This window comes from Lolium perenne, chromosome 7 (assembly GCF_019359855.2).
Source record: "Lolium perenne isolate Kyuss_39 chromosome 7, Kyuss_2.0, whole genome shotgun sequence".
Classification (NCBI taxonomy): Eukaryota; Viridiplantae; Streptophyta; class Magnoliopsida; order Poales; family Poaceae; genus Lolium; species Lolium perenne.
The window spans coordinates 10318805-10390893 of NC_067250.2; the positions used below are offsets into that span (position 1 = coordinate 10318805).

Sequence of the window (72089 nt, forward strand, 5' to 3'; positions counted from 1 at the left end):
CCTTGGCAGCCGGGAGATACTTTGGCATCACTCCTTATGGCTAAGAGAACTTACCAGGGGCCATGTTTCGTGGAAATTGTGATCATTGCATGTTGGAACATTTGGAAACAGAGGAATGCGTGCATTTTTGAGCATATTAGACCGACTTTCAGAGGTTGGAAGGCAGGATTTTTTCATGACATCACCATGCTTATGCATAGGGTGAAGGCTGCTGATGTGGATCTTTTGTCATTATGGCTAAAGTCTCTTCCTTAGTTTCCTTTTGTTTTTAGTTTGTTTTCTTTTTTTCCTGTTTTGTAAATATTGTAACTCTTTTGTTTGGTGGTTGGGCTTAATAAAGTGAGGCTGTGGGGGGCTCCCCCACAGTAGAAAGTTTCAAAAAAAAAAACAATATGCACAAGGGTGCCAAATCTTGCCCCAATCCATGGTGGTTTGGTCAGTTTTTGGCCATTCCCCCCTCTTTTCGTCCGAAAACCCCTCTTTCGACACATCTCCACCATGGGGACACCATGCCACCAACTCCAAAAAATCAAAACCCATAGCAACCAAGGTTTCATATCACAATGTGCACAAGGGTGCCAACCAACTCCAAAAAATCAAAACCCATAGCAACCAAGGTTTCATATCACAATGTGCACAAGGGTGCCAAATCTTGCCCCAATCCATGGTGGTTTGGTCAGTTTTTGGCCATTCCCCCCTCTTTTCGTCCGAAAACCCCTTTTTCGACACATCTACACCATGGGGACACCATGCCACCAACTCCAAAAAATCAAAACCCATAGCAACCAAGGTTTCATATCACAATGTGCACAAGGGTGCCAAATCTTGCCCCAATCCATGGTGGTTTGGTCAGTTTTTGGCCATTCCCCCCTCTTTTCGTCCGAAAACCCCTCTTTCGACACATCTCCACCATGGGGACACCATGCCACCAACTCCAAAAAATCAAAACCCATAGCAACCAAGGTTTTATATCACAATGTGCACAAGGGTGCCAAATCTTGCCCCAATCCATGGTGGTTTGGTCAGTTTTTGGCCATTCCCCCCTCTTTTCGTCCGAAAACGTACCCCTCTTTCGACACATCTCCACCATGGGGACACCATGCCACCAACTCCAAAAAATCAAAACCCATAGCAACCAAGGTGTCATATCACAATGTGCACAAGGGTGCCAAATCTTGCCCCAATCCATGGTGGTTTGGTCAGTTTTTGGACATTCCCCCCTCTTTTCGTCCGAGAAAACCCCTCTTTCGACACATCTACACCATGGGGACACCATTTTTTGAGGTACCTAACTTGAAATGGACTGAAATTTGGCACAAGGGTGCATCAACATATGGGTAATGATGCTAGCATGCTATCTTGGCAGTTTGGTTTGAAAATTTTCAAAAATTCATCCCCTAAACTCAAGAAGAGGCATCACTTGTCAAGCATGTACATCTTAGGGTATTGGGAAAATTGGGAACACGTGTTGGTCTGATTTGGCATCACCACATTACCCTAGAACAGAAGTTTCACTTTGAAAAGGTTTGACAACCTCTTAGTACAATGGGGTCAACCTAGGTTTGACCAAACACTCAAAATTCCAGCCCTAATCATGGTATGAAATTCTTAGAAATTTGAAAGAATTTACATACTCGATTCATTTTTTATTTATTTCTTTCTATGTGTGATCACTAATTCGTATTTAAAATATTTTATAGTTTTTAATACCCATCTTGAAAATTCTGTGCCTGCCCATCCGTCATGCGTGGGACCCATGTCAAAGTAATGGGAAAGTGGACTACATGCAGGAATCCACGTTTTCACACGCACGCGTCACACAGAGGAACCCAAACGGCAGCATCTATTGTATATCCATCGGCCCCATCGTCTCTCCCACCCGCAACTTCTATTCCCCAATCTGGCAAAAAACCCTGCTTGCACCTCCACCAGCGCACCACCGACCTCCCCTTCCACCGAAGATCCCGAAGATGAAGCGTGTTCGCGGAGACGAGCCGGAGGCGAGTGCGGTCGTCAACGTCGACAGAAGCGACGGCGATGCTCCGGTAGTAGTCGACGCCGCGGAGGCGGGATCTTCTTCCGGAACTAGCAGAGCCGCTCTTCGCCGCGCCGTGACCGTGGAGGGCTCCGCCCAACCGGCCATGGTCGCCGTCGCTGATGAGGCCAACGGAGACGTCCTCGCTCCCGCGGCACAAGCAGATGGCCAGGGCTTCGATCCGAATGACCCGTTCTACCGCGACTCCAGGCAGTACCGCGAGCTATATAGCCCCAGAGAGTGCGACGAGTTCGAAGAGGAGGCCTCGGACAACTGCAGCGAGGTACTCTACTATTCCGATCGATCCCCTGTTTTTCTTGATCTTACTGTTCACCTTAGGGTTTGCTCGTACGGTAGATTGATTTGCCCTGTCTGCAACTTGTTGTACAAATTGATGATTCTGGGGTTCTTACTCATCCGATTTATGGTTTGTAGTTACTAGATTTGTAATATTTGATGCACATCTTGATTCAACTGTACCAAAGTATCAACCAAATGATTTATGGTACCATGAATATTCATGCATGTTTCAAATTAGTAGATGACAGTTATCTTAATTAGGTCATGATTCCTTGTGTGTGATGAATCATACCTGCTTAGTGTAATGCTCACTGCATTTCAAACTTAAATTCATCCGAATATGAATCATACCAGAGTGATTATGATTACAAGAATTATATTATAGGTACTATTAATTGATCTGATCCATGGATTTTATAATCACCATTTGTCTTAGACTGGTGCTTATTTATACGATGAAACCATAGTGTGTACATCATTTTTATTTAGGGAACAAATGAATGATCAGATGCATGTAATTTATGACCACCATTCTTGAATTCCTGCTTATTGACGTCATGAATCCATATTGTTTTATGAATCAGTACATCTTCAGGGAACAAATGATTGATCCCTGATCCATGATATTTATAATCACCATTTTATCTTAAATTGGTGCTTAGTTATATTACTGAAATAATGATTGGACTACCCATGAACAATTTGTGACAACAGTTTAAATTGGTGCATATTTATATTAGTGAACTAATTATCTATGGTTGGATCTGGATCATAAATGTTGATTCTACATGATGATTACTTCTTAGTAATGTTCATAAAAAAATATTTAATGCTTGAATTGTATTTCAGTTAATTTCCTTCTCTCACTTCTTCTTTACTTTCAAATTCGCAGGAAGACTCTGAGGACATTGGCAGCGACAAGGAGGACCGGGACCGGAAGAGCCGCTTCGTTCTGAAGAAGCTGAAGACTGGCCAGATCCCTTTCCGCCGGGACGGTAAGCCTAATTGACCATTCTGCGGCAGGGTTTTCCCGAAGGATATTGAGAGTCTGATCCAGCACGCGACGGGAGTTGGAAAAGGTAGCGCGCACAAACACAAGGCTGCTAGCAAGGCGAAGCACGCTGCCTTTGGCAAGTTCCTCAGGGACTACGTCAAGACTGGCCTCATCCCGCTCGTCGGTCCAGCTGTTGGCCCTCATGTTGTCCACTAAATTTAGTTTCTGTTTAGTTGTTCCCCTGGAGGTTCATGGTTAAACTATGTCATGTTTCAAAGACTATGTTCTACTTTTGTTATTTGGAACCTGGGCAATCATACCCAGTTGTTTAAGACTATGTCATGTTTATATGTTGTTTGCTATTGCAGAAGCATTACTGCTGCACATCTTATCTCTTTTTTCATGTTGATGCACGCTGCATTTGTGTAGATGTTTGGCTACAGCAGAGTTGTGTAGATTACATATCCCTTTGTCCCACAAGTTTACTACTTTTATGTCTCCTTTTTTCGACTTGTAGTTGCTGTTGTTAGTTTCAAGTTTTGTTTTCATAAATACAATCTGTGTTGGTAATCAGCAAAATTGAAACCTCACAGGACAATTTGGAGGATGTGGTGCTCGAATAATAGTGGAAATGTGATATTATTTTTTACATGCATAATATATAGAAAATAGCTAGATCTCTAAATCGATGCATATGAAGCTACATATATATTCTTGGTCATAATCCCCTTATCTAAAGGGGATGGATGCATGGCTTCACGTCGTCGTCGCTTTCATCGTCAGTATCTTCGTCGTCTGAGTAGTAGTACCTCCTGCACATTGTTCCGTCGAACACCTTCACTGTGAGCACATCATCGCCTTCATATTTGAAGTGTACGAACCAGCCGAAATCCACACCGTGCGCGATGGCGAATTTCTCCCAGCCCTTGTCGAGGTACATTCGGCCTTGTCCGTCAAATAGGACCTCCACGGTCCAGAGACGAGGACCGCAGTCAGCTGCTCGCAGATACACCTTAGCTGGCTCCTGGCCGTCAAGATAGTCCGCAAATTTTTTTGGTAGTTCCTGCAAAGAGATCGAGCGCCGATCGTTTGAAATTAAAGGTTTTTTAGAACATGCCCATAATTAATCACATGCATCATATATGTGGGAACGCGTACATACCTTCTTGACCAAAGGGTCTTCATAGACGACGATGAAGAACTCCTCTATGATCAATGGCAGCGTTGACGGTGGTGGTGGCAATGATGATGATCCACTTCCCCTTCCCCTTCCCCTTCCCCTTCCGGTCCGCGTCCGAGACGTGGAAGCCATGGCAATGGATCAAGTGTATGTGAACAAAGAAGAGAGAGTCAGAACCTATTGACAGAAGGGATGGCCGTGTGGGTGTTTATAAGGGAGAGATGGCCGTTGTAGGTGTTTACACAATAAAATAAGGAGGAGGTGAACGTTGCTGGGGGTTTACACAATAAATTGAAGAGGAGATGACCGTTGTGGGGGTTTACACAATAAATTAAGGAGGAGATGACCGTTGTGGGGGTATATATCTTAACAAAAAAGTAATCCGGACTATCTTGACGGAAATGGAACAAATGGGTACAACAAATCGTTGATGGTTTATCTTTTTTGCGTGAAGAGTTGTGTAGATTACATATCCCTTTGTCCCACAAGTTTACTACTTTTATGTCTCCTTTTTTCGACTTGTAGTTGTTGTTGTTAGTTTCAAGTTTTGTTTTCATAAATACAATCTGTGTTGGTAATCAGCAAAATTGAAACCTCACAGGACAATTGTTGACATATCATGGCAAAATATTTACTTCTATATAGTACAAACCAGTGCTGGGTTGCAGACCATGCATCTACAGTTTCAAAAGAACTGAGTACTAGCCAAAAGCACCTCACGCAGGAGGGAGACCAAACCAAAAGATCAAGGGGTCATGCAGCATCAAGGACTCTGTCGACCACGATCTTGCGGTAGAGCTCGTAAGAGACCCAAGCATCAATGGCTGCATAGTCGATGTTCATCTTTGGAAGTGGGAAGTCCCCCACGATGCAGGCCGATGGTGGTGGAACTTCTTCTTCATATCATCGTACGATGAATCAATGAGTCTGGCTGCCATGGTAGCCATGCCAGCCCTCTGATGACCAGTGTACTTGAAGTACTCGTCCTGGAGATCGACGTAGTACTCACGAGGAATCTGCATGTGCCATGACCTCCACAGAACTCTCGTGTCACCACAGATGTCAACACTCGCAAACGTGATTCCTTCTCCAAAGAAATCGCAGATAGCCGGAGCATCCCACGGGGCAGCACTGCAGTAAACAAAGTAATGTACTAGTCACAGATCGAGCATATGAACTAGGAAACAAATTAGGGATGAAGTAAAGTAAAAAAGGAAGTCACAGATCGAGCATATGAACTACTCAATCAAATGAGGAATCAAGTAAAGTAAAAAGGAGTCACAGATCGAGCATATGAACTAGTCAATCATATGACGAATCAAGTAAACTAAGTAGCAAATATGCAAAGAACCTACAGAGAGGAGACGAAGATGAAACAAATTAATAAATCGGGAACAATGTCTAGCAGATTTAGATCGGTAATGTACTGATATTCGGGAACAATGTCTAGCAGATTTAGATCGGGAATGTACTGATTTTTGGGAACAATGTCTAACGAGAGTCGAAGAGAGACACAACGGCGGAAACTAAAAAACCCCAATCGAAAGATTCAAAAAGGGGACTTACGCTGCGTAGTGGAACACCAGCACATGTCGACGCATGCAGAGTTGAACCACGGCGATCTTCTTCTCGTCCTCGGCTCGATGGTTGGTGTACTCGAAGTCGAGGCCCACGAACTTGTGCTCGTCCTCCTTGAGCCACTCCGTGTACATGTCGAGGACGCGGCGCACTTTGCAGGGGTCGTTGGTGTAGACAACCTCCAGTTCCCCGCCGTCGTGGATGTGGACTGCGCGCGTGCTGGACCAGTAGTGCAGTTCCTGCTCATCCATGTCCATGGCGACGCGGCGGCGGGAGACGAATAGACTGAGGGAGCGGAGACGACGAGAAGTGGGGAAACCAGGAAGCGGTGCGGATATTGAGACGGTAGGGGAGGGGGAAGGGGATAAAAATCATCCCCATTAATTACTCCGTGCGAATATTGAGACGCGTAGACGACGAGAATATTGACGCGGGTCGTGACTTCTGACGTGCAGTCCAACTGACCAGTGCGGCCTGCGCATTCGATCGTGTTGTCACGTCAAAACCCAGCACCGCCCATTTGCCCTCCTCTTGACCTACCGAAATTTACTCCACGATATAACTGGCCATCATATCACGACCTCCTTCAGCCGCCGCCAGATCTCGCCACGTCTCTCGCCGCCACAGCTCGCCACGTCTCTCGCCGGCGAGACTTGTAAGACTCTCGCTCCGCGTCGAGACCAAGGATGGCGCCTACTAGTGGAGTAAGTAAATAAAATGTACGTCTCGTGATCGATCGTTGTTTCCGATTTGTAATCTTTCTTCATATTTTTTGCAGTGTCCAGTTTGCTTTGACAAGAAGGGGATGTGCGGCGGAGGGGGAGTCACGTTAGGTTTTTTCGTGCAAACACTACAAGAGGGTTTTGAGGAGAAGACGGTACATGCACTTATAAGTTTAAAATTCATTCAGATGTTTTATTAATTCACCACCACATCAAAGTTTAACACGTGATCCTAGTAGTTATTGCTAGTTTAGTACTATTATTCAGATGTGTGTAATAATTGTTGTTCACCATATGTATTAACCGCTTATTTATGGTTGAGTTTTAGGATAGTTGTGATAACTTTTACGTTCATATGAGTTTTACGATAGTTGTAGCTGTTAGAGATAGAGGTATCGGTAGTTCAGTCCTATACCGATAGAAGTTCATATATGTGCTGATAGAAGTTCAGATATGTGCTGATAGAAGTTCAGATATGTGCTGATAGAAGTCCTAGATACATACGATGTATTACTTGCGCAACAATGTACCTCCCCTATATATTAATGAGATCTGAGAATAGTTAACTTACTTTTGTATTAACTCTACTGAATTTAGGTCATCCCTTGCTACTATAGACCGTATTTCCTTCAGAAGTATGGTGTCCAGACCTCCGACAGGACAACTTTTGAAGCTGCACTTAGAACCAAAGATGGCCATGCATTTGTTGTTAATGTTACCAACAGAGCTGGCAGAACCTATATCAACGGAAGATTTTGGAATGAATTTGCTAGAGTGTACAATTTTAAGGTTGGCATGGAGTTAATTTTCAGAATTAAGTCATCTGGTCAGGATACTCTTGTAATAACTGGAACTGAACCACTAATCCATCCAGGTAATTATCCACCTTTGGACAGAATGATTGATCATATTAATTATTCCATCTTATGTCAGTTATTTTAATTATGCAGCTTACTACCAGTTGTCCCGTACGAAGCGTGACATTGTTGACTCGCTCAGTAGTACTGATGGAACAATGATAAATTGGAGGATGATGCATACCGTCATTCTTCGGGTGGACAACTTGGACTACCTTGTTGAGTACCACAATGCTGGAGATTATGATCAAGGAGCACTAGTTGTCCCAATGCTGCATACTCTGAATTGGACAAACAGCGAAAATTACAACAAACACGTGGTAAGCAGTAGATCATATCATTTCATTAAGTTTGCGACCTACATTACGTACAAGTGTTAACTAAACTATGTCCCTACTGTTGGAACAGAAAATCCCTAGCCGTTTGGTTCCTAAAGATATGGAACAATATGGTGCAATCAGTATTGTGTGCCAACCCGATTTTGGTGCGTGCGTCCTACGCAATTTCTTCAGACGATGGTTGTCTCTGCGTCAGTGGGTGGAAGGAGTTCATGGACAAGGAAAAGCACCTTCAGATGGGTGACAAGATGCTGTTCTTGCTTTACCTGGGAAATGCAGGGGTTTACTTGTTTGCTACCCATGTGCCTGAAATCGATCTGGAGTAGCTAGTCAGTGATTCATGGTGCCCGTGTGTCCAACTATGCAGCCCCTTTAGGTTTTAATTAAGTTGTAAGACTCTTTATGCGATTGTCGATTTTGCTTGTGTTAAAACAATAGTTAGTCATATCGTGCTGCTGGTTGTAATCGTGTCAAGTGTCGATTAATTAAAACCATTGTCAAAGTTATGTTACCGACATGTTGGCTTTCTTATATTTGTCCATATTTTTGCTTATATTAATTTGCTCTTAAACCCTTCTGGATAATTCAATGACAAGTTCGAGATCGTAAACATCTAAATAAGAACATTTCAAATGTTTGGAACAAAACATATAGTTGTATGCATTACATGTTTCTATCAATCTACATCACTATCTTCTTCTGAATTTTTTCCCTCGTCATCATGTATGTTCTCTTCCAATATGAGACTATCTTCCTGATTCTCTAGTTCATCTTCGCTCATATCCATGTCAACATTGGGACTATCTTCCCCATTCTCTAGTTCACGAATTGTACGAGCATCATGAATACGTACAACTTCAGCAGCACGATGATCATCCTCCTCTGCTTCCACCTCTGCTTCCTCGTCTAGGTCGACAACATCATGAAATGTATGGTCGACTGAACCTTCATCCTCCTGGTATGCGTCTTCATTCCGTACAAATGCATCATCGTTACCATCTTCTAATTCTGGAACGTCGTACACATGTCTATGGCTGAACTTCTGCACCACTTTCCACGGATCACCAAACTTTGTATCCTCCAAATAGAAGCATGTTTCAGCTTGACTGGCCAATATGAATGGTGAATTCTTGAACCATAGGATAGAAGTGTTAACGCTTTTAAAATAACCATCATCTTTTATCTTGGAACCCTTGCCCGCAAGGTCGAACCAGTCGCAACGAAACAAGTACACGGACCTGTCACCGTGTTTGTTAGTCCCGTACTGCAGTTCAAGAACTTCTTGCAGAACACCATAGTAGTCGGTCTCATCTGCATCACCAAAAGATCCCTTAGTCGCTACGCCCGAATTTTGAGTCTTCAGGTCTTTATCCCGAGTAAGCGTGCGAAACCTCGCACCCTTTACGTTGCAACCAGCGTATACTACTACACGCCGGTCTGGCCCAGCAGCCAGAGACTTCAAATCTTCTGATGCATTGTCCAACTGTCTCACATGGTTTGCAAACCAACCTGAAAACTCTCTCTGAACCGTCTCCTCGATGTCACGCACACCCCTACCTCCCAATTCTTGTCGGAATTCACTGAAACATAGAAAAAAGACATATGAAATACAGGACAATTATGTCTGCAACATTGAGAAGTAGTTATTAAAGTGAAGCTAACTACTTACTTGATATAACGTTCTACATCGTCACAGTTGTTCAGCACATACCAAACCATTTTGTCAAATTCCTTGTCAAAATGTTTCAAAATGGATTTCCCAAGACCTTTAGCTCCAACTGAAAATACTTCCATCTCGTCAGGATCAGGTTTTCTCCGTATGTCTTGGTTCCTATCATCTTTGTTAAATCTTGTTTCTGTGCCATCCTTGAAAAATCTAGAGCAAAAAATCAAACACTCATCAACAATGTAGCTCTCTGCGATAGAACCTTCTGGCCTTGCTTTGTTACGGACCGTAGACTTTAGATAACCTAATCTTCTCTCAACTGGATACATCCAACCATAATGAACAGGACCCCTCAAAAGAGCCTCGTCAGGAAGATGAATAGCTAAGTGCACCATTACATCAAAAAAAGCTGGGGGGAAGAGCTTCTCAAGTTTGCATAGGATCACAACAATTTCAACCTTCAATCGATTCAGCACATCAACTTTCAGGGTTTTGGCACACAACTCCCTAAAAAATCTTCCTAGCTCTGTAATAGCCACATACATTTCCTTAGATGCAATTCCCTTGAGCCCAGCCGGCAACACTCGCTGCAGAAGTATGTGGCAATCATGCGTCTTCATACCGGTAACCTTACAACCATCAATATTCACACATCTTCCCCAGTTTGCGCAATAACCATCTGGGAACCTAGTGTTTGCCAAATACCTACACAAATGTCTCTTCTGTTCCTTCGAAAGCGTCCACGGTGCAGGGGGCTTCGCATAAGTTACTGCTGCATCATCATCATCCTTCACAATTTTCTTCAACCAATACTTCTTCCAGATTTTGAATTTCTTCAAATCAATTCTAGCACTAACAGTGTCCTTATTCCTGCCCTCAAGTTCAAGTAGTGTACCAACAATATTGTCACATATGTTCTTCTCAATATGCATCACATCTAAGTTGTGAGCTATCTTAAGTTCTGGCCAGTACGGTAGATGATGTAAGCTGACTTTCAGGTGACATGTTGGTTCACCGGGTACAGTTGCACGCTTCCGCTTTCTACTTATTGGATTTTTCCCATGTTCAAAATCCTTAACCCTTTCTACCTTCCCAGCTACCTCTTTGGGTGTGTACTTCCTTGGTGGATCTCTAGTCTCAGTTGTACCATTGAAAAGTCTGCTTTTCCTGTATGGGTGATTTTTATCAAGAAATCGCCGATGCCCAATATATCCAATTTTGTTTTTCAAAGATTCAGCGCAAGGATTCTCATCGCAATGCACACACGCATGAAATCCTATTGTGCTTCGGCCTGACATAGTGGCATATCCAGGATAATCATGAATAGACCAAAGAAACGCAGCATGCAATGGGAAATATTCCTCTGTGCATGCATGAAATGTCTCCACACCACTCCATAGCTGCATCATATCTTTTATCAGTGGCTGCATAAATACATGAAAATCTTTCCCTGGGGAATACTTTCCGGGGATTAGCAATGCCATCATGTAATTCGATTGATCCATGCACATCCATGGTGGGAAGTTGTAAGGAATCACAAAAACAGGCCACATACTGTAAGGATTACTCATACTTCCAAAGGGACTGAAGCCGTCTGTGGCAAAACCTAGTCTTATGTTACGAGGATCTTTAGCAAACCAATCAAACTTGCCATCAAAGTGCTTCCATGCCTCACCATCAGCAGGGTGCCTCAGTACATTGGGCTCAACAACCCTCTTCTCTTTGTGCCATCTAGTATGTGTCGACATTTCCTTTTTAACAAATAGTCTCTGCAACCTTTTAATTATAGGAAAGTACCTTAACACCTTGTGAGGGATTTTCTTTTTTCCAGTAGGGTCTCTATATCTTGATAATCCACAAACATGGCAGTTCGTATCATCCTTGTGATCTCCCCAAAATAAAGAACAATCAAACTTGCATGCATGAATTGTCTCATAACCAAGCCCAACATCAGAAAGAACACTCTTAGCATCAGCATATGATTTGGGAAAGTCCACATCTGGCAAAGCTGTACGTAGAAGCTGAAGTAAGAGATCAAATCCTCTGTTTGTTATCTGGCTGTATGATTTGACATGAAGGAGCTTAATAATGAACGACAACCTAGTGAAAGAGGTGCATCCCTCATAAAGTTCTTTTTTCGCTGACTCAATTAGATTAGCATACAGATTTGGCAGGTCAGGACCTTTATTTCCAGACTTCTGCAGTTCATCGATCATACTAGACGAATCATCAACATAACAATCACCATTGTCTTCCTCTTCATCGTTGTCACTATCATACGCAGCATCATCGTTTCTATCCCGCCCTTCGTCATCACTAAAACCTTCCCCATGTCTAGTCCATCTTGTATACGTCATGGACATACCTGAACAATTGCAGTGATCCTCGACTGTTTTTATATCCTGACGTATCAGATTTAGGCAGTCCTTGCAAGGGCACAAGATTGGTTCATCTGTATTGTCCAAGTGTTCTCGCGCAAAATTGATGAAATCCCTAACACCTGCCATGTACTTTATTGTGAACTTCTTGGTGCCATCAGTTATCCAACTTCGATCCATTGCCTACAATTCAGTTAAGAACATGCCAACGTTCTTCAGAACAGATCTTGACAACTGATTAAAAAATCTAGACCTAACGAACAATCAGGAGAACTCACCGATGATGCGTCTCGCCGCCACCACAATGGAGCCTTCACGGAATTCTTCTCACCTCGACGAGAACCCTAGTCGATTCGACTGTTAGCAAGATCACCTATATAGGCCGTGTCTGCTAGCGGCGCGACTTAAACGAGGCACCCTCGGCCGACATATATATTAATAAGGGAATTATTATGTCGTAACATCTAGATCACACCATTGAAATAAATATGTAGAATAGACTAGTTACGGATCCAGATCAAAATTCCATATCTACCTTAGCGGTAAGACTCCGCGTCGGTCACGCCAAAGCCCTGGTTCGATTCTTCCAAACCACAATTTTTACTTAATTAAATATGTTCCTGACAAGTGGGTAACGCATGATATAAAAAACTAATAACATTTAATAAAGTAACTTAGTATTATTTCATCACCACGATCTTTGATTTAGTCACCTATTAACAGACACGATGGAAGCCCTTCCCGCTTGGGTAATGGGTGACGATTTTTTGTTGACGAAAAATCATACCGTCAAGCATTACCTTAAATGCTTGACGAAAGATGAATTCGTCACCTATAAGGACACATCCATGACGGTATGCATTTTTGTCACCAGGGTTTTCGTCAACAAATCCCCCATCTCTTGTAGTGGGAGGCGGCGGAGGCTGCGGGTGGCGGGAGGTGGGCGCCTTCGCTTTCTTCGGCGGCGCGACGGAGGCGGCACCGATGTATGGTCGTTTGGTCGACGGCGCTTTCCTCCTCAGTGCCACCCGCGCCTTGCCGACGGCCTGCGCGGCTGCCATCTGCGTGGCGGCGGCGCCTGTGTGCAGCGTCCCGCGCGGCGGAACGAAGAGCGCACGAGCAGCAGCCGTTGTGTTGCCAGCGTTGGCGCCACCGCTAGGGTTTGCCGCATTGGGCGGCGGCGCTGCGGACGCGGCGGCTGCGGCGGAGGGTGGGACGGAGTAGGGAGGGGTCTCTGGGTTGCCGGAGGGCCCGTCCATCGTCGGTACTTCGCTGGCGGCCGCGCGGAGACGAGGGATTGGGCGGTCGGGCGGCGAGGCGGAAGGGGATATTTCAGCACGGGGTTTCTTCGCGCGTGGACGAGCAATGCCGCGTGCTATAGCTGGCGCGATGGCGCAAACCCGCCCGCGCCAAAAAAAATTACAGCTCCGTGCCGTTTGCAGCGCCTGCTAGAGCGGCGATTTTGCTCCCGTGCTCTGCAAACCGACAGTTTTTATACCGCTCGGTCGGTTTAGCGCGCCTGTTGGAGATACTCTTAGGCGACCAACTTAGAGCACCTCTGGAACGTATCTCATCCAGCAGCAGAACAAATCCCTCACCCGAACACTAACACACGAGTTTTTAGATTTTGGCACCAGATTGTCAAACGAGTTCATCTGTGGTAATTTACAAACTTTTGCAAAAAGGAACTAAACGTTCCTAAAATGCTACAATAGGATGTTCCTCTCGCGACTTCTAGGTGACTCCGCACCGAGCCCGACCCGAGGTACTGTTCATGGCGGGATCACCTCGATCCGCGTCCATGGCGGGCCAGGGGGCGGGGAGTGCCTCTCCACGCGTCGCGCGAGCATCCTCCTCTGCCACTTCTTCTATTCCAACACCAAACTTATCCACTTCGAGCTCACCGCCGATAGCTAGGTTCCTACCGAAATCTAGGGCAAATCGAAGGCTGACGCTGGCGATCTGCGCGGATGAGGAGGGAGAGGAGGCGGGGGGAGTGGTCGTGGAGGACGGAGCGAGGTGCCAGAGGCGGGGAAGAGGAGATGGGACCTCGCGAAGGCGCTGCGGGTGCGGAAGATAGATCGGCAATGGCGAGGTCGAGGCCGTCGCGCGAGGAGTATCCCGAGGGCAGATCAGCTTCATCATCTCGGCGCGGAGGCTTCAGCTTCTGCGTGGGATCGTTTGGGCCAATCATCGTTGATCCCGAGCTCACTTTCCTTGGCGCGGCGGCGGGGATCGAAGGGCCAAGTGAAGCCAGTAGCAAAGCAAGTTGCAGGGGTGATAATGGCGCTGCAGGCGCCGTTGCAGGGGCGGAAGCCTGGTCCGAGGAAGGCTGTGATGAAGGTGGTCTTCCAGCGAGATCTGGAACTCCAGGACACGGCGCAAAGCCTATTGGAGATCCAGCGGGGGTTGTTTGAGCGAAGGCAATCTCCGGAGAAGAAGTTGTCCCCATTCGAGTTTGCAGTGCAGAGAGCTCAGGAACAGCTACCGCCGCGTTGGAATAAGAGGCCTCATCCTTTGGGGCTTGCTGTTACAGAGTTGAAGGCAGCATCAACGCTTCTGATCCTACATCAACATGCGCTGCTGATAGGAGCACCTGCAGAAGAATTCAAGGATCCAGAAGTTTGGTAGGAGCTGCTAATCTTGGTTTTGGCGGGAAGGAAAAGGTAGGAGGAGTGGTGGTGGGTTCCAGAAGCTTGTCCATGGCGAAATGTACCAAGTCAAAAGCCGGTGGGTGCCCCGTTTCTATTGTAGACAAGGAGGATATGGATGTAGAGATGCTTTTCGAGCAACTGTGGCATATTCCTCAACATCTGGACAAGCCACCCACGAGGGAGGTGACATATAAAAACACTCAGTGCCTGCCTAGGGTTCGAAATCCTCCTCCACCGCCGCCACTACCACCAGAGAGGCCAGGCCTATGTTACTTGGGGGCTGAAGAAACTGAGCTCATAGATCTAGAGTCCGAGGAGGTGAACATGGCTGATCGTGGCCGTGGTGGAAGAAACAGAGGGAGAGGATCTGGAGGAGGAAGGGGGGATAATTGGAATAGACAACAACACAGTAACCAGTTCCAGCAAAATCCACAGCAGCAACAACAACCATTCCAAGATTTTCAGCAAAATCAAGGTGGCTTTCCCTTCCCTCCACAACCATGTGGCTTTGTCCCTGGTGGGATGCCTCCTCCTTGGGCATTCTAAGGGGCTTACCCTCAATTCCCTCCACAACAATTTGGGTATCAGTCCAATCAGTGGATAGCCCCAAACAATGAAGAATCCCCTCAGAACAATCAAAGCTCAGATGGAGATAGTGCTGCTAAAGCAAAGAGTGGTATGCCTAAACAGTTGCAGAAGAAGAAAGGGGTGGAAGTGGTGAAGCTGCTCAGGTAATCCCTAACCAGATGTCTTATGTGGATACTATCTGTTTGGGATGTGGAGAGCCTGGGCATTTCAAGCAATCTTGTGATAGGAAAGCTCTCTACTTCATCTGCAAAGCCACCAATCATACTGTTGAGGGGTGACCTATCATCAAAAGACCTCCTCAGGTAGCTAAGTACATAGGGAGTGCTACTAATGATCTGGTTTTTTTTCACATTGAGATCCCTGATGTGGTAGTCAATCCTATGGCTACTACAAAGAATCGTGGCCTAGTGCTGATAGAGGAAGGCAATATAACAAAAGCTGAGCCAGCCAAGGAGTTTGCTGGTATCTACAGAACAAACTGACCCTGGCAGATCAGAGAACTCACCCAGTGGTCTTACTTGGTAAAGTTTCCCCCACATCTTCCAGTAGATCAGGTCATTGGCTATCCTAGGTTTGGTTTGACAAAGTCTGGGTTTTGGGTTAAAGTGGAAGCTTGGGATGATGATTCAGATCTTGTAGCTGTGATGCAAGAAACTTGGATGAAGATTCATGGTCTGCAGCCTCCATGGTGTGAGTGGAATTGTATTGCTCAAGATGTCTCTGTGTGTGGAATCTTAGAAGAGATTGACTGGATGAGTGTGGTCAAGGATTGTGCTGAAGTGGTTAGGGTCAAGATTAAGTGTAGAGATTCCACTAGGATTCCTGCTGGCAGGTTGTTTCATTTCCAAGGGAAGTTTCACCAGCTGTTGTTTGAAGCTGAGGGAGAACCTGCTATGGGTGTGGCTGAGGACCCTCCTCCCCCACCTCCTCCTCCTTATGATGAAAATGATGAGCATGGAAATGATGGACAAAATGGTGAGAGGCAGGATGGCATGGATACAGACATAGGTACTGCAGCTGGAAATGCTTCTGCTGGCTCTACTGTGGTGATTCCTGGTGCCTCTAGCTCTGGATCTATGGTGAGAAGACTTGTTTCTGATGATGAGGAGGTCAAGGAATATGTCAGTGGTTTATGACTTGCTGCTTAGGAATGGTTGTGTTGGTGAGGGTGGTAGATTTATCTGGAAAAATGGAGATGATATAGCTGATGATTCAGTGAGTGAAGAGATCCAAAAATTTCTTTTGGATGATCAAGAGATTCTAGCCTCTCAACAGAAAATTGACCTGAGAGGTGTAGAGATGGATAGTGGTGGTCTTGAAGCTGCTCTGCCAGATGAGATTCTCCCCAGCTTTGATAAATCTGACAAAGAAGAGGAAGAGAATATAGGAAACCAGGGGAGAGCAAGGAAGAAGAAGGTTTGGGGCCCTGTGCAAGCAACAATGTAGAGTTCTAGAGTGGATAGATCCATGAATGTGATGAAGAAAGCTATTGACTACAAGAAGAGGAATAACCTGGAGGAAGCTAACAAAAAGATGAAAGGTATAATGCAGTCTAATACTTTTCAGTCTCTAGATGTTGATTATCTTGGATCTTTGGCTAGGAATGTATATATTGATATATCTGCTATTAGTGCTAGTGGTAGAGTAGAGGAAAATCTTGCTGTTCAATCTAGGATTCATAGTAGTAATGAGATCTCTTCTATCTGTAGTTTGGTAGATTTGGAGATTCTTAGGGAGAGTTTTCCTCCTGAATCTCAGTGTGCGGTTTTATTACCTAGTAATGGAGCTTTAGATACTACTCCAATGAATAGAAATAGGGAGTGTGCTGATAACTATGAGGATGAAGGAGAGAAGTGGATAGAGATTATTAGGAAGTCTCAAGGCAAGCACCCCAGGAAGAGATTACAATGTTAGTTTCCTTCTTTAACATTAGAGGGATAACTGCTCCCGGTAGGAAAAAGTGCCTAGAGGATACTGTTATTCCTTTAAAATTTGACTACATTGGTCCGAGGAAACAAAAAAAGAGAAATTCTCTAAATCTTTCCTTAAAACTATTTTAGGAAATAGGAATTTTGAGTGGAATTTTATGCCTGCAGTTGGCACTGCTAGTGGTATTTTAGTTGGTTTAAATAGTAATGTTTTTGAGGTTGTTTCTTGGGATATTAGAACTTTCTCTGTTAGTACAACTGCTAGGATTAAAAGTTCTGGTGTAGATATTAGATTGACTACAGTGTATGGCTCTCCTTATGAGGAGAGTAAAGATGCTTTTATTTCAGAATTACATGAGCTATTTTTATGTTGGGATGGGCCTGCCATGATTGGTGGTGACTTTAATTTGGTTAGGTCTCAAAGTGATAAAAGTAATGGTGTTATATATTTTAAATGGGTTGACAAATTCAATGCTTGGATAGATATGTGGGTTTTAGTAGAGATTGGTTTAGCAGGTAGATCTTTTACATGGAGTAATAACCAAAGTAATAGGATTATGAGTAGGATTGATAGGATTTTTTGTAATACTAGTTTTGAAGCTCTGTTCCCTTTAGGGAATGCAAGAGCTTTACCCAGGCTAGGGAGTGATCATACTCCCATAGTCTGGGATTCTGGGGAGGCCACTGCTCCTAAGAAATGTAGCTTTAAATTTGAAAAGTGGTGGAGTACTAGAGTAGATTTTTTAGATGTAGTGGTTAAAGCTTATTCTATCCAGGTTCATAGTAGTAATCCACTTGATATCTGGCAAGCCAAAGTGAGATGTTTTAGGAGCTCTGACAAGGGGTGGAGTGCAAATATAGATGCTGACATTAGGAAATGGAAAAAAACCCTTATGTAGGAATATGATATTTTAGATATTAAAGATGAAAGCCAGGAATTTCTAGTGGATGAGGCTGAGAGGTTTAAGCAAATCCTTGATGAACTGAGCTCTTTTTGGCTTATTGAAGAAATAAAAGCTAAACAATGTTCTAGAGATAAAGATATTTGTGAAGGGGATAGGAATACTGCATATTTTCATGCTTTAGCTAATCAGAGAAGGAGGAAGAAAATGATTCATGTGCTGGATGGACCTGAGGGCCCTGTAACTGACACTAAAGATATATTGGAGATAGCTAAAACTTATTATAAAGACTTGTTTGGGGCTGAAGAGAGACCTGATATTAGGCTTCTAGACAATTTTTTCCTTCCTGAAGAAAAGGTAACCTTAGAAGAAAATGACATGTTAGGGAGTAGATTTACTTTAGAGGAAATAAAGGAGGCTGTTTTTGGTTCCTATGCTGATGGAGCACCTAGACCAGATGGCTTGTCCTTTTTCTTGTATCAGAAATACTGGGACATTATTGCTCAAGACTTATTAAATCTGTTTGATGCTTGGTTTGATGAAAAGTTGGATATTTTTAGATTAAATTTTGCTATGATTACTTTGATACCCAAAGAAAATGATGCTAGAACTATGAAGAAGTTCATGCCTATAAGCCTTTTGAATTGTAGTTTTAAGATTTTCTGTAAAGTTTTGACAAATAGATTGGCTAAGATTATAGGGAGATTGATTTCTCAAAATCAATCTGCCTTTATTAAAGGTAGATATATTTTAGAGAGTGTGGTTACTTCACATGAAATTGTGCATGAGGTACATAGGAGGAAAATGGAAGGTTTTGTTTTTAAGATTGATTATGAAAAGGCATACGACAGGGTGAATTTAGATTTCCTGTATGAGGTCCTATAACTGAGAGGCTTCAGTCCTTTCTGGATTAGGCTTATAAAACAGTTAACCACATGTGGCTCTATTGGTGTGAAAATTAATGATGTAGAGAGTGATTTCTTCCTTACTAGCAAGGGTTTAAGACAAGGGGATCCTCTATCCACTGGTCTGTTTAATTTTGTAGTTGATGTTTTCTCTAAAATGCTTCTCAAAGGTGGCAATGAGGGTCTGATTAGAGGTCTTTGTCCTGATTTTTTCCCTGGAGGAGTGGTTTGTCTTCAATATGCTGATGACACTTTACTCTTTCTTGAGAAAAGTAATAGGATTGCAACTAATATGAAGTGGGTTTTAACTTGCTTTGAGCAAATTTCTGGTATGAGAATTAACTATCATAAGAGTGAGTTGATACCTATTAATGTAGAAGTGGAAGAGTGTGCTACCTTCTTGGAGACTTTTGGTTGTGTATTAGGATCTTTCCCAATTAAATATCTAGGGATTTCTTTGCATTATGACAAATTAAAAAGGGAAGATTTGTAACCTTTGATTGATTCTCTCTTAAATAGGTTAGTTGGTTGGAGAGGGAAATTGCTGTCCTCTGCACCTAAGAGAGAATTAGTTAGGTCAGTTTTAGCTAGTATACCAATTTATTTGTTATCTTTGTTTAAATTTCCTAAATGGGCTTTAAAACTGATTAATACACAGTTGGCTAATTGCCTGTGGAATGATGAAGAAGAGAATAACAAAATTCATTTAGCTAATTGATCTTCTGTGTGTATGAGAAAGGAATTTGGTGGCATGGGTATTCCTCATTTGCAGGATTTAAATATATGTCTCCTAGGATCCTGGATTAAGAGATATATACAAGGGTAAGGAACCCTGTGGAGAAAAGTGATTGACAACAAATATAATAATAGGGACCCCAATATTCTTTATTGTCATGATGCACATCCATCAACCTTTTGGAAAGGGGTGATGGGTGCTGCAAAGGCAGTTAGGTTTGGATATAAATGGAAAATAGGAAATGGTAGAAGTGTTAGATTTTGGGAAGATATTTGGTTTGGCAACACTAATCTAGCTACTCAGTTCTAGGAAATTTATTTTATCTCTAATCAACAATCTAAAACTGTTAGTGAGATATGGGATGGAACAAACTAGAGGTGTGATTTTAGGAGAACCTTTACTGATGATATGATGACACAATGGCAGGAATTGTTAGTTATAGCTGAAACCATAGTTTTTAGCAGTTATGAGGACCAACTTATTTGGGCCTATGAAACAAATGGAGTTTACTCTTCAAAATCTATGTATGCTCTAATGAACTTTAGGGGAGTGACTCCCATTTTTTACCTGCTGTTTGGGATTTAAAAATCCCTCCAAGGGATTCAGATTTTCCTTTGGCTGCTCTCACAAAATAAAATTATGACTAGCGATAATTTGAGAAGGAGAGGTATTCCAAAACCAATGGAATGTTCTTTCTGTAAAGAATTTGAAAGTGTACATCACTGTTTTTTGATTGCATTGTTGCTAGGCATATGTGGGCTTTGGTTGATATGGTGTTTAAGCATAAAGTAGAAAAGTATTTTGATATAGCAAGTAGATGGCTCTGTAATAAAAATTTCTTACAATTTAATTTCATCTCTTCTGCTGTTTTGTGGGGGATTTGGAATTCTAGGAATAGCTTAGTGTTCAATAGACTTACTTGGTTGAATTTGAAGCATGTGTGGAGAGTGATTCTTTCATATCTAAGAAATTGGAAAGTTCCTTTCGAGGAGCAGTCATGGAGGGAAGTGGACTCCTTCATGGAGCTCCTGGCGAGCAAGATCAAAGCACCGATGGAATTGGCGCCGAGCTGAAATGTACCGACTTTGAGTGGACCTCCTCCTGGGCTCCTGCCTCCAAGCTAGCTCATGGAGGGAGGGCTTCTCTGGCATACCTGAAGGAACATCCAGAGGAAGATGCTTCGGTGCATGTTGTGCTGTAGAAAATGCCTAAGTTCGCAGTCTGGTGTGTAATAGATTTAGACTCCTATGTTTGCTTTTGCGCTTTTGTGCTGGTGAGCCGTAGAGGCGGTGGTGTTTTGGGGTTCTAGTTGTTGAATCTTTAGCTTTTGGCATGCTTTTGCTGGCGCTGGGCTGCAGCGGGTTCAGTTTGCCCTGGAGGGGTGGTTGTTTAGTAGGTTTAAGCTTGTGTTCCAGTTTGAGTTCAAAACGCAGTGGCTTTGTGAGGACGTTTTGGGCGAGTTTTGTTTTCTCCTTGTGTTGAACACTGGTTTCGTTTATTTCATATAAATGTAACTGGGGAGGATGTCTCCCTAAGAATCTAAAAAAAACCGCTACAATAAAGCTAGCCCTGGATTCACTACATCACCTGAACTTGGGGAGGTGTCAACGGCGGCACCAGACTTTCACGCGTCGTCGTCCTCGGTGTCCTCGCCGGAGAAGTCCGAGTCATCATTCGACTAGTCGACGACCACGTAGCCGCAGCACCATCTTTGAGCGGATTGACGCACGTTTCGCCTGGCGAATGTTGCGCTCCTCCTCCTCCTCGGTGGCGTCGCGGGCACGCTTGTCTTTCTCCCACACGTCGGTGATGACTGTCGTGAGGGGGTTGCATCGTGCCACCGAGGTGGCGCACATCCCGAGCGGCATCATCTTCCTCCTCGTCCGAGCTTTAGTCGAGCTCAATCGACGGGAGCGGAGGTAGCCCGCGCGACACGACACCCTTACCCGCCCTGAAGCCGACAACAACCCCGCCTTTATGCACATGCGGGGGGAGGCCGTTCCACGCGGGGAGCGAGGGGGTGCGGCAGGAGAGCGTGTGGCGTCACCCTCTACGCACCAAATTTGGCGGCGCCATCGGGGGATGAGGTACAGGGGCCGGAGAGGAAGCGAGCGGCGGTGGTGATTTAGTTTCCGCGGCCGGAGGCGCCAGCAATAGGAGGGCGGGTAGGGGCGGCGGTGGGAGGAGGAAGAGAGAAATGGATGCGGCAATACCGCATCCAAACCCTCACTGCCGCTGATATACGGGTTTCGTGGGCCGTGATGAGATTAACTGCATCACGAAAGGTGACGTGAACCGAAATGCAAACTCTTTCTGTTTGAGCTAGTTTTTAGTCCAGAATCGAAAAAATTCGCCAGACGGGACGTAGCATGGCCAGCTAGAGATGTTCTTAACAAGGTCCATGTGCTACGGTAGCACATGATCTCTGGCCAGAGAGGTCCGGAAGAAGAGGTCGCAGGCAGCGTTGGCTGTTGCGTGTGTGCCGTGCGTGCATCGCCACTGGAACTGACAGTTAGACACCCACAGACAGGCGTGAGCATCACCGAAGTACCACACCCTTGGCTCAAGCCAAGATTGACTCCTTCTCTCTCCCATCCCTCCGCTCAAAACTCAAATGATCAAATCCTTCCATTTAAGGGCCCAAAATTGCAGATAGTACTCCCGTGGGGTCTCCGCTGTATCGCGTAATGGTCAAGATGTGCTGACTTTCCAATGATCAAACTCATGATGATTCAACTTCAACCACTAGTTGGGTGGGGATATGCCGTTTGGGGTTGGGCGTTTGGTCGGTCCAGAATCCAGACAGCACGACTCACAAGCGGTGCACGCGAGCGCACGGTGAAGTGCCAACTGTGGAAGAGTACTCTACCTCGTTCCACTGTCCGTACAGTGGTTCAGATTGGTCCACGAAAATTTGAAGCCAGGTAGTATACGGTAGTTTCAATAATGCAACGGTTTTGATGCAGTTTTTTCATTACATGAAGTACCATATTATTGTTTTCCTTCAAGAAAAAAATACCGGACTAGTTCACGAGACAATTCCGACAATTTAAAGTCAAAAAGAAAAAACTCTACATCCCTAAACTTAATTGCTTATGTTAATTGGAAGAAACAAAAAATAAAAGCAGTTGTGTCTTTCGAATGAAACCAAATAAGCTTTATTAAAATAAGCTGTCTATTATATTTTGACCGGTGGTGATAAACCTTTGTTAATCGAACCTCTTGGCTTGGAAGAAATGAAACCAAAAACAGTGCTTGTGTCTTTTATATGAAACCAAATAAATTTGAGCCATTGTAATTTTGTAATGATCATGTATTGTTTAGGCAATATGACGATTTTGCTGCAGCACGCAACGTTTTTGGAGACGTGTGATTTGTATATATGAAAATTCATGTACGTAGTCTTTTGATTTTGTATCGGATGGTCCAAATACAACCTTTTCGAGACGAATGTGAATTTTGGCCGTCTCAGGGTTGAGCTAGCAGTATTAGAGACAACTATAAGTTTTAGCCGTATTCGGGCTGAGCATATTGGCGGCAAACTTGAATTTTTTTTTAGGGGGCTCGAGTTCAATTGGGCAATAGAGGAAATTATCCTCATTTCCCCGCCCCGGCCCATCTAAACCCTCGCTGCACCGCCGCTCCTCCTCGCGGATGGCCATCCAACTCCGTTGACGGTTGGCTGTCGCTCCTTCCTGCCCGTCCTTTACCCACCGCTGGCCACTCCGGAGCACTTATTTGCTCGCTATGGCGCCTTGTTCGTCATCGATGGCCGCCCTCGTAGATATGTGAATATCCCCATATTTAGAACATCTCGGTAGCTCCTCTGATTATATCCATTTCGGTTTCTTTAGCTGGATTTGTATCCATGTTAATTAGAACCTCTCGGTAGATTCACACTGAGATTCAGTTTTGTCAGTTGACTTGTGAGTGTATTATTTACATGTTTTGCTCGGTCGATTTGTATATCAAGCAGTTAAGTAATATTTCTTGAGATCTCAGTATCACTACGGGAGAGCACAGATGTGCCGACGGCCGTCGTGTGTGCCGACGGCCAAATATCGGGGCCGTCGGCACAGAAGCCTCCGGACCGCGGCGACAAGGATGACCGTCGGCGTTAAAATGGTCGTCGGTACAGGCCGGTTGTGCCGACGGTCACCGTCGGCACAGGACCAGTCTGGCCGTCGGCACAACATTTTGTTTCTTTTTTTTACTACAGACCTGTGCCGACGGTTATACCGTTGGCATAGCTTTTTTCTATTTCTGCACGACAGTCTTCAAAAAAGCATAACTAAATCATTCTAATTGAGAAAAATAAGTATAATATATCAAATTTTGCAGAAAAACAAGATCTATCATAGAAAAATATAAAAAATGGAATATTTCAAATACCTAAACAAATCTTCTTAGAAATGAGCTATAATGTTTGAGGTTTCATGGCTTTCACACACGCCAAAAATGGAAAAATTGTCGCTCGTGGGTCGGATTAGAAATCCGCGTCCGGGGTCTTACTTCCCATCCTAGGGTCCACACACGTGCCAAATATGATCTCGTTTCGGCAAACTATGCCATGCCGAGGCCGTTTCCCATCTTATTTCCCCTGGAATCTATAGAACTCCGGACGTGATAGCCCTTTTCGTGAAAGGTTTTTCAAAATAATTTCCGTATCCCAGTTTTGACAAACGGAATAGTTACTATGACATATAAAATGACGTCACGCGGCTCCGTGGGATTTTTGGACTTCGTTCAAATTGCCATCTGGCCAAAACAGGACCCCCGGGACATGCGGTATCGTCGTACCGGGTGTGCGGGTGCACCCATTCACGAACAAACTAAACGGACAAAAATTAGCACATATAATGATGCGTCGTAGAACTAAAAATAATTTTTCCGGAATTTCTGGAGCGACGGATAGTTCACCCTAGTTCAAATCCGGTCAGTTTCCAGCGGATTCGGCGTGACACCGCCGGAGGCCGCATGGGTTCCCAAAAAGCTAACGAGTGCACATGTCATCTGATAGGTGGTCTACAATCATCGCACGGAGGTTTCACGTCATACTAAAATGCGTCCCATGTAGCTGCTTCACAAATAAAAACCGTTTGGGCACGCTAAAAATGAAAAGATGGTCGTTCGTGGGTCGGATTAGAAATCCGCGTCTGGGGTCTTGCTTCCCATCCTAGGGTCCACACACGTGCCAAATATGACCTTGTTTCGACAAACTATGCCATGCCGAGGCCGTTTCCCACCTCATTTCACCTGAAACCCATAGAACTCCGGACGTGATAGCCCTTTTCATGAAGGGTTTTTTAAAAATAATTGTCGTATCCCAGTTTTGACAAACGGAATAGTTACTATGACATATAAAATGACGCCACCCGGCTCCGTGGGATTTTTTGACTTCGTTAAAAGCCATCTGGTCAAAATGGGGCCCCCGGTACATGCGGTATTGCCGTAACGGGCGTGCGGGTGCACCCATTCGCGAACAAACAAAACGGACAAAAATTAGCAGATATAATGATGCGTCGTTGAACTAAAAACAATTTTTTCGGAATTTCTGGAGCGACGGATAGTTGACCCCTTGTTCAAATCCGGTCACTTTCCAGCGGATTCGGCGGGACACCGCCGGAAGCCACATGGGTTCCCAAAAAGCTAACGCGTGCACATGTCATGTGATAGGTGGTGCGTAGGTGGTATACTATCATCGCACGGAGGTTTCACGTCATACTAAAATGCGCCCCATGTAGCTGCTTCACAAATAAAAACCGTTTGAGCACGCTAAAAATGAAACGATGGCCGTCCGTGGGTCGGATTAGAAATGCGCGTCCGGGGTCTTACTTCCCATCCTAGGGCCCACACACGTGCCAAATATGATCTCGTTTCGGCAAACTATGCCATGCCGAGGTCGTTTCCCACCTCATTTCCCCTGAAATCCATAGAACTCTGGACGTGATAGCCCTTTTCGTGAAGGGTTTTTCAAAATAATTGCCGTATCCCAGTTTTAGCAAACGGAATAGTTACTATGACATATAAAATGACGTCACGCGGCTCCGTGGGATTTTTTGACTTCGTTCAAATTGCCATCTGGCCAAAACAGGACACCCGGGACATGCGATATCGTCGTACCGGGCGTGCGGGTGCACCCATTCACGAACAAACTAAACGGACAAAAATTAGCACATATAATGATGCCTCGTTGAACTAAAAACAATTTTTTCTGAATTTCTGGAGCAACCGATAGTTCACCCCTAGTTCAAATCTGGTCAGTTTTCAGCGGATTCGGCGGGACACCGTCGGAAGACGCATGGGTTCCCAAAAAGCTAACGCATGCACATGTCATGTGATAGGTGGTGCGTAGGTGGTCTACTATCATCGCACGGAGGTTTCACGTCATACTAAAATGCGCCCCATGTAGCTGCTTCACAAATAAAAACAGTTTGGGCACGCTAAAAATTAAAAGATGGATGTCCGTGGGTCGGATTAGAAATCCGCGTCCGGGGTCTTGCTTCCCATCCTAGGGTCCACACATGTGCCAAATATGACCTTGTTCGGCAAACTATGCCATGCCGAGGCCGTTTCCCACCTCATTTTCGATAAAGTCAGTCAAATTTGTACTAGAGGTACTTGATCTAATGCTCATGATTTTTGGGTAAGTTAACTTTGTAGGTTCAAAAGATGATATGGATGTCATATTTTTATTCCTCTAATTTTTCTGATCAATTTAGACATATTATTTGCCAAATTCGCATTTATTGATATTAATTATTCCATATTAAATAAAAAGACAAAAAACCATTTAATTGTTTTTCAAATTCTATATTATTATTATTTATATATATTCATTGTTGTTTACTTAAGTAATTGTTTAGAATTCAAAAATATAGAGGTGTGACATCACAGCCAAAGGGTTAATATGATAGATATGGTAATATTAACATCAAGGTGTCATTTCTTTCATGGAAGCTCATCCGAAGAGAACCAAGAAGTTAAGCGTGCCGGAGCGGGAGTAGTGTGAGGATGGGTGACCAAGTGTGAAGTTTGACCACAAATGCAATTTGACCTAAGATTAAGTGTACTAAGTGTGATTGTGAAAGATTAACAAGTAAAAAAGTAGAAGAAGAAAAGTGAAAAAGAAAAAAATTCAAATTTTTTTTTGAATATTTTTTCGAAAATAAATTTAAAATTTTGAAATACTATGCCGACGGTAAAAACCGTCGGTACAACAATCTGTGCCGACGGTGATTGGGCAGACCCCAACCAGAACTGTGCCGACGACGCTACGACGACGGTCACCGTCAGCACAACCTGTGCCGCCAGCCGTCGGCATACTCCATCTCTCCCGTAGTGTATTGTTTATACCTTGTTTATTCAATGCTCTAGTAAAAACGCTTCATGTTTATACCATGTACTTTGGAAAATGCTTGATATGTACATGTTCTTCTATGTTCATGCCTTCAACAATTGTTGGTTGCATTGAAGTATACTTGATTTTATTAGAGTTTACAGTGGCCATTTGTGTTTGTTGTGTGTGTATCATATGTGCTTGACTGTTAATGCTAGCGGACTCGAAATCACATGACCCATTTTACTTCTGTATTTAAATCTTATGCTTTGGTTTTCTGCGTCACAGATTAAATTTAGGATGCGCAAAAGCACTTGACTCATTTTTTTTTTTAAATCTTATGTTTTCGTTTTGTGTGCCAATTATTAAATTTAGGATGTGATCCTCTGATGGTGATGGCGAACCATGTGATATGCACAAAAAAAATCTTCTGCAATTTAAGTATGGGACACCATGTGATTTGTGTGTCAAATTATATATTATACTTTGGTTCAACCCTCTTTATTTCTATTTGCACTAAGTATGAGGCTACTGATTCTGCCGATGATTATACTTTGCCACCATAGCCAATGAAGAAGGGTGGCATAAGACCATGTCATATGTCCATGTGCATTGTTTGCACATTTGATTTGGTCTCGTAGGCACTCTTTTTACCTTGTGCCGTCTTTATATATGAGGCTTTACATAGATGATCATCCTTAATATGTTTCCCATAGAATGTCTCATTGTATTTTATTTAAAAATCAGTTGATGTTTAATTTAGTTGATGTGGGCTAGTGTTATTTAATTCAGATGGTTTTTACAGAATTATTATTGTATCATTTTTAGACCAAAGGTTAGGTATATCATGACCTCCATCAATCCAATAAGCGGAGTGTCGTTGCAGCCGGATGCCACTAGAAGAAGGTTCTTGTCCATTTGTAAGATCGTTGCACGAGATCAGTGTCTATCAACCTTCCTACATGGAACAAAATATATCACTCTCCTCATGCCGATCTGAGATCCTCAGACACTTCGTCATCCGGGTGAGGACAAGAAGCCTCTTGAGTGTGGGGCCTATTTGGGTTGCTGGCAAGGCCTGGAAGCAAAGGAAGACTAAGATCTTGAGGGAGTACATGCATAACAATATCACACCTTTTGCCAAGTACCTGCAGATCTCCGAAGAATAATGGGCTGAGTTTGTGTTGGCCAATGCTGCAAACTAGTTATATGTGACTTGCATTGCATGCATGTTAGAAGTGTCGATTGTAGTTCGGAACTGTATGTCCTTGTTCCAAAGCTTATACGTACTTGTTAATTCTAGCTAGTTCGGATCTATATGTTGTGATGCAATCTGTGACTTGCGGCATATATCTCTGCACCTCCTATTATCTTATATTGCTTAAATAATATGTGCAGGCGCAATTACTGCTTGAATACTGCATATAGCCAGATTTCTGAACTTTTCGGTATCCTCTGAATATTACCATTCTGTCGCAACAATGTGGGACGGAGAGAAAACTTTTTAAACTTAAGGCCTTAGCCCTGCTTTAAATTAATAAAGCAACGACACATACAGAGTTATGAGTTATGCAACACACTGAGCCACCGCTCCCAAAACCACACCATCGACCAGAACAGCGAGTACCCGCTCAACCACGACACAAAGCCTACCAGGTCCCCAGACCGAGCCACACACCACAGGATAGAGTACAACATAACATATCCAGAGAGCACACGAACACACACACTCTGCCCAGGTACATGGCGATGTCATATCACCGCCGGCGCCGCCAACTCCGCATGAAGCCTCCGCAGGGTCTCCATCGCCGCGTCCAGCAGCCCTCTATCCTTCCACTTCACCAGCATCCGCCATTGCTGCATGTAAATGATCATTTTGTACAAGGCATCAGCCGGTTTGCCAATAAGAACACCCTCCATAGTAAGCTTATTACGAATATTCCATAACGTCCAAGCTAACGCCGCGAAGGAAAACCAAACGATCCTCCTATACGCCCCGGATAAGCCATGCGATATAGCAAGGAAATCCCCTACCCCGGCAGGGTTCCACGAGCAATGCAGGAGTTCCCTAACTCCCGCCCACAGAAAACGCGCCAAGGAACACTTGAAAACAATATGATCACAGTCCTCAGGCTCGCCACATAAGGAGCAAAGCCCATTGGACGGACCTCTCCGTTTGGCCACCTGCAGCGAGCACGGTAGTTTGCCCCAGAGGAGCTGCCACAGGAACACTCTAATCCTGGGAGGCACCCTCGTCCTCCAGACTTCCCTAAAATGTGTGACTGCAGCTCCCTGCGACAGCCTACAGTAGATGGACTTGGTGGAGAACTCCGCTGATGGTTCCAAGTGCCAAGATATCAAATCGTCCCCTTCACTTGCCTGAGTAAAGTCCAGCTCCCTAGTCAGGTTCTCCCATTCAACCGCCTCTGCTAGAGAAAAGGGTCGGCGAAACCTCAAGCGCCACCCCAAACCATCCCTGGCCCCGGATACTGTAATAAAAGGAGAATCACAGCAGCTGAAAAGCACCGGGTATCTATCCCTCAGGGGAGAGGTGCCCAGCCACCAATCCAGCCAAAAGAAAGTCCGTCTCCCATTCTGGACACTGTGCTTCGCACCAAGCTTGAAGTACCATTTGACTTTCTGGATAGAGTTCCAGAATTGCGATCCCTTAGTCGGTACTAGAGGTGAGAAGAGATCATGGTCCCGGAGGTATTTCGCCCTAATCAAGTCCGCCCAGAGACCTTCGGCATTATGATAAAGCTTCCACACCCATCTAAGCATAAGAGCGATGTTCATATGCCTGGTATTGAGGATCCCCAGACCCCCAACAGCCTTAGGACGACATACCGTTGCCCAGTCAACCATGTGGTACTTACGTTTCTCTCCCACTCCTTCCCAAAAGAAGCGGGAGCGGACCTTGTCGAAAACCGCATGCGTTGAATCGAAGAGCATAAACAAGCTCATAGCAAACAGCGGTAGACTCGACAGGCAGGAGTTAGTCAACTCCAAGCGCCCTGCTGAAGCCAAAAAGGTCCCCTGCCATGGGTCGACCCGTTTGGCAACTTTGGTTGTAAGAAACTCCCAGTCCGAGGCTCGAAGCGTCTTATCACTCAGAGGCAGACCCAGGTACTTAATGGGGAATTTTCCCAACCGGCAGTTAAGGAGCCGAGCTACCCGCTCCTGCTCCAAGGAGGTGGTCCCAACCACCACAACCTCACTTTTGGCTAGATTAAGCTTCAGACCGGACATCAGCTCGAAGCTAAGTAGAACGAGCTTCAGGTTGGCAATCCCTTCGTCTGTCGGCTCGATCATCACCATAGTATCATCCGCATACTGCAAGTGAGTGACTCCCCCTGGAATCAGGTGGCTCACTAAACCCCGGATATGCCCAGCCTCCTTAGCTCTTGCCAGCATGGCCGCCAAGGCGTCGACCATGAAGTCAAAGAGAATGGGAGACAACGGGTCTCCCTGTCTGACCCCCCTCGCGTTCCGGAAGAAGGGGCCGATCTCCCCGTTAACATTTACCGCCGTTTGGCCACCCGAGACCAATTGCATAAGGCGATGAACCATAGTGGACGAAAAGCCTTTCCGAAGAAGGACTTCACGCAGAAAATCCCAGTCGACCCGATCATAGGCCTTTTCAAAATCCAGTTTGAGAAAGAGGCCCCCTAGCCTTTTAGCACGGAGCTCATGTGCAATCTCATGTAAGGCCAACACGCCCTCGTGAAGGGCCCTACCTTTAATAAAAGCCGTTTGGGAGCGATCTATCGTTCTATGAGCTAACGGTGCAAGACGAGTCGCGTACGCCTTCGACACAAATTTAAAAATCACATTGATAAGAGCAATAGGACGGTACTGCTTGATAGAATCTGCACCTTTAACTTTAGGAATCAAAGTAAGGATCCCGAAATTCAGCCGAGAAATATCCACCCTCCCTAGGGCGAAATCGTTAAGAATCTGAAAAACAAGGGGTCTCAAGGTTCCCCAAAACCTTTGAAAAAACGCAACTGGCAGGCCGTCCGGCCCCGGTGCCGAGTCCACTTTCATGTCATGAAGAATCCCATCAAGCTCCTCGAGCGTAAACGACCTTTCTAGGTCATAGTTCTCCTCGTCGGAAATACGTTTGTCATCCGGCCACAAATTTTGCGCTAGGGTGAAGGCCCTAGCTTCACCAGCTGACCCCATCAGTTGGCGGTAGAAGTCGTAGACATGTCCCATAATAGCCGTCTGATCCGTAAGTTCCCCCCGGTCCGAAATCAGACGAGGAATCCCACATTTCCGCCGACGCCCGTTGGCAATCGCGTGGAAATAGGCCGTGCAAGCGTCCCCTTTAAGGAGCCACTGCACGCGACTGCGCTGTCGCCAGTACTCTTCCTCTAAAGAGTCCAGCAAAACCACCTGATCTTCAAGATGGTAGCGAAAGGCCCATCCTTCCTCATCTAAACCTGATGAGTCCGCGACAACATCGAGCGCCGCAACCTGAGCCAGCAGCCCAGCTTTGCGGTCTCTCTTTTCCTTCCCTAGGTTCGTTCCCCATCCCTTGAGGAATTGACGCGTCAGTCTGGCCACACACATCCAGAGTTCAATCGAACCCCTATGCGGCCCAAAGTCTGACAGGAAAGAGCCTAGTTTCCCCTGAACTAGGTCCAAAAAACCCGGAACACCGAACCACCAAGTTTGAAAGATGAACCTGGAGGGTCGACACCGCTCATCCTCTCCGCTCTTAAGTAGCAGCGGAGTGTGATCCGAGCCAATCCGAGTGATGGCGGTGAGTGAGCAGAGCGGGAACCAGGCCTCCCAGGCCGGGGACACAAAAACTCTATCCAACACACATCTCACCGGAGACAACTGTTTGTTAGTCCAAGTATAGCGCGCCCCAGCCCTTGCCACCTCCCTTAGAGACAGGTTGGCTATCGCGTCATTAAACCTATGAACCCGAGGCCAATTGATATTGGCATTATTCTTATCCCCGGCCCGCCGGATCAAATTGAAATCCCCACCCAACACCACCGGGTCCTGATACGAGCTGACCTCCCTAACCAGCTCATTCAGAAACTCCTCAGTACGCTGATGATCTGCAGGTCCATAGACCAGCATAAACCACCACTTCTGATTGGTTCTTCTTTGAAGAAGATGGGCACTAAGGTAGAAGGTGCCCTTCCTCCAAACCCCAACCTCAAAAGTCTCATCCCGGAAACCCAGCAATAGGCCTCCCGAGTGTCCTATCGCTGGCAACCAATTCCAGTTGAATTGGCCGCCGACTTCTAGCCTCCTGAGCTCAGAAGCCGAGAAATCCTGACGAATAGTCTCTTGGAGACCCACGACATCTACCTTTTCAGATCGCAGATAATCTAACATTTGGGTCCGGCGGCCGCTAGCCCCAAAACCGCGGATGTTATATATGAGGCCTTTCATTGCAAACCTGCCCGTTTCCCCCGTCCCTTTCGGGTCGACAGCATTGGCCGCTTCGCGCTCGCATGCTTGGGCTTGCTTCGAACACCGGGAGCTACTCCGCACGGGCTCCCCAGCCCAGGATCCTCAACCAACAATGGCGCCTCTTGCGCCGCTGCCTCCCTGGCAGCCGCAAGCTGTACTTCCTTCTCCCTCTTAAGAGCAGCTTCCGCAATAGAGGCCTGGGCCAGCTCCCTAGCTCGCACCAAGTCCAAAATCTCACTCGGCGAGCCCCGGCTCGGGTTGAAAATAATGCAGCTATCCACTAAGACATGAGCAAGCTTATCATTGGGGAGAGAGACCAGAGAGGTGGGAGGAGGCGTACCTGAGTCCAGGTTCTTGTCGGCGGCGAGCTTCTTGGCCTTCTCGAGCACCGAAAGGTTGGCCGCCGCCTTGGAGTGTCTTGAGCTCTTCCTCACGGACAGCGGGTTGTCCTTCTTCTTCTTGAGCGCCCTGGAGTACGTCGCCGCCAGCTTCCCCATCGCCTTCTCCGACTCCGCTGCCCCCGCCGGCACCACGCCGCCGACAGGTGGCGACAGCACCATGTGGTTCGGCGAGGCCGGCAGCTCCCCGTCACCGCCACCCGCACCCACGGACAAGTCATCGTCGCCAACACCGTCACCCGAGAGCTGCCCCGGCTCCCCCACCGAAGCCGCAGCCGGCCCAGGGTCCAGCCCCATGTCCACACTTCCTTCCGGAGCCGGGTCCGAGACTTGGGAGTCCGTCGACAGCTCCGCAGGCCGGGGGGGGGACGCAGCGGGCACCATGAGCGAGCGAGGCTGGCGGAAGGACGCCAGCACATCGCCGGTCCCCAAGTTCGACCCATACTCATCAAGGAACCTGAGGCGTGACTCCGTCCCTCCCAGCGGAGGAGCGCTGTGGTACCCCCCAGCACCCTGCCCACCTCCGCGCACTTCCTGCGCGTGCTCCTTTCCCTTGGAAGCATCCTGCGACTTCTCTGCCACCGCCTTGTTCCTCTTCTCCGTATCCTTCTTCCCAAGATCATTCCATTCTTCCTCGGAGGGAGAGAGGTCGTCATAGTCCTCATCGTCTTGGTCATCGTCCCCCGGTGGCGACGGAGCGGGGGCCGGCCCCGAAGAGTTGCCTCCACTCCGACCGCCCAGCTCAGCCCGCACCGAGATGTCGTAGCCTTCCCCATTCACCACGAGCTGCACAGTGCCCTTGACCCTCTCTGGGAACCTGCACTGGAACCGCATGCGGATGGGCTCCGTGCGGAACTTGCGGAGTGACAGCTCGTCCACCTCCAAGGGGCGGCCGATCAGCACCATCGCCGCCATCAGACGGTCCACCTCCATCAAGTCCTCCGGAACGCCGGACAGCTGTACCCAAACAGATGGCAGGCTCAGCGATGGTTTGGGGCTAAGGAAAGCCTCCCTTATGGCCACCTCCACCTTGTTGATAGGTAGGAACAGCTTGCCATGCCTCGTTCCCATACGAAGCGTGGCCTGAGACGGGAAGCACACGGAGAACTCCGTCTCCGAGAGGCGGCAGACCTGCCAGTCCCACAACTCGTCCACCAAGTCCTTGAGCTCATCCGAGAGCTGAACCGGCGAGAGAGGGGTGCCCTTGAACTTGATGACTGCGGAGAAAGTCTCCCCATTGCTCTTCCCCTTGATCGGATCCACCTCAATCGCAAAGAAACCAGCCCCGGCAATGGCATGCCCCATGGTCTGCAAGCGTAGGAACTTGCCGCGGGACGTGCAGTTCGCCGACGCATGCCCCTCCCCGCCACAGATCACGCAAATTGGCTCGAATGTGCACGTAGATTGAAAGTGCCCCGGGCGCCCACATTTGAAACATTCAGCACCCGACGCGGCTCCCGCCGGTAAGGCCGTCCCTGCCTTCCCCTTGAGCTTGCTAGTGCCAACCTTCCCAGCTGCCGGCCCCTGCCTGGCAGGATTCTTGGCCCTGCCGTCGTCCGTCGGACGTCGCTGCGCCCTCTCCTCACGTCGCTGCTGAGCTTGCCACCAGGCCGGGGGCTGGACCCAGCCCTCCTGCTGCTGAGAGCCTCCACTGCCTCCGCCACCGAAACCGAAACCCTGGCCATCGAAGCGCTGCGCCGAATGGCCGCTTCCTCCCTGGAAGTAGCCACCCGAGCCGCCCGAGCCATCCGCCCTGGACTGACCCGAGCCACCGCCTCCGCCATCCTGCCGATAGGCACCACCGCCGCCGCCACCGAAGCCCTCCTGACGGTAAGAGCCACCGCCGCCGCCGCCCCCCTCCTGGCGGAAGGGGCCACCACCGCCGCCCCCCTCCTGCCGGAAGGGGCCACCACCGCCGCTGCCCCCTTCCTGACGGAAGGAGCCGCCGCCGCCGTTGCCACCCTCCTGGCGGTAGGGGCCGAAGTTGTTGCTGCTCTCTGGCGAAAGGGGCCGCCGCCGCCTTCCTGCCGCCGACCCCCTTCGGCCCCGCCTGGGCCATGGCCGTGACCTTGCCAGTTGCCTGCGCCCCAACGCCCGCCGCTCTGCTCCTTCCTGTAGCTCCCGCCACCGCCGGAGCTCCCACCTTCCTGCCAGAAACTGCTTCCGCCACCAAATCCGCCGCCACCCCCCTCCTGACGCCGCCCCTCACCACCCTCGGCGTCGAGCCGGCGTTTGTTGCGGCCGTCCTCGCCCATCGCCGTCACCTCCGCAAAGGAACGGAGAAGTGCAGGTGGATTAGATGGGCGGATGACGAACTTGGATTGTCGAGAGAAGCGCCGCCGCACCTCTTCTCCTCTGGCTAGAAACCCTAAACTCGGATCAGAAACGCCCTTTGGCATCCACAGCCAGCGTTTAAGCCCGATGGAAGCCCCTTCCAGGCCCGTAGGGCAAGAGAGCGAAGAGGCCCGAGAGGCCGTCGACGGCCCACGGCCCCTGGACGATCTGGCAGAGCGGGGAAAGTCTTCCGAGCCCAAGACGGCCTCCCCGGCGGGCCGGCCCACGTCCAGCCCACCGGACGGGCGCGGGGGCACCGTCCCTGCGCGTTCACCACCCGCACCACCGGCGCGTCCCACGACAGCGCCCGGCGCCGCCGCCGCAACATCCGCCCGCCCCGCCGACTGTCCCCCAAGACTGCCGCGGAGCTCGACGGAGAAGACAGCGGCCGCAAGAACCTACGGCCCCGCCGCCAGGAGACGTCGCCCAGTCTACCGAATCTGGAGCCCTGGACCGACGCGAAACGCGAACCCTTGCCGCCGGGCGCAAAGGCCCGCCGTCGACGGTGGCGGAGGGAGCCCCCGAGCTCCTCCGCCCGCTGGATAAAACCAGCTAAGGTGACCGGGGTCGTCGTCCCCCGACGCCCCTCCGACGAGGAGGAGTCCCCAGATCCCACCTCCAAGTCCTCGAGGATCTGGCCAACCCCATCGTCCTCATCGCCGACCTCCGACAGCACCCAGAAGCGGCCAAAGCTCCGCCCCATGCCCTCGCCGGGGGACGGAACAGAGCAGAAAGACCCGGCCCTGGTCGCCGGCGGGGGCGAGCGGGCCGCCGTCGCCCCGCCATCGCCATTCAAAACGCCTACCCCTGTCCGTACACCCATTATTGTTTCACACACCTTCCAATGTATCACGGAGAGAAAACTCGAACCCTACGAATGTTATCGCCAGTTAAAAATAAAAGCCGTCTCAAGAGTCATACAAATAGAGTCGGCCATGAATAACAAGAGTCTCTGATAGTCACACTACTGGATCTGGGCGATAATAAAAGCCGTCTTCGGTTGACAAGCTAGAAGAGATGCTATTTTTTGCCGTCTGAGAGCTTGGGTACTAGAGCCACTGTCTCAAACCGGGTCTAATCTTAACCTTATTAGAGACCATGGACGAGAGTCGGATGAGTAAATCGGCTCTGGACTGCGTACGAAAACCAGTTCTAGTGGTGGGTTTTGTACTAGTGGAAGTTCCGCGGTTGTAAGTGCAAACTTAGTAAAAGTAAGGTAAACAAAAATCAGGTTTATAGCCATACATTCTAGGGGAAACCAGGAAACCGAGAAGAAAACAAACGAAATGGATTAGGTGGTGAGACAGGGGCCGGGGGGATCACGATTTTTCGTTTTAACAGCAAATACGCTTTCTGAATATGGGTTCCATATTCAGTGCCTTTTTCTGAATCATGATCCAGACTAGAACGGGGAATGTAGTTCCTTTTCAGGCTAGAATGTTGCAAGGAAGAGCATGGAACGCACTTCCCTATTTCAGAAAGCCCTTTTTTGTTTTCTCAAAATCAAATTTAGAAAAATATCGAATTACAGTACCAAATGCATGTGCTATAAAAAAATATACTTCTTGATGGATGTACACATTGATTTTTCATCGTGAGTGACAAACTGACAATAGCCCAGTCGACTTAGAAATGATTATTTCGCTGTGAACTGTAAATAAATGTCAGATCAAGACTCTAACCCTTTCCTTTGCAGGTATCATGAAGTTTGATTGCGGTTGTAAGGGTTTGTTTGGATTCAGCCCATGCACGCCCTGCCAAATCGTGGGCGTGCCAAATATGTGGCGAACGATTTCGCCGCCCTGGTCTGGCCAAGCCATGGGCTGAAAAAGTAAAGGGGTGACCAAATAATTGGAAAGGCGAAGGAACATTGGCTTCCATCCAAACGAATACCCCGATCCTGAGTCAACGCCAAAATATTGGATCGGCAGTTGTTGGATACAATCCAAACAGACCCTAAGTGCCAACTTAGTAATAGTTACTTCTTGCTTGCCTTGGAGCAGCAATAATATTTTAAGTAAAAGTAAACAAAAGTTGGGTTTATAATCCAAAAAAATTTAAGGGGAAAACATGAAATCAAGAAAAAGGCAAACCAAAAGGATGTGGGGAGGCAGGGACAGGGGTAGTCAGGACTGTGCCTTTTTCTTCCAATCGGCCTTCAAAATTCTAATAATCGATAGCTTGTACTGTAGGCAAAGCATGCATGATCAGCAGTGTTTCCTCCACCCTGGACCAAGCCTCGCATCGCATGCATGCCAAAAACGGTGGCCGGCTGCTAGATTTCATTTAAGCGCGCCATTACTGATCGTTCGCGCTGCGTCTCTAGGTGCTTAATTAGTACTCGGTTCAATTCAATGACGGTGAGCCTCTAGGTACAGGAGTACAGTACAATTATCATCGAAGACAATTAAGAAATGGCTACGGTGAGCCTTACGCCAATTAGAGAAAAAAAGCTAATCGTGGAGCAGGCAATGACGAATCAATGATCAGGGCAGTGCCTCGGTTCAATTCAATTCGTCGCGGATTGGCCCGGCCGATCGGGAGCGCATTGCTCCATCGACCGCTGCTTTGCAGAAACAAAATTGCAGGTGGGCGATGGAGATGGCTCCATGCACAAAATGCTAGCTACGTATACATCGCCTCTGTTTGTCTCGACCGACGCCCAACTAACTAAACTCTCCTCCGCGAACGATCGTGTCAGGACCATAGACAAGTCCAGCACAGTCAGTGTCTGTGCAATATAGACTGAAGATGCTAGTGGGAGAGAGCGTTTAGAGCATTCTACACTTTTCGATCACCGTGCCTCGCGTTTGATATTCTTGCATAAGATTTACGCTACAATGTCTGTGAAGATCGAGCACGCAAATGCACTCTGGGAGCAAAACGTTGGCTACAGATATTAGCAAGGAAAAGTTGTGTGTTCTTCTGAACTCTGACAACAAGAAGATGTCGGTGATGAGCGGCACCGATAGTCGGGGTATTGGAATTGGCCTGACGAGTGACGATGGCGTCGGCCATGGCGCAACTAGGTAGCTAGTTAATGGCACCCGAATAGGTTGGTTAATTTGGGTTTGGTGGCCTGGGTCCGGTCCGGCAATGGCCTTAACACAGGTCTTGCCCAGAGGCCAGAAGTACACTGCCCTACAAGCTGCTTGCCCTACACAGCACGACGTGTCAAAACACTTGTCCTACACTGCGTGTGGAGTTGACAAGTAGACACAGTAGGACACTGCTCCTTCTTCAAGAGTCGGACGAGCCCATGAGTAGACCTGCCGGTCTAGCCGCCTGGGTGTCACCGCCAAAATAAACGTCGACTTGTCCTAGGAAAATTAGGTAGGCCAAACTGTTTGGAATCTAGTTGAGGGCGATTTACATAAAAATAACTATTTGTGGAAAAAAATGCACGAACACCAAACTATTTCACGCCTCTAACCCTTTTGTGTGACGTCCTTGCGAAGAGCGCCACACCTGTCTATGTGGCGCACGTGGAGCGACGCCACACGTTGTCGGTTGGCAATCTCGAGCCGCCACGTATGAAAGAATATGTGGCGCCCTTGCGAAAGGAGCCACTTAAAAGGGTTAGAAGCGTGAAATAGTTTGCCTGGAAGATCGTTTCGTGCAATTCTTACCCAAAATGGTTATTTTTGTGTAAATTGCCGTTCAGGAAACCAAGATATTTTTCGCTACTCCAAAATGGTGTTTTCTTCGAGATATCGTTTTGAGTTTTGACTCCCGCCATTTGGAGTTTGGAATCGAAGAATTTCATCTGTGATTATGAGAATCAACTAGTTTGCCCGCCACGAACCTGGTACCAGAATTGAGTTGAGAATTTCATGGAATTCAACCCGTGCATGATCTCAATTCCTCTTGGTACCTTGTCATTTATGTGGATTTGCTAAATAAAATGGTATCATAAATTTTATTTCATTTGGACCAGATGAAATGAAACGAGGGGTGCCAAACGAGCTCTAAATGTTTTCTTGTGCTCCGACTCTCGGCCGTATTCACCGAGACACGTACTGCTTCCACGACCCTTCCACGATCCGGCGCAAGAAGTTAAGTTTGCAATTGTTGAGCGGCGAAAATCCAACTAGTTACTGCTCCGGAGCACATGCTACTTCTACAAATCCTGGAAAGATTTTCTTGTTGCAGAGCATTCTACTCACTGCAACATTCGAAAAGAGAAATAACACGTGCTTTGTAAAAGCTAGCGCTGCCAAGAACAGCCTAGTGTTACTCACACCTTACACTGAAATAGATGCCCGCTTCCTTTTGTTTATTTTGCATTGCAGCAATCAGTATGAATTCTCGTTAGTGCAGGACGAAGAATAAATGGTTGTTATGCTATTCATGCCAAGTTAACGGCAGGCCGTGCTTGTCTTCATCTACGAGACTAGCGAGCTACTACTGATTTCTCCCTCCAAATATAGGAAGCCCACCGGAACCTAATTGTGGTCACTGATACTACTAGATATTTATAGCTGAAAGTGACCCACTGTAGTCTGTAGCGTAGTATATATAATGTAGAATAACACATGCTCAGGTTCCAAAACTTCTGCAGCTAACACCACAAACACTTCTTTTAGGAAAGCGGTTAGTGAGGTATTGACTGTAAATACTCGTCAGTTAGAACTACACATACTAACAAGTAATTTCCTATTGAGAAGCTGTTTATGGCCCAAAAAGGGCAATGTGTAAACTTGGAGAAGGTAGCCGTGCACCTCTCTCTCCATCATGTCTTCTGTACTAGTATATGATTAAGATTAAGAATAGGAACAGGTTGCATATGCTTAAGTCCTACCAAACGCACATTTGGATCTCACTATACAGAAGCATTAGGATGGCCTGTGCAGAGGAGTAGTACATATGGAGTTTAAAAATGGAGCACACTTGATTAGAAAAGCTCGGTGTACTACACAATGTAAACAACACTTTATTAGTATATGGTGGTCACAAGTCACCACCACGTCTCGTTATTTTGTTGCCAGAGAGCACATCACCTTCATGGCATAGAATAGGGGCTGCTTACCAGAATGTGCATGCGCCTCAAGGATGGATATCGTGTAACATCAAAAAGCCTATTCGCAGTCACAAGAATGGCCAAAGGACATTAGGTACATCAAGACCCCATTTCGCAGTCATAAGAATGGACAGGGGGCATTAGGTGCATCAAACATGATGTTCATCAGAGTATATATCTAGGTAGAGGACTTCCGGATTATCTCACGGGTCACTGCATGGACCGTGTTCACAAGTAAGCACGGAAACACGCCTCCTAATGCTTTAACAATCTAATAGGCAATCATCTTTTGGCTTAGCTAGTATGGTAGTTTTCTATGCCAAGTAGAGTGATCATTTATGAGTTGTCACTGGACAGATAACAGCAGATTTCTTTACCTTCCATCAAGAGAGTAGATTACCAAATTAGTAAAGGATAGTTAGGTCCTTCCACTCTGGCAAGGTAAAGCAGAAGTGGGGCTTTCGTGCTTTTGATTTCAATTCATTTTTATTTCTTGGAGGCGCCACTTCTTCTCTGTTGCTAAGCTGCGGTCTTCAATAGACACAATTTTCCTATACCTACAAGAAGAAGCTTTATTCCAATTTCCAACAGCATGCAACATTTCCCCTAGTACTTTTCACTGGTTGAAGATTCTTCCGTGATAAATAAATGGTGCCTATTTCTCTTCTGCCCTCTCTGTTTCAGCTAAAAAGAACTTCTCTTAGCTGGCATTCCTCCCATGGTTAATGGGTAGCCAATCCACAAATTCTGTATATTGAAGTGTTTGTTGTACAAGCAGTCGGTGTGATGTGCAAGCTCATCAACTTCAGCAAGCACATAAGATACGAGGCACAAAATGAACAGAAGCAATAACAGCAGGGGAACACAAACAGACAGTACACGTCTCTCACTTGGGAATGCCTAGCAATTGGACAATGGGCCACCCAATAGTGGTCTGGTTACTTCAGTACTGAGATAGATTAATTGGGGCCTGTTGATAGCAATGGGAGGTTATGACGTGATAAAGACATGAGTTGAACCAGTTCGCAGTATGAACTCTGGATTTATTTTCGGGCAGCATACATGTACTGGTGTTGTAGCACGATCATTTGCTTATTATACCACCAGTCCTGAATGTCCCATACAGTTCAATAATTTGGTTCAATAGCATCAATGATCATTAAATTGGCAGATGCTAAATACTCTAATTAATCTAAGATTCTAGATCATTTTAGCATCAATGATCTAAAATGATCCACATTTCTGGTGGCTCAATTCCGTTTCGTGTCTAAGATCTTTTTCGTATTCGGTCTTCCAAATATTATTATATTAGTTACTGCGTGATACTTTTTCACCATGGTAAACGTTCAAGTAATCGATTTTTAATGATTAGAATGGAGCTGATTTGAAGGAGTCAAGGCAGTGAAACTGCGAATGTATGATAAAAGTTGTTAGGTACAAAAAGAATACCATGAGCTTACTTCAGGTTCATAAATAGCAATTAATCCCCATACAAGAAAGATCCACAGATCTGAGACTAGTAATTATCTGTTCAGACAAAGCCAGACCTGATGCAAAGATGACACAGGCCCAACAACATAACCTATACCACAAGTACTAGGGGTCATTTTAATCGTCCACTTCTGGCTTCACAAAGAATTCAATAAAAGCAATCCGGCTTGGCTGTTGAGCCCCTCTAGAAACATTATGGTAGGATTGTATACCTTGTCTAGCAACTGAAACCAGATGCTGGATTTTGAGCATCCCTCCCCTTCCAATCGTCACCTTACTCCCACGATTTTCCTTCAAGACACTACTTGGAACATTTGAGGTAGTGGCACGAAGAAACTTGTACTTATACCTAGCAGAAACCGGAGTTAGCACAAAGAAGCAGCTGAAGATTCTAGGCTTAAGAGTTTTTACCTGTACGATACTTCATGGTCACACTGGAATGCAATTAGAAGATCAGGATTTGCGTAGTAGGAGAATTCAATCTGTAGAATGGAATAAGTAGCACTGAGCTATGGACACAAATGGATACCATATAACAGAACAACTTACGACACACCTCCAAGTCACCATGCCCTTCGCCTTTGAATATTACGGAAGGAGGGTTTGGCTGAAATTGAATCTGAATGCTTGAGCCTGGCCACTCAAGGTCATCAACTGATTCTTTTAGGATGGCAGACTGACATTTAAAGAGATGAATCATTATCTCTGAGGCACTTGAAGTTAAAATTTGTAACAGTGCCCCTGAATACTGCTACGAAAAGAAATGGAGGAAGTATTGCAAGTACCCTGACAGTAAAAGTGACTGGAGTATCCCCTGCATGCTCAAAATGGTAGTCCCACGAGACAGTATCAGGAATTCTGGTTCTGATTTCTGCGTGCATACATGCATCTTGGGAGTCCACTGACCTGTGAACCAAAATACAACTCATGACCAAAAGGCCAACCAAAAATCTACTGGTAATTAATCTTTTTCTATGGTCCAATAATGAGCTACAACAATCTCCGGAATTAATTTAAAATCTCAGGATGCAGACAGGGACAGATGTCGGCGCGACCGTTCCGCCTGCGTCGCCTAAAAGGCCTAAACGGCTAAGTAGACAGGCTGCCAAAGTTAAGTGGCTTCACGGAAACGTCCGTCTCGCCCCTAGTACTCCTTGCAGCCTTGCACACGCAGCACCCAAGGTCACCTCGTTGCCGCCTGGCCACCACTTGTTCCCGCCAAACCTGTTCGACGCCAAGTTTTCCAGTATCCACCAGCACCACCTCGGGCTCGGCTCCCTTCCCGTCGCCGCCTGTGGAGCAAGATGTCGAGCACGGTGGAGGTAGCGGCAGAACACACAGTAGTGGATGGGGGAAGAAGCCGGCGGCGGAGGAGGAGAAGAACCCGGCAGGGGAGGAGGATAAGAAATCATCAAGCGAGGGCGTGGACATCCACATCAGCATAGAGGGCAAGGAGCAGGTCTGATCTCCCTCGCCACTGAAATTTTCTCCTCTTTTCTAACTCAATTATGCACCCGACAGGTACATATGAGGAGATGCAGGCAATCTAATGTGTTTCCAAACGATCCCCTTGCATAATGTTGATCTACAGAGATGACCTCCCAACAAACTTGTGAGCCTATTGACTACCTTCATCAGCACATAGTTCAGTGACATATCTGACTTGATTTTTTAGGACTTCTGCATCATGTTTCGTCTTTGAGCGCCACTAATACAGTAATATACCTACCATGTTACAAAGGCATACGATTTAGAGCTGTACTATTCACATGTGTTCCCCAATGCTTGTGAGCTGTGGACCTTTCTTGCATTCTGCTCTGGTATCCATACATTGCTTGCATGCTTCCTCAACATTCTGCATATCAGAACTGTTGGACACGCCCGTTGATCTTGTTTCTGCATATCAGAATACCCCAATATATGTGCAGCATAAATACTACTGAGGCGGCCTAGGTGAAGAGATAATCATGAAGAAAGATGGTCAGTACCAACTGGGATTGTTGGCTAGGCTTGGATAGTGCTGGGTGCTAGATAATATTCAGATTTTAGTTAGTTCAGAGTGTTGGTTTATACATTATTTTTAGATTAGGGAAGGACTTCTTAGTTGCCTGTGTGTACTAGTTTGTATGTGCATGCTTATAATTGACTCGAACTGTTCAGAAAAACATGAGACAAATATTTTCTATTTCAGATAAAAACTAGCTTCTTGGCTACCTTCTGTTGCATAATCAGAGTGATAGCAGCCAGTTTTTTGTCAATAAGAATATAAAAGGAATCTAGAGGGTTGGGTGATGAAGAATGCTAATGCAGTTGCACTATATTTTACTAGTACTTTACTGCTTTTATGTTTACTCTGGTATCAAGGAAGAGATCAAGCTTTAACTTTGCTGATGATGCTGAGAAGATCCACTTGTTGGTTGATGCAGAGGAAGACGATGTCTGAAAATCTGCAGTTGAAGAGAAATAAAGAAAGGAAAAGGAAGAGGAGGGAAATTGCATCGTGTGCTAGCTATTCAAGCATCAACTGTAGCGTCAGAATCTTCTTTTAGCGTCAGTGGAAGAATCATTAGTGATCACAGGAGCAGGCTAAAGAGTGACACAGTCGATGCGTTGATATGCCTCGAAGATTGGCTAAAGGCTGTTGGTAAGTTTTTCTAATACTGAATAGTGGAAGAATACTTGGTAAGCTGGGTAGCTAATCCTGAATATGAGAAAACAAATCCTATTAATGTTTGTCTTTGTCTCACAATGCCTCAAACTACCTAGCACATGTTCTACTAAGCAAGCAAGTGCCATGAAGATTGAAGAAACCACCATCCCTCAAAGCCAAAGGTGTGTGTAAGGCCTTAGGTGTGTGCATGGTTTTGTATGTATTGAGAGATATCTTAAATAGATGAAGTCTGTGTAAGATCTTTCCCAAATTATTCCAAGAAGAGGTTGGTGTAACCGTGTAAGAGAATTATTTAAGCTAGCTGATCTTTTTAGCAATGATGAGAAATATCATGCAATTGTTACATTGTTGCACTTGTTACCGCTGCGACAACATCATAAGGGCCGACAATATGAGCTGGACAGCTTGCTGGCACGTGCCAACTTGTTATGATCATTAATCCTTTATGATATTTTGTGCTGATAGTTAATCATATATATGATTGCCATCGATATGGTATTGTTTACTGGTTGCTGAGCTAAGCATGACCTTTATACCAACATAACATGTTGTTCATATACTGTAATTAAACCACGTGTGTTGCATATGTCCAACTACTATGTTCATGTTACTGATGACTGGTCACTCTGTTTCTTCCAGGCAGGGTTGAAGGAATGAGCAGTTGTGATTCTCACTGACTTAGTTGCATCAACGTGGCCAGTGATTTTTTATACTTTATTTGAATGAACTCACTGGATGCATGCCTTGGTCTACCAAAGTTTCTATTGTTTATTGTAATAAAATGTTTCTGAATACCTAAAGCAAGAAATTCGAGCTCCTTAAGATCTGGTACCTTATTTCCTATATATGGTTATGGTTGTGGCCAACGAACGATTACTCAATAAATTGCCAGCTTGATGGTTCTCCTCTTCTATTGGAAATGAAATGCTCCCAGTTTTGTGGGTAAGCTCTTGTGTTCTACGCATGCCTGGCTGTCAGTGTAACCGAGGCTCGTTGTTTGCAACTGCTGTGAGTTTTTTGATAAACTGTTTTTGACCAAATGAGTCAAGTAAGGATCTTTGGGAATGCATTTTTCTTTATAGTGGTTATTCATATTTTCAATAGTAATATTGGTCTAGCAGAGCCATGTTCTGTTTTGATGGACTGGCACTTTTATCTGGCCAAAGCAACTAAAGGCTACTGAAAATAGCCTGGAGCTAAAAGCTAAGCAGCTAGTAGTATACTGTACCAAGCATGCAGCTAGCATCTCTCGAAAAAAGCATGCAGCTAACAAAAAAACATGCAAACACGGGCGCCGCTAATCCAACGGTTACTGTTAGTGGACGAGGTGGACCGGTCCGCCCACATCCTGATTAAAATTTAAGCTGAACACAACGCTCAATTATTATTATTATTTTAACAAGTATGAGAGGGTAGGAAGATGAACTGTAAGAGCCTATTTACTAATCTCATTATAGAATGTGATTGATCAATTCATCTGAACGTCAAGGTAAGGTATAGTAATATAAGTGTATGGAGTCCTAAGTATGAACATCTAGCTATTAATATTTTATTCAGCAAAGTATCCAAATATCCACCAAATCAGCTTTATAAAGATTATAATCAGGACGCAATTCATCCGACACGGTTATGCAAATGTCTGATACGTTACATCATCAATAAGAACTTAAAAGCGAATAGTATTGCAAATGTAAGGAGGAACAAACTGTGAAAGGCAGAGAGGCTTCATACTTGAGGAGAAGCTGCATGTCAGGGCCAGGATACCGGATCTCGACAGAGGAAGCGCACCCTGGGACAGAGAACATGTTGAGGCAATCGACAAGGAGCCCCAGGCTGAGGCCGAACCGTGGCCGCCCGTCCGCCGCGTAGTCATACTCCACAAACAGCTGCAGAAACCAACCACCAGAAAATAGATTTCAACACCGGAACGCCACATAGGAATAAACACAAACAGTGGGTGGGCACACACACACACACACACGAACCTCACTCTTGAGGTAGACCTTGGCCTGGAGGCAGCCGCTCTCCTCCACGATGACCACGACGCCGTGCTCCGACAGCTCCACCACCGCGTCCTGCGCAACATGGGCAGGATTTTCACGCCGGATCGCGCATGATGGTTCGCAGACCGCCGGCGTTTACAGGATGGGGACGAAAGGGCTAGCTTAGCTGACCTGGTGGCGCTTCCAGCGGACGCAGGAGAGGGCGTCAACCATGCCCTGGACGCAGTCCAGCACGCAGACGAGGTCCGGCGCGTCGTCGCCGCGGCCGGACGTCGTGGAAGAACTCATCTCTCCTAGCCTCGCCGCCGCTGGATTTTCCCGCGCTTTCTTCCTACCCCTGCTGGCCCATTCCTCACGATTGTAGACTTAGGTACTAACTGGGCCAGAGCACAGTGCCTACACTAGCCCTTATTTGGGCCCACCCATGTTGGCCATTCCTTCTTTTTTATTCTCCCGGCTGTAGCCAGTCCTATACACCAACCAGGAAAACTCTATACACCGACCAGGTTGGTGCGGGGCGCGCCTACCTCCGGCTCATTAGGCTAGCCATAGTGCTAGTATCATAGCTAGTATCATGCACATTGGTCCCACAAAAATGCTGATGTGGCAGCTAATTAAGAAGGAGAGAGGAGATTAGAGTAACATAGGTAGATACTGTATCATAGCGCATGTCACGAGAAAAGTTAATGCCAAACAAATCTTGTGCACAAATTTGCATTGAGATTCTAAAAAACAATAAATATAGCATGACTATGATACTACTTCATGATACTAAGCACTATAGAGATAGTATCATACACAAATATCATATGCATGATACTACTACATGATACTTACCACTATGACCAGCCTTAGCGGGAGCGAGTAGACATCGCCTGAAGGCAATTCCAGGTGGACCGGTCCACTAATTTATTCAGTCGGTCGAAATAAGTAAAATATTTTGTCGGAATGAACACAAATCGAGGTGAAGGTCACTCGTTCGAGAATCCGCCCCACGACTGAGTGGACGCCAGTTCGAACCCTAGTGCCTGAAGGATTTTCAACGTTTTTATGAATGTGACACAAAAATATTCAAATTTTAAAATTTGCCCGAGTTTGAAAGTTTATTGAATTTAAAACATTGCTCAAATTTGAAATTTCCTCAACTTTAAAAATTCTCGAATTTCAGATTTGTTCGAATATGAAAAATACAAGATTTTGAAATTAACTCGAATTTAAAATTTGCTCAACTTTTAAAAATGCTCGAATTTAAATTTGCCTGGATTTAAAATTTGCTCTCTAGTTTAAATTTTGCTCCAATTTAAAATATGCTCAAAACAGAAAAAGACAAAAACATAAAATTAAAAAGAGGAAAAACCGAAAAGGAAACCCGAAAACGACAGAACCAAAAAAAAGAACCGAAGAAAAAAAAGAATATCCGTACCCATTACCGCAATGGGCCGCGGCCCGCTCGCTCCCGCATGCGTCCCGGGCTTAAATACACCACGCTAATGGGTGGGAAATAGGATTTTCCAACGGCGCAAACTGCACGATACGGGCCAGCCCACTTAGGTGCGGGCTTCCTCTTTTTACGTTTTTTCTTTTCTTTTTTAACCTTTTATGTTTCTTTTTTCCTGTTTTTGTTTTTTCCTTTTTTTATGTTACTTTTATTTTTAGCGAAAAATACAAAGATTTTAAAATGTTCAAATTTAAAAAATATTCAAATTTTGGAAATATTCAAACTAAAAAATGTTCATATTTGAAAAATGTTCAAGCTTAAAAAAACAATTTAATTTTTTCAAATTAAAAAATGTTTATTTTATAATTTCTTGAAATTAAAAAAGTTTACTATAAAATTGTTCAAACTAAAAATGTTCAACTTAAAATTTGTACATATTTTGTTTAAGAAAATAAATTTTAAAAATCAAATTGTAAAAAAAAAAAATTTGAAAAATGTTCAGATGAAAAAATATATTTTAAAAAAATATTGTTAAAATATAAAAATTGTTTAAGTATGAAATTTTCCAAAATTCAAAAATTGTTCAAATATAAAAATTGTTCAAATTTGAAAATTGATCAAATTTTAAAAATGGTCAAATTCGAAAATTGGTCGTACATAAAAAAATATTTATTTTTCGAAAATAATATTCAAATTTTAAACTTCGAATTTAAAAATATTTGCTTTTAAGAATTGTAAAAAGAAAAAGTATAAAAGAAAAGAAAAAAAATGAAGAAAAAATAAAGAAAAGGTGAAACGAAATTTGGGCTGCCCCAAAGTACCCGCCTTGGGCTGTGCGGCGCTTGGTCCGTGCCGACCAGGTCGGCATACAGCATCCCCCACCGACCAGGTCGATGCCTACGAGGCACCACACACCCTGGTCGGGTATTGGGCCTAGCCCATTTAGCTTTTCTTTCTTCGTTTTCATTTTCCTTTTCGTTTTATGCTTATGTTTATGTTTATGTTTTTTCTTTTTATTTTTTCTTTTTATCTGTTTTTTTCTTTTTTCCTTTTGTATTTATTTTTTTGTTCAAATTCTAAAAAAATCAAATTTAAGAACTATTAAAATTCGAAAAAATTAAACTCGGAAATTGTTCAAGTATGAAATTTTTACAAATTCGAAAATTATTCAAATATAAAATTATTCAAATTTGAAAAAAAGGTTAAAATTTTAAAAATGTTCAAATTCAAAAATTGTTCATATATAAAAATATTTATTTTTCAAAAATAATGTTTTTCAAATTATGGAAAATATACAATTGAAAAATATGTTCATATTAAAAAATCATTTTGTAAAAAAGTGTTAAGATTTTTTAGAAACTATATCCGAAAAAAGTTTAGATTAAAATTTTAAGCTTTTAAAAATTTAGAAAAAAGAAATGGCACAAAAGGAGAAAAACGAAAAAATCAAGGAAAAATATGACGTGGGTAGGCCGACCCAACACACACCCTAAGGTGTGAGGCACCCGGTGTGCACGATCCAGGGTGTTGTAGCACATGCTTCAGCCAATCCTTATTTCCCGCCTAGCAGCGGGGTGAAATACGTGAGCACGCGTGCAGGAGGAGCGGGCCGCGGCCCATCTAGCTTGGTTTTCTTGATATTAATTTTTCTTCGGTTATTTTATGGTTTGGTAGATTTTCCCTAAATTTTTTATGTCGGTTTTCCCTTTTTCTTTTTTCTTTTTTCTTTTTTCCTCTTTTTCGCTTTTCGCTTTTCCTTTTTATTTTCGTTTTTATTTTTCTGTTTGCCTGATTTACCCTTTTTTCTTTTTGTGTTTTCTGTTTTGAACATATTTTCCAAATTAGAGCAAACTTAAATTCAAACAATTTTGAAATTCGAGCCAAATTGGAGAAAATTTTAAATTTGAGAAAATTTTCAAATTAAAACATTTTATAATATGTATATGCTTTTTGAATCTGAACAATTTTTTCTTTTTCTGCTTTGAACATATTTTTCAAATTCGAGCAAATTTCAAATATGAGCCAAAATTCGAGCAAATTTTAAATTTGAGTAAATTTTCAGACTTGAACATTTTTTTGGATCTGAACAATTTTCGAGTTTGATTTTTTTGATTTTATACAAATTTTGATTAGGTTCGGATTTTATACAAATTCAAAAATATAAGCTTGCAACCGGTGGACATGGGGTTCAGACTCAGGTTTAAGCCGTGCTGGAACGAAGATGGAACTTGTGGGCTGGCGCTCGAATATTGTACAAAAATTGCGAAACGCGGTTATGTTATAACCAAGCGAACGAATTATGGGCCGGCCAGAAACAACCAACGTGTGTGCGTGTCCTACAAAGGTACTATAATGAGCAATGAATAGGGAAGGTGTTATCCACCGAGCTGGTCGGCGCTGATGCGGTTGCTGCACACCCCCGCGCGCCTCGTGTTACAAACTAGGCCGCAACCCAAATTAGGTAAGACGTTTTTTCTTTTTCGTTTCTTTTTCCTGTTGTTTAAAAAAAATCTTTTTAATAAAATCTAAACATTTTGCATATTTAAATATTTTGAAAATTTGAACATTTTTTAAAAATCATTTTTACAAATCATTTTTAAAAATCTGAACATTTTTCAGATTTAGACAATTTTTAAATTTGACAATTTTTAGATTTGAACATTTTTCATATTTGAACAATTTTCATAAATTAAATCATTTTTACAGAACTTTGAACATATTTTAGATATGAACGGATTTCAAATTCAAACTTTTTTCAGATTTGAACAATTTTAAAATATAAACATTTTGAAAAATAATCTAAACATTTTCAGATTTGATTTTTTCCAATTTCGAACATTTTTAGATTTGAACAATTTTCAAATTCAAATATTTTTTAGATTTGAACAATTTCTAAAAATGAAACAGGAAAAAAACAGAATAGACAAAACGATTCAAAAAAAAGACCAACACCCGAACTAGGTCGGTCCGTACCGCGCGGTGATGTGCGACCTGCAGGATGCACTACCTGGTCGGTCGGTGTATAGCATTTGCCATGAATAGTTTTTTTTTTTAGAACTATTTGCCATGAATAGGTGCTCCCCATGCTTTGTACAAGGACTTTGCATGCAGGCTTAGACATTGACAGCCTGGCTTTAGCCTGGGCCTAAGTTTTCTACTACAGGATTTCTCTGGCCCGGCATGGCGTGAGTTGTGCATGCAGCCCATCCTAGCCTTGGACCCGATAGCATTCAATCGTCAAATGCTTAAATGTTTGAATAAAGCCGACCTAACAACCCGTCTACAACGACCTCATTGTATGGCTTTGGCTTTACATTAATTTTAGGTGACATAGCATAAGTATGTCTATGGAGCCAGCAAACAGCTACATTGAGTATTAATCCTTTGGGAAATTCTTTGGAAACAGAAAGTACCGAGCAAAATCAAAATTTTCGTATGGAAGACTCTCCATGGAATTGTCCCGGGTTTATCTATTCTTGCTAATAGACATATTCATGTATCTACTCAATGCCCTGTTTGTTCTATCGGTGCCGAAGACATTTGACACCTAATGTTTACAAGGTCAAAGAGCCCAAGGAAGTGTGGCGCTCGCCGGGTTTGCAGAATGTGATTAATTCAGTTTTTTTCAAGTAGACAGATCTGCTTCAGTTATTTTGAAGGAACTGTTATGGAATCCACCCAACAATCTATCTTCTTTGGCTGACCTTTCGCATATTGATCTGAAGGAATTAATCGTTGTGGGAGCTTGGTATATATGGTGGCAACGACGTGAACATGTCAAAGGTGAGAGTATTGCTCCGCTGAATCGTACGGCTTTCACTATACAAGCTCTAGCTATGAATTTTAAAGGAGCTACTGAAGGTGCAATCCCGCGTGAGGTTCAGTGGATTTGACTAAGACCAAATACATACAAGCTGACTATTGACGCTTGTTTGTTTCCAAATGGTACTGGAGCCATGCGAGCCATTCTTCGAGACTCAAAGGGACATGATGTCGCCGGATTAAGCAGGGTTCTTGGTCAGATTCTGGGTCCCACTACGGTAGAGGCTATAGCACTTCAAAACGGTCTCCAGCTGATTGAAGATCTGGGTTGTGCTCCAGTCGTTATTGAGACTGACTCGCTCGAGCTCGTGCAAGCATATAATGAGATCATTGATATTTGGAATCCATATATACGGCAATATTGATTGACTGTTTCCAAAGGGCGAGAGGAATTGGACAGGTTACGGTTCAACAATGTTTTAGGGAGGCAAATGGCACTACACACCACCTAGCTAGGATTACTTATGATTCAAATAGTCCTATTTTTTTTGGGATGGTGATCCACCTACTTAGAGCATCTCCAGTCGCGTCCCCCAAACCGTCCCCCAAAGGGCGCCGGATCGAGCGTTTGGGGGACGTGTTTTGTTCGTGCCGCGTTTGGGGGACGTCGCTCCCCAGCCGCGTCCCCCAAACGCCGGCCCCAATCAGAAATTCAAATAGATGCATTCAAAAGAGATCGTTCCCGCCGATTCGTCGCGATCATATTAGCGGCTATCGATCAAAATCTTGGCGCGCGATCATATTACAGACCGGTGGTGCATTCAAATTAGAAGAAGGGGTTGGTCGACGGCGTCGTGTCCTGAGTCGACGCAGGCCCGTCGAGCACGACGACCTCGTCGCGATCTGCTGTTCCTGTGCATGGTGCGTACTGCTCGGCCGACGCGGAGGCCGACGCAGTGTAGCAAAGATGAAGACGCGTCGGCTTTGCTCTTCTTCTTGCATGCCGCTACGCCGATGCCGCTGCCGGGGCCGCCGCGTCCGCCGCCGCCATTTTGGCTTCGATCTCGTCGAGGATCTGGCCTTTGAAGAAGTTGTGCGCCGCTCGCGTCGGGAGACATTCCCTCTGTCGACGTTCTCGGCGGGGACATGTCGTCCTGCGTTTCTTGAGCTCCGACTTCTCCTCTTGCCTCTTGAGCAGCTCGGCCCACCTTTGGTCGGCCTTCTTGTCACGGGAGATAAAGGTCGAGGAGACGTCGGCGAGGCATTTCGTGATCGACGCCTGCGTCTTCTCAGACGACGCAGCGTCGGCCAAGGCGGCCTTGGCAGCCTTGTTGCCAGTAGGACGCCCTGTCGAAGTTGCCAGCGGCGCGTCCAGATCAATGGCGTCCTTCCCCTTGGACAGCGACAGGCGCGTCAGCCGCCATTTCTCATTCACTTTGAGCTTGCCATAGCAATGCATCAGCGCGAACGGCTTGTGACCTTCCGAGTTCTTGGCGTACATTTCCATGGCCCGATCAAACTAACCAAAGGAAGCAGAGTCATTTCATCGAACACAATGTGGGCGCTACGGATTATGGAAGAAACAGTCGTACCAGTTGGGCGACGTCGGCGCCCGCCGCCTCTGGTCTCTAAGTCCTGATGGTACCCATGGAAGGAGTTCACCGACGCCTGGATGATGGCCCATCGCGTCGACATTGCCTTTTGGCTCCTCTTCATTGTCACTTTCTGGTAGTCGCTGTTGATGAGCTTGAGCTCATCGAACTCGGTCTTGATCCTCGCCCAATACTTCCCGCCTTTTTGGTTGGCGCCGATGATGGAGTCATGGCTCACCGTCGCCCACGACTCGCACGAGCAAAGATCTTCCCGAGGCGTCCACTTCGGGCCTCGTGTGCCCGACGCCTTCTTCTTCTTCTTCTTCTTCGTCCTCACGCCGTCCGCGTCTACCTCCACGAGATCATCGTCACCGGCACCCTCGTCGTCCTCTTCGTCGCCGCCCTCTTCGTCCTCATCGTCGTCCTCCACCCCCTCCTCTTCCTCGTCGTCCTCCTCAACCCCGTCGTCCTCCTCAGCACCGGCGCCGTCGTATTCGAGCGGACCCCTGCGGCCGGTGAAAGGGTCGCCGTCCGGACCGGGGCCTGGCTCGCGCTGCTCGTACGCCGGGGAGTAGAGGTTGTTGGGGTTGAAGCCGCCGTGCGGCAGCGCATCCTGGTAGTGCGGCGACAAGTTAGGCGTCACGCACCCGGGAGTGGCGGAGGGGCCATCGTTGTAGAAGGCGGCTTGCGACGGAGAGATCACTCCGGGAACGTACACCGGCATGGACGTACTCCATGGGCTCGCGTTGGTGGCGGCGATACACCCGGCCATTACGTGCTTTGGTCTTTGGCGCGCCGCCTGAGCCTTCTTCTCCAGCTCCACCGCCCTCCGTCCTTTCCGCTCCGCCGTCGATAGCTTCCGGCGCAGGCAATCTTGCTGCCATTCATCGTCGGTCATTCCTTCAGGCTTCTTCTTCGCAGCCGGCGCCTTCCGCGGCTTCGCGAACGGCGCTTTCGCCCCTATCGTCGCATTGCCCGGCGGCTTCTTGGCCGCTTTCTTCGCCATCTTTTTGGGGGCTGTCGGCGGCGCCATGGAATGGGGAGAGGGTAGCGGCGGCGGGTGGACGGCGGGAGGGAGAAAGAAATCGGCGGGATAGGAGAAATGAATCGGCGGCGGGATGTGTTTTGGGAGGCCTGTGCGCGGCGGTATAGGCGCGATTTGGCGGGAGCGGCGGGATTTGGCGGGAGTGTGAGACGAATTTTCCCTGCCGGCCGACGCGTCGGCCCCGCGCCTCCTCGCCTCTCATTTCGTTGTGTCCGGCGTCCCGGAGCGTCCACGTGGGACGGGGACGGGCTCGGGGCGCCGGACACCGTATGGGGCCGCGCCGGACAAAAATGGGCTTTGGGGGACGCGGCTGGAACGCTTTTTTTGTCCGGCGCGCCCCAAATCCCTTTGGGGGACGGTTTGGGGGACGCGACTGGAGATGCTCTTATCTAAATTCAGTTGTAACAAACGATGTATCCGTTTTTTAGATGAAATAAAAGCGCTTTCAAAAAAAGTATTATTCTTGCTTAAAAAACGCGGCATGTGACCCCATGTGTCTGTGGGGCGCCATGGATCATTGGTTCGATCCTTCCATTTGCATTCAGGCTAAACGATAGCAGAAGATGTGTACTGTGTACACACAGATTGCTCTTTATCCCAGTGTCTCTAGCTAGGTTCGGTCGGCAGACGGCTTTCGCAAAGTTTGAGAGGCAGCAGCAGGTTGGGCATATGATATCCTTTACTCATGCATCCACGGAGAAAAGGCGATAGATTGAATTAGGTCTGGCCGTCTGTGTCGTCAATTGTAAGGTAACAGGATCACATGACGCTCTCATCTCATTAGTTTTCTGGTTCTATAGATTTAATAAAACTTGAAAAGGAAAGATAGACGCCAAAGCGCAAGAACCAAAATCCACATCGTGAACGAACACCTCCACCGGGACGGACCCAGCCGCCGCGAACTATAGGGTGGACGTGCGCGCGCCCCTTGTGACAGCAACAACAAATACTGATCGTACTACGTACTACTTAGCAGGCAGGAACGTTCGTTGGTTTTACCTGAAGCCCTACCTATCGATGGTTCGTCAGCAAGCACGTAATAGCAGGTAGCAGCCCAGGTGCAGGGGCAGGCGCGTCCCTCTCCGACTGGATTACGTGCGATCGTCACCAAGTTTAGGTTCTCGCGGACTTGTTGTCACTGGTCGTCTGCTGAAACGCAGCTTTCCCGCGTAGCGTTCGTCGGAAAGCCCCTCCATGCTCCGTGGAATTTAACAAGTCTTGTGTATGTTATCAACAGGTGTGATTGTGCTTTCCTGATCGTTCCGGTCATGCGTCAGTTAAAGCGAGCTTAAAAAAACCCATCCCGTGGATCGGTGATTCTGAAAGATTTCGGTAGAATATGTGGAGCATTGGAATTTGGAAGCATGCGGTGCGGGGCGTTCCCGGGCAAACCCGTCTGGCAGCTGCTCGTCCTAGGCCTCTCTAACAGATGGATCAAACATAGTTTACAGTCACAATTAAACAAGGTACACAATCAATAAAAGCAAATGACGTCAAAGGAGATGACTGTTTGTTTTCTACGTAAGTTCACATATACTCAACCAAAATTTGTGAGTTGCCCGATCATAGATCTCATGGTGCACAAGGAATTGCTCAAACATTGACCGTCAATATACCCTGAAATCGGCACATTTGGTCGAAGATGATGTCATTACGCTCTTTCTCTATCATCATGTTTGCATGATCACACAAAGAGTTATCGCCTCACACATTGTTTAATGCATCATGTTGTAGCAGGGTTTCGAACAATACCGACCAAATGCCGCTCCACATTCTTCTTACAAATCTCGTGTTCTTTCGTAAACCTCCGATATTTCTCTTTCGAAGGCTCGTAATTTTTTTTCACAAATGTAGACAACCAAGGATAGATTCCTTCAGATAGAAAATACCTCTTGTTGTATGCATGACCATTATTCTCATAATGAACCTCTGAGGCATTGCCTTCTGCAAGTCTAGAGAAGGCCAAAGATAGCTCCAACACGTTAATGTTATTGTGAGAACCATCCATGCCAAAAAAAAGAGTGTCAAATCCAAAAATCTTGGGATGGAATAGTCTCATATTTGATTGTGCACCCATCAACATGTACATCGAGCCAAGGCATGTGGTCTCTCTCATATGCATATACTCATCAACGAGATCACCGGCAACTTCATATGCAAGCATGCGAATAGGTGCATGGCATTTTGGCAAGAAGAGAAGCCAATGTTACAAGAGACAAGGTTCTTGAATTGGAAGTACGGACCGTGGTCCCTCGCTCCTTCCGAATAGTCATGAACATTTTTTTACGTCCGAAAGCGGCGTTGAAAAGTTTACAATAGGTATAGCGCATTAGTAGGATGGAAGTAGTCTTTGTAGAGTGGGAGCATGATCATCTCCTCAAATATGGTCCAAATTTGCCCCACATCCCTTCACCGAGGTCTTCAACTTTGGCAGATGCTTCTCGTTGTGGATGAGGGTTGTCGCCACCATCAAAACATCGCTATCATCATCGGAGTCGTGGTGTGACTATGTATCAATGAAATGATTGTAGAAAAACTTGATTGAGCTACTATCCATCCATGTACAAAATAAAGGAAAATGGTCATATAAATGGCCCCTAGATCATTGTTTATGCCGACGCAAATAGGGATCAAAATAGAGGCCGAGTTCGTACCTGAAATTCGGTCGGATAAATGGCCAAACATATCGTTGGTGATGCAGATCATCGGCGAAGTCGACTATCCTGGGCGGATCCGGATCCAGGAAGAGAGCCGCAAAAGGCAACCATCCCCGACGATGGTGTGGAGTGAGGTGGTGGCAGAGGCTGGGACAAAGACACGGGACGACGATGGGAAGGTTGCATGGCCCGGGCTCCTTAGGCGGTGGTTGGGACAAAGACACGGCACGATGATGGGAAGGCTGCATAGCCCAAGCTTCTTAGGTAGCGGCAAGTGCGTACAAACAACAATAGCAAGAGAAATGGCCTCTGGCACACAAGGACCCAAGCAGGTGGATACGCTACTAGCGAGAAACGGCGTAAGCGGTTGTGTCGCGGCGGGGAGTTAGGGGAGCGATTTGAGGATGGATTGTTTTGAATGCCACCGATGGGCGTACCGTTAAGAACAATAATGGTATTGCACAGACGTGGATGTTGTCTTTGTGACCATATTTCCAGCATAAATTTGGGTTAGAAATAGGTTATCACATTCTATTCGATGTCACTCGCTCCGTTTGGGTTGCCCGGCTAAGCCATGGTATTGTCTGTGTGGACACCTTTGGTCACAGCCCGTTTCTTTGAGATGCCCTAACTTTAATATCTCATCCGCCGGTTAGATGGTGATTTCCAAAAGATTTCGGTTGCACGTTATTTAGAGTTCCATATGTTGTCTACTCCCTCCATTTCAATGAATAAGACGTCATCGTTTTTCGTATTTTTTCTTTAACTAACAATTAATTTAAATATATAAATATTCTTGGTATAAATTGGCATCATTATAAAGTGTTCTTCACGGATTCAGCGGCACTAGTAGTTATGTCCAATATAATTAAAATTTTATTTATCATTTTATTTATAAAGTTTGTCCTTGAATACATGTGCCTCATTCGGAGCCACAGTATGGCTAATTCAGAAAGATTACAGTAGTACTAGTATGTAGATACCGAGTACTGGTATTATTTGCAGTATTGGAAGCATGCGGGGCGGGGTGTTCCTGGGCACACCTGCCTGGTGCTGCTAGTCCTACTACTACGCCTCTTTTCCCTGATACCAGATCGATCCAGTCGCTGGCGGGCACGAGTAGAACCAGACAAACATAATCTCGCTATTCAGGTGTCAGTCTATCAGCGATCGGTGCGGCGACGACACAAGTTCGAGAGGAACAGATGTGTCACAGAGATAGGCAGATGGCCGTAGGGCGGCGCCATGTTCCCGGCCCGGCGAGACCTGTGCTGACGCTCTGCCGGTGGTAGCGCTGCTGCTTGCAGATAGCGTGCGGTGTCAAGTCTTGGTTTGGCCGAGGGGAGGAGTTGCAGTTGCAGCAGCAGAGTGATGAATGATTGCCGTCCTCCACAAGCTACAGACGGTCGAGGTGGATCGCCCAATCGGGTGGAGAAGAAAGAAAGAGACGGGGATATGGGATGGGGAAGAAAACGAGCAAGGAAGCCGAGTGCAGTGTTGTGTTGCTGCCATCTCTGCAAAGATGGATCGCGTAGGCGTAGCGCACGGAAGAAGATGCTACGAAAACGTCGCTGGACACCGGCGGCGTGTGTGGACTTGGGTACCGCGCTGGCAGTCAGGCAGATCGCGTCTGCCCCGGGTCATGCCCTCCCCGAGCGTCGCCGCCGATCGAGGGGCACCTTTCATCCACAGTCGGCTTGGTCCGACCTGAGATTTTCTTCGCGCCTAGCTAGGTCGATCGTAACACGTCGTCTACAAAGCCACCGTACAACTCTAGGATTGGATACAACGTGTCTTTCCTACACATCAGCCATGAGGTATTAGCGGCGTGTTTCCTTTGCGGCCAAACTTTGTTGGGCCTAAATATTTTGACAAAAGTGGTACGTGGCTGAGAAATTGGAGCCGACAGATCTTGACAAAAGGTCCTAGTGCTATGCTAAATTCTCATGATTTGGCTCGATAAAGTGTGTCCCCGCCTCTGCATCGGTCTTGAACGTGCCTAGGTTTGCAGGTCGTAGCCTTGGAGCGTGGCTCGCTCCCTACCCGAGGACTTGCCGTGGGAAGGTGCTCGGGCCCCAAGTCCCGTTGGCAGACATGGTGGATGATGTTCCGCCATGCTAGCGACCTCCATGGTTTTGCATTGACAGCCATGGACGCGGCTTTCTCCTATCTAGGCGTATCATGGCTTAGCGGTGGCTGCTCTTTGCCTCCTTGCAAGTTGCCGCCTGCCCAGTTGCCACGCTTATGTCGCGGATTGTGCATGTGTGGTACCCTAGTATGAAATTGGTTTGCCTTGCTCTTAGGTGGCACCGCTGGACGGTGCCCTTCGGTTCCGCTTGTGGTTATCGCTCCACGCGTGTGCTTCCTAAAGCTATCAGGTGTGGACTTGGTTTCATGATGCCCTTTCACTTGAACCTATCTTGTAGAGGTTGCAAAACCTCATAAGCCAAAAATAAATATTATTGCCCCTCACGTGGTGACCATCCGAACAAAAATCCTCAATATGAGGCCCACACGGGCACACCTCCGCATTTATCCCCACTTTGAAAGTACATGGGCCAAGGCCCACTCTCTCCAACAAATCTTTCAGAAGAGACTTCCCCGGTTCGAATACATTCACCGTATGTGTCACGAGTCATCGATGGAGTCCCCGTTGATGGGAGAAACAGACGAGAGTGGGGAAGCAAATTTGATGCACATGAGCACCAGTGCTCTCAGTTTTTAAAATATTTAAAAACTGAATTTATGCATTTCAACAAATCATCACATTTATTCCATGAATACATACACATATTCTGAATATTCATGCAAAATTTCGGTAGAAATTGCATTGTATTTTGAGCTACAGGAAAAAAACAAATTTGTGGCTACGTATAGAGGTATATATTTGTCAGAAATTTGTCTTTTTTGTATAGCTTAAAATATAACATATTTTTCTTCAAAATTTCTACCGTACCTTCAGAATGTTTATATGTATGTGGGTATTTAATTTCATATTTTTTAAATCCAAAAAAATATTTTTTAAAAAAATCAGGGGCACTGGTGCTCATGTGCCAAATACACTTTTCGCGAGAGTGGCTGCTATATAGAGACCGAGTCTAGAGCGTGTCGTACGTCGCGGCCTCCATTGAAAATCTCGATATTTGCGGACTCGTTGCCTTCGTATCAACGCCGGAACAATCCCGGCCGGCCGGCGCCTGGCCAAGCATTCGTCTCCTCGACTCATCCTCGCGATTCCTTTCATTTCGATTTGGTTTTTTTTTCGTGGGTGCGTCGGAATCAGTGGAAGATGCTTTTCCAGCTAGCGTAGAGGCGGAGTAGACCGCAAGAGAGCGCGAGAGAGATAGAGGTGGGCCCATGCATCCACGCGGCGTATCGACGCGGTCCTGCCACGGATCTTGATTGGGTTCTTCCCGTGCCACGGACAGGCCACTTTCGTCGGATTCTTCGCGGATGGAAAGCCAAAGAGAGCAACACGCCGTGGATCGCTGCCAACCTGACACAAAGGGATCTATCTATCTATCTATCTTTTCTTTCCTAGCAGCGGCCTCGTTTTGCTGCCAGGGGTATCTCTTTTTTCTCATTTCGCTTTTGTGCTTTGTGAAGGTGAGGGCGAAAAGTGTCTTTAGCTCATGGGCATCAGTGCTCCTGCTGTTTAAAAAAAATCGAAAATCATACATATATCTTTAAAAAAGTCTGAAAATAAATCTAGACATAATAAATGACGTAACCTACAAGCGTGTAAAATTTTAATATGAAATTCTTTATATTGTAGACTACGTAAAAAAGACAAAATCTGTTAGAATTTGGAGATTTGAAATATGCATACCCAGATCCACACATTTGTTATTTTTGTGTAGCCCAGAAATTTTTATATTTGAAATTAAAATTTTGCACGTTTATGGAACAATTCATTGGCTGCACCATGATTTTTTTTCTAATTTTTTTGAAACACACAAATGTGACTTTTATTTTTTCTAAACTAGCAGGAGCACTGGTGCTCAGGAGCACCAAATCTCTATCCAGGTGAAGGGCCCCTTTCCACTCACATACATTACTTTTGAAGCTAGTTTGGTTGCTCCCATGGGTTTCTCCTCCCTGATGCGACTTGGCCGCCCTCAGCCTGCGTGCGAAAATACAACCTTAGAGCATCTCCAGCCGCGTCCCCCAAACCGCGTCGGATTGAGCGTTTGGGGGACGTGTTTTGTTCGTGCGGCCTTTGGGGGGGCGTCGCTCCCCAGCCGCGTCCCCCAAACGCCGCCCCCAATCAGGAATTTAAATTGTTGCATTCAAAAGAGATCGTTCCCGCCGAATCATCGCGATCAGAGTAGCGGCGATCAAAGTACTAGACGCGCGATCATATTATAGACTATAGTGCATGCTAAATTAGAAGAAGGGGCTGGTCGACGGTGACGTATCCTGAGTCGACGCAGGCCCGTCGATCACGATGACCTCGTCGCGATCTGCCTGGTGTTGTGCATGCTCCGTCTGCTCCGCCACCGTCGCTTAGGCCGACGATGGTGTAGCAGTCGAAGACGCGTCAGTCGGCTCTTGCGATGTGGTTGCTGCCGTTGCCGCTGCCGCTTCCTGGGCCGCCGCGTCGGCCGCAGCGTCGGCCGCCGCCATTTTGGCTTTGATGTCGTCGAGGATCTGGCCTTTGAAGAAGTTGTGCGCCGCCCGCGACCGGGAGACATTCCCTCTGTCGACGCTCTCAGCAGGGACATGTCGTCCCTGAAGGAGATATGCCCTAGAGGCAATAATAAAGTGGTTATTATTTATATCTTTATGTTTATGATAAATGTTTATATATCATGCTATAATTGTATTAACCGAAACATTAGTACATGTGTGATATGTAGACAACAAGAAGTCCCTAGTATGCCTCTTAAACTAGTTTGTTGATTAATGGATGATTAGTTTCATAATCATGAACATTGGTTGTTATTAATAACAAGGTTATATCATTATATGAATGATGTAATGGACACACCCAAATTAAGCGTAGCATAAGATCTCGTCATTAAGTTATTTGCTATAAGCTTTCGATACATAGTTACCTAGTCCTTATGACCATGAGATCATGTAAATCACTTATACCGGAAAGGTACTTTGATTACACCAAACACCACTGCGTAAATGGGTGGCTATAAAGGTGGGATTAAGTATCCGGAAAGTATGAGTTGAGGCATATGGATCAACAGTGGGATTTGTCCATCCCGATGACGGATAGATATTCTCTGGGCCCTCTCGGTGGAATGTCGTCTAATGTCTTGCAAGCATATGAATGAGTTCATAAGAGACCACATATCACGGTACGAGTAAAGAGTACTTGTCAGGAGACGAGGTTGAACAAGGTATAGAGTGATACCGAAGATCAAACCTCGGACAAGTAAAATATCGCGTGACAAAGGGAATTGGTATTGTATGTGAATGGTTCATTCGATCACTGAAGTCATCGTTGAATATGTGGGAGCCATTATGGATCTCCAGATCCCGCTATTGGTTATTGGTCGGAGTGAGTACTCAACCATGTCCGCATAGTTCACGAACCGTAGGGTGACACACTTAAAGTTGGATGTTGAAATGGTAGTACTTGAATATGGAATGGAGTTCGAATATTTGTTCGGAGTCCCGGATGAGATCCCGGACATCACGAGGAGTTAGGAATGGTCCGGAGAATAAGATTCATATATAGGATGTCATTTTATGTGAATTAAAATGTCGCGGAAGGTTCTATGGAAGGTTCTAGAAGGTTCTAGAAAAGTCCGGAAGAAACCACCAAGGAAGGTGGAGTCCACATGGGACTCCACCTCCATGGCCGACCAACCCTAGTGGGGGAGGAGTCCCAAGTGGACTCCCCCTTAGGGGGCCGACCACCCCCCATATGGGAGGTGGAACTCCCACCTCTAGTGGGAGTCCTAGCTTGGCTAGGTTTCCCCTCCATATGGAAGGTTTTTGGTTCGGGTCTTATTCGAAGACTTGGATACCAACACTTGGGGTTCCACCTATATAATGAGGGGCATAGGGGAGGGGGCCGGCCACACAAAAGCCACAAGTTGGCCGCACCCCCTTGAGGCCGGCCACCGCCTCCCAAACCCTAGCCGCCCCCCTCTCCTCCATATCTCCCGCGTAGCTTTAGCGAAGCTCCGCCGGAGTTCTCCACCGCCACCGACACCACGCCGTCGTGCTGTCGGATTCAAGAGGAGCTACTACTTCCGCTGCCCGCTGGAACGGGGAGGTGGACGTCGTCTTCATCAACAACCGAACGTGTGACCGAGTACGGAGGTGCTGCCCGTTCGTGGCGCCGGAACCGATCGTGATCAAGATCTTCTACGCGCTTTTGCAAGCGGCAAGTGAACGTCTACCGCAGCAACAAGAGCCTCCTCTTGTAGGCTTTGGAATCTCTTCAAGGGTGAGACTCGATACCCCCTCATTGCTACCGTCTTCTAGATTGCATCTTGGCTTGGATTGCGTGTTCGCGGTAGGAAAATTTTTGTTTTCTATGCAACGTTATCCTACAGTGGTATCAGAGCCGTGTCTATGCATAGATGGTTGCACGAGTAGAACACAATGGTTTTGTGGGCGTTGATGCTCTTGTTATCTTTAGTTTGAGTACTTTGCATCTTTGTGGCATAGTGGGATGAAGCGGCTCGGACTAACTTTACATGACCGCGTTCATGAGACTTGTTCCTCGTTCGACATGCAACTTGTATTGCATAAGAGGCTTTGCGGGTGTCTGTCTCTCCTACTATAGCGAAGATTCAATTTACTCTTCTATTGAAAACATTAGTATCAACGTTGTGGTTCATGTTCGTAGGTAGATTAGATCTCTCTCGAAAACCCTAAACCACGTAAAATATGCAAACCAAATTAGAGACGTCTAACTTGTTTTTGCAGGGTTTGGTGATGTGATATGGCCATAATGTGATGATGAATATGTATGAGATGATCATTATTGTATTGTGGCAACCGGCAGGAGCCTTATGGTTGTCTTTAAATTTCATGTTGAGTAGTATTTCAAAGTAGTTGTAATAGTTGCTACAAGGAGGACAATCATGAAGACGGCACCATTGACCTTGACGCTACGCCGACGATGATGGAGATCATGCCCGAAGATGATGGAGATCATGTCCGTGCTTTGGAGATGAAGATCAAAGGCGCAAAGACAAAAGGGCCATATCATATCACATATGAACTGCATGTGATGTTAATCCTTTTATGCATCTTATTTTGCTTAGATCGCGACGGTAGCATTATAAGATGATCCCTCACTAAAATCTCAAGATAATAAAGTGTTCATCCTTAGTAGCACCGTTGCCAAGACTTGTCGTTTCGAAGCATCTCGTGATGATCGGGTGTGATAGAATCAACAAGTGCATACAACGGGTGCAAGACAGATTTGCACATGCGGATACTAAGGTGGCCTTGACGAGCCTAGCATGTACAGACATGGTCTCGGAACACGTGATACCGAAAGGTAGAGCATGAATCATATGGTTGATATGATGAACACTTGAGTGTTCGCCATTGAAATCACACCTTGTCTCGTGATGATCGGACATAGGTGCGGTGGATTTGGTTCGTGTGATCACTAAGACAATGCGAGGGATATTGTTTTGAGTGGGAGTTCACCTAGATTTTTAATTATGTTGAATTAAAATTTGAACTCAATTTGTCATAAACTTAGTCTAAACTTTTGCAAATATATGTTGTAGAGATGGCGTCCCCAATCAATTTTAATCGGTTCCTAGAGAAAGAGAAACTTAAGAGCAACGGTAGCAACTTCACCGACTGGTTCCGTCATGTGAGGATCTTCCTCTCTGGCGGAAATCTGCAATATGTGCTTGATGCACCGCTAGGTGACCCTCCTGCAGAAACTGAAACTGATGAAGTAAAAGCTGTTTACGAGACTCGGAAAATTCGGTACTCTCAAGTTCAGTGTGCCATCCTGTGCGATGCGGAATCCGATCTTCAAAAACGTTTTGAGCACCACGATCCTCATGAGTTGATGAAAGAGCTGAAAGCTATTTTTGAGACTCATGCGGCCGTGGAATGCTATGAAGCATCGAAACAATTCTTCAGTTGCATGATGGAAGAAGGCAGCTCCGTTAGTGAGCACATGCTCGCCATGACCGGGCATGCGAAGAAACTTCGATGACTTGGGAATAGTGATTCCTAACGGTAGGGATTAATCATGTCCTTCAATCACGCCACCAAGTTACAAGAACTTTGTGATGAACTACAATATGCGAGAACATGAACAAGGAGTTACACGAACTCTTTGGCATGCTAAAAAGCTGAGATTGAGATCAAGAAAGAGCACCAAGTGTTGATGGTCAACAAGACCACCGGTTTCAAGAAACAGAGGGCAAGTCTAAGGGAAAATTCAAGAAGGGTGGCAAGAAAGCTGCCACGCCTCCTATGAAACCTAAGAACGGCCCTAAGCCCGATCTTGAGTGCTATTCGCAAGGAGAAGGGACACCGGAAGCGTAATTGCTCCAAGTATCCGGCTGATCTGAAGAGCGGCCTTGTCAAGAAGAAGAAAGAAGGTATATCGATATACATTTTATAGATGTTTATCTCACCGGTTCTCGTTCTAGTACCTGGATATTTGATCTTGGTTCGGTTGCTCATATACGTAACTCGAAACAGGAACTAAAGAATAAACGAAGACTACTGAAAGATGAAGTGACGATGCGCGTTGGAAATGGATCCAAAGTCGATGTGATCGCTGTCGGCACACTTCCTCTACATCTACCTTCGGGATTAGTTTTAAGCCTAAATAATTGTTATTTTGTACCCGCGTTGACCATGAACATTATATCTGGATCTTGTTTAATGCAAGACGGTTATTCATTCAAGTCTGAGAATAATGGTTGTTCTATTTTTATGAATAATATCTTTTATGGTCGAGCACCACAAAAGAATGGCTTATTTCTGTTAGATCTCGATAGTAGTGATACGCATATACATAACATTGATGCTAAGCGAATTAAATTGAATGATAATTCTACTTATATGTGGCACTGTCGTCTTGGTCATATTGGAGTGAAACGCATGAAGAAACTCCATACTGATGGATTACTTGAATCACTTGACTTTGAATCACTTGATAGATGCGAAGCATGTCTAATGGGAAAAATGACAAAGACTCCATTTTCTGGTATGATGGAGCGAGCTACTGACTTATTGGAAATCATACATACCGATGTATGTGGACCAATGAGCGTAGCATCGCGCGGTGGTTATCGTTATGTTCTAACCTTCACAGATGATCTGAGTAGATATGGGTATATCTATTTCATGAAACATAAATCCGAAACTTTCGAGAAGTTTAAGGAATTCCAAAGTGAAGTAGAAAATCAACGTAACAAGAAGATCAAATTTCTACGATCTGATCGTGGAGGTGATGTTGCGGTCAGAAACCCACCGGCGAGTAGCGACGGGCAACACAGTAGAGCCGGGAACAACTTAGGGCTGCGGCTGGCCCTGGTCCCTCCGAGCGACGGCCCGCAAAGCCTCCGGCACGCACGTCCGATGCTGGTTCAAGGGCGTGCCACCTGACCTATACCTGGTCAGGAAGGTGATGAAGATGCCTCGCTTAGTTTCCTGCATGGCATACACGTAAACATTAAATACGAGCCTCGATCGGCTCTCAGGTTATCCTGTGAATCGGCTCAAGGAGCCGATCCACCCATGATTCGTATGAGGTACACGAATATATGGTGGTCCTGCTTGATCAGAATAAAGCTAAAACGATCTACGACGATTTAGGGTTTTCACCGCATAATCGGATCATCCTACTCACGATTGGGCCTCGCGGTCACGTACGGTGATCGTAAGCCGATCCTGGACAAGGCCTAAAAACCAACACGAGGTTGATCCCCGGAACATCCTGTCTAGGGCTAGCAAACTACACCCTACGCGTCGCTGGATCCTCCAACCCTTTGTAAGGCCTAACTATTGCAGATATGAAACTAATCCTTGAAGAACAAGGAGCAACCGTAATGGATCAGATCTACTAAATAATGATCAAGCGGGGTGCCGCCCCTACACCTAAGATAGGTGTAAGGGCGGCTAGATGTATAAGGGTTGCACTACGACAGCATATGATACGAAGAACAATGCTAACCCTAACACATCTAAGATAACTACGTTGCTCGCCATCAAAAAGGCTTCAGTACGAGCAACGCATGGTAACGAATAAACTTGTACTGCCTAGATCGCAAGATGCGATCTAGGCAGCATGATGCTTACCCGGAAGAAACCCTCGAGATGAAGGAGTTGGCGATGCGCCTAGATTGATTTGTGTTGAACGATGGTTGTTGTTTATTTCATAAACCCTAGATACATATTTATAGTCCAGGGGACTTTCTAACGTGGGAATAATCCCCACCGTGCACGAGACAAACTCTAACTAACCGACACGTATCCTACTATATTACAGATACACGGGCCAACAAGCCAAACTTTGCATAACAGGCCGATTCACGTATTTCTTTCATGTATATTCTTCAAATCCATCTTGATCACGGCCCACCTCCGACTCGGTCAAATTCTGGTGATAACACATGCCCCCCTGGTTTTGGAATTGATAATTCCAAAATCACTCTGCCTTTTCTTCGTCGGGTCATGTCGTGGCAGAACCGTCGCAGTATCCTTCATCATGATGCCTTGCCTTCTCAACTTCTCCGCGTGACCTGGCAGTTTTTTTTCTTTTAGGCACCACTTCCTCGGAAACTGCTGTGGCATTGAAGATTGTAAGGGTATATTGCCCCTATGTGTGGTTTTGGTAATCAATGACAACCCCTATGGACTAATGTTTTCATTGAGTTTATATGAAGGAATATTCCATAGGTACTACTTGTATTCCATGTGTTGGATTCAAGTATGGATGCCATGAAGATAAAGATACACCGTGTGTATTGGCATCAAGATCATCGGTATGAAGATATATATATGATATGATCAAGAAGAAGAAATGAAGATGGAGTTCTTATGTGGAACTCAATATTAGCCATGCTCTATCTTATGAGAGTATGAGAAGGTACAAGGTTAAGTCAGGCAAGTTCAAGATGAGCATCTCAAGTGGATCACATGCTTGAAGCTTGCCGTCCATTTGGTGATAATGGACATGTGAAGATGTGCATCAATAGAGCTTTCCCATCATGGTGTATGGGGGAGCATTTGTGAGTATTCACGAAGCAACATTGATCAAGTGAGGCATTCCGGCTTGTGTAGAGCTTGAAGAGTTATCATCAAGATCAAGCGGGATGCGCAAGGCAAAGGTATGATCTTGATAGGTTTTCCTTTTACCGGTCTCAAGGTGGTTGATGGGAGACCGGATTATAGGATACATAGCCGCACTATTAAGAGGGGCTTTCGGTTGGGTAACTTGATCACATCGTCTTAGGGAGCTCAATCCTTTGCATACTATGCATATCCTTATTGCTTCTTGGTGTTTATCTGTGTGAGGTTCTTGAGCTTGTTGCTAGCTTTACAACAAGCCCAAGTTCATCGAAAACGGAATCCGCATGCATCTTCTATTGCGTTTTCGAGTTTGGACGTCTTCACCGGTTCTTGACGGTGGGAGACTCCCTCTCTAAAATCATCTAAAATGTTCTGAGAGGAGTCTCCATATTTCCAGTTTTTGTTGGGGTTCTATTCGTCGTTATCTTTCCAACAAAATTGGTTTCATGTCAATCGGAGTTCGGGAGCAATAGTTATTAAAGAAATAGGAAAGATGAGAAAAGAATAAAAAGAAAAAGGGAAAAAGGGGACGGAGCCGGCCGGTCGGCCGGCCCGACAACCGGCCCACCGGTCTGCGACCGGGTCCGGCGCTGGTGCCATCCGGGCCGCGGCCGATGGCCTTTGGCCCGTGACCGGTCACAGCCCGGTCGCCTCCGGCCTGCCGGCGTCTCCTCCGGACCGACCGGGCGCCCAGCTGGGCCGCCTCCGCCCCGCATGGCCCACGCGCCCGCGCGCTCCTCGCCTATCTGCCGCCCGGTGCGCGTGCTGCTGCCACCCGGTTGTTGGGCCGGTCCGACCGGGCTGCTGACCGGCCTGGCCGGCTGCTGCTCCGGTCGGCCGGCCTGGTGACCGGCTGGGCCGTTTTTCTGCCCGTTTTTCTGCCCGTTTTTTCTGTCTTTTTCCGCCAACAGTTTTCTTTGCTCCCATGCTATAAATAGCTCTTCTTCCACCTTGAGCAAGTTAGTTCTTCCTATTCTCTCTCCTCCATTGCTACTATTTGAAGAACTTGCTCTCCCCCTTGATTCCTCCAATCATTCTTGCTCATATTTGAGGATTTGAGAGAGGAGATCTAGATCTACACTTCCACCAATCGATTTCTTCTCTAAGTGAGGGAAACTCTTGGGATCTAGATCTTGGAGTCTTTGGTTGACTTTCCCCCTTGTTCTTCCTCTCCAATCTCATCCTAGCATTCGTTGTTTGGGTGGGATTTGAGAGTGAAGGATTTGAACACCTCTAGTGTTCTTGCTTTGCATCATTGCATAGTGTTGAGCTCTCCACCACGATTTGTTCGAGTGAGAGACCGTGATCTTGTTACTCTTGGAGGGTGACCTCCTAGTTGGCTTGGTTGGTGTCCCGGTGATCTCTTCGTGGAAGATTGTGAAGGGGCCCGGGCTTCTCCTTCGTGGAGCTTGTGAAGTGGTTGTGGAGCTTGCCATCTCCGGAGCGGAGGAAAAGCTAACCATAAGGAAAGGGCCATTATCCTTCGTGGGTGTGGTTCGGAGAATAGGGTGAGCCTTCGTGGCACGGGGAATCCTTCGTGGGACCTCCACTCCTCCAAACGTGACGTACCTTGTTGCAAAGCAAGGGAACACGGGAATACATCCTCGTCTCCGCGTGCCTCGGTTATTTCTATACCCGAGCTCTCTTTCCTTGTGATAGCCATCGTGCTTGAAGTACATATATCTTGCTATCACTTGTGCTACATATATCTTGTGCCTATCTTGCTTAGCTCTAGTTGCTATTGTTACACTTAGTTGAGCTTAGCATATTTAGGGTTTGTGCTTGTAAACTAAACGATAGTTTAATTCCGCATTCTTACAAGACAAATCCGCAAGAGTTTGTAATTGCCTATTCACCCCCCCCCCTCTAGGCGACATCTCGATCTTTCAAATTTCCACTATATCCCCTTTTATTTAACCGCTCCAAACAGTTTACTTCCGCATCCCCTTCGCATTAGCACTCCAAAAGCCCTCCTGCGCCACCATGTCTTCCTCCTCTGCTTCATCGGATCTTTCCACCCAGTCCTCCTCTTCCCGCGAGCCGACGCCGGAGCCGAACCAGGAGGAGGTCCACGCGGCGAACACCCGCCGCGCCATCGAAGCCGGGGAGGAGCCTAGCCACGACTTCTCCGTCTGGTCCGAGGACGACAAGTCCTTGACCGACGGGGAAAGTGACCTTCGCTTCCTCGCCGACGGGGAAACGGAGGAGGAGAGCGATGACGATCGCTTCTCCTGCGATGACTTCACCTCCCCCGAGGAGGAGGAGGAGGAGAAGGAGGAGGAAAAGGAGGGGGACGACACCTCCTCCGACGAGCCGTCGGCCAAACGGTTCTGCCCCTGGCCGGGGAACCTCAGCGACTTCGACAGCGATGACGACGACGCTGACGAGGAGGATGAGGACAATGAGGGCCCAGTCGGCGGCCATTGGAGCAGCGACGACGAGCCCGCCGGGAGTAGCACCGACAGCGGCGACGACGGCGACGACGAGGGCAGCGACGGCCCGTAGATAGGACCTTTAGCATAGGATCAGTAGTAGTAGACGGGGCAATGTATCCCCTAGTACTTCCTTTTGAGAGCAATCAGCTCTTTATGTAAGAAATCTTGCTTATCAATGAAGAACTTCTCCCAATTTGATTTTGCCGATTTCCTTTGAGCTTAACTTAGCCGATTTCCCCTCATACTGATTTTGCCGATTTGTCCCCTTAGCCAATGCGTAATGAGCCGATAGCAACGCATCGGTCCTTTAAAATCCATCCTTCAATTCTTCAACTGATGATTTCGAGATCTGGTGGATAATGTGAAGTCCTCAAGAGAACCTTTAAATTCTTCCAAACAGGCCCAATGATCTTCTTCTGCAAGAACTCACCATTTTTGAAGAAGGTTGTGACGAAGGATCAGCCGATGGTACCCCAATCGGCTCCTAAACAGAGCATCTACCAGGCCTGCTGCCCCCCGAGCCTTGCTCAAGGCGAGAATATCGGTGAGGATGCACCAAAACCGATCACCTTTCTTCCCTCGAAAGCCGATATCTTTCTTCTGACAGCACTGCTGAACTAGCACAAAGGGTTGAAAATCCTCGACAAGAAGGTTCAGGCACCAGAATCGGCTCAAGGCAGCAGAGGAAGCTCTCATTGTTTTACTCCCTCGAGGAAGCAGAAGGCCCCACAGCTGAACTGGACTTGGTGAAGATCCGCGATTTGAACACGTAGCCAGTAGATCCTGCGTAGTTATACTAGAGTCGATGGCTGTGCATCGGCTTTGTCTCTTAGTTCTAAAGTCGATGTCCTTGCATCGGCTGTATATCGTGATGCTGATTTTTTTTTACTAGCCGATTTTTTCTAATCGGCCCCCAATGTTTCACTGCACACATGTTCATCTGCACATGTTCATCTGATTAGGTGCCCCCTGTAACAACCCAAAAATTTCAAAACAAACAAAATGAATTTCCCTAGTTCCAAATTTTGGAACCAACAAAAACTTTTATTAAAACTAAGATTGATACATATAGATCTGGTTTAAATCTTGTGTTTTGCCATGATGAGTGTTATTATGCTTATGTGCTAAACCCTAAAACCCTAAAGTGATCAAGTGAAGGTCACCAACCCAATAAAATAAAAGAGAAAGAAATCAAATAAGAAAAACCTTAAACCCTAATCTTCTCCAAAAATCATTTGGTTTTATTTTGAGAAACCAAAATAAAATAAAAAGACATATGGGGGCATATAGCCCTAATAGGTAAATCTTGAACCCTACCTTTATTCTTTATGCTAAATGGTGGTGAACCCTTGTGAACCTGTTATCACCAGATTTTGGACAAATCCAGAGGTGGGCCGTAAGAGAGATGGGCTTAGAGGACTACACGTGGAAGATCTCTGAAGCGGCCTTGCACGGAG

At 46.0% G+C, this 72089-nt stretch overlaps 2 protein-coding genes across 2 annotated transcripts; both read right to left on the reverse strand.

Annotated features, from left to right (window-relative positions):
* Window positions 1-28619: 28619 nt before the first annotated feature.
* Window positions 28620-34993, reverse strand: LOC127311461 (uncharacterized). The gene is made up of 3 exons (XM_051341887.2): window positions 34985-34993; window positions 32877-34899; window positions 28620-28957 (listed from the first exon to the last, which is right to left on the reverse strand). Exons 1-3 carry the CDS (start codon window positions 34991-34993, stop codon window positions 28926-28928), a joined length of 2064 nt encoding a protein of 687 aa, XP_051197847.2. The 3' UTR covers window positions 28620-28925.
* A 6722-nt stretch (window positions 34994-41715) lies between these two features.
* Window positions 41716-46817, reverse strand: LOC127311460 (uncharacterized). Its single transcript, XM_051341886.2, has 7 exons — window positions 46625-46817; window positions 46436-46525; window positions 46182-46336; window positions 42565-42685; window positions 42336-42455; window positions 42191-42261; window positions 41716-42128 (listed from the first exon to the last, which is right to left on the reverse strand). Exons 1-7 carry the CDS (start codon window positions 46739-46741, stop codon window positions 41897-41899), a joined length of 906 nt encoding a protein of 301 aa, XP_051197846.1. The 5' UTR covers window positions 46742-46817; the 3' UTR covers window positions 41716-41896.
* Window positions 46818-72089: the final 25272 nt, after the last annotated feature.

What these genes read in the sequence shown, in the direction of transcription:
- LOC127311461 (XM_051341887.2), bottom strand. An exon ending in CGACAAGAACCTGGACTCAG is followed by an intron (nt 28,958 to 32,876) that starts GTACGCCTCCTC and finishes ATTTACATGCAG; the next exon opens with CAATGGCGGATGCTGGTGAA.
- LOC127311460 (XM_051341886.2), bottom strand. Translation starts at nt 46,741, where the DNA reads ATGAGTTCTTCCACGACGTCCGGCCGCGGCGACGACGCGCCGGACCTC. An exon ending in GACATGCAGCTTCTCCTCAA is followed by an intron (nt 42,686 to 46,181) that starts GTATGAAGCCTC and finishes TTTGGTTCACAG; the next exon opens with GTCAGTGGACTCCCAAGATG. An exon ending in GACCATGAAGTATCGTACAG is followed by an intron (nt 42,129 to 42,190) that starts GTAAAAACTCTT and finishes GGTTTCTGCTAG; the next exon opens with GTATAAGTACAAGTTTCTTC.